The sequence below is a fragment of the Micromys minutus genome (genome assembly GCF_963924665.1).
Source record: "Micromys minutus genome assembly, chromosome: 1".
In the NCBI taxonomy this organism is placed as follows: Eukaryota; Metazoa; Chordata; class Mammalia; order Rodentia; family Muridae; genus Micromys; species Micromys minutus.
This window is the reverse complement of record NC_137969.1, coordinates 23,996,518-24,057,465: the sequence shown is the minus strand read 5'-3', so window position 1 is coordinate 24,057,465 and position 60,948 is coordinate 23,996,518. Positions and strand designations below refer to the sequence as shown.

The window sequence follows — 60,948 nt, the reverse complement described above, 5'->3', positions numbered from 1 at the left end:
CCCTAGGCAGATGGTGCTGGGCTGTCTAAGAAAGTTAGCTAGGCATGGGCCTGTGAGTGAGCCATACAGCCAGCCACCAAACACCATTCCTCAGTGGTTCCTGCTGTGCTTTCTTGGCAGTGAGTGAGGAATACCAAACAGGCCTGCTTTGACTTCCTGCCCTGCCTTCTTCAGTGATGAACCGTGTCCTGCAAATACAAGCCAAGTAACCCCTTCTCCTCCCCTAAGTTGGTTTTGGTCATGGTGTTTGCCACAGTAACAGGAATGAAACTGGCTCAGCACCATAACTCCTCCAGTCCCACATGACAAACTCTGATTATGTCCCTGTGGAATTACCACACATGACTGAATACAGCAGCACAAACCCCAGACTGTGACACACGCAGACAGTCCAATCGGTGACCTGGATTTCAATAATCCTTGCCACAAAGAAAGCACTTTCCCCCAAAGGCCGGGGTCAACAGCCATGTGCTGTTACTGGGTGCCTGAGGTTATGGCTGAGACCTGGGAGACCCTCACACCTGGATGGTGCCAATCGGCTACACAGCTGATGGCATCAACTGTGCAGGACACTGGTTCTGCCCTCAGTGACCCAACTGGTACTTTTTCACTCAATCTGTATTCAGACATGCTCAACACACACACACACACACACACACACACACACACACACACACACACACACACACCAGACAAGGCTCCCTGTAAACAGACCAGAAGGCAGGGCTGTAGGTTTCAAAGCTTTTTATTTTGGCTGCCTTAGGACTTTGCTTTTGGCTCTGCCATACTGGACATAGCCAAGCTTACCTGTGTACTGAAAGGGACATTCTTGCACTGTTTCCCAAGTCCTGGGGTACTTAGAAGATATCCCTACAACTTCCCTACCACCCCCAGAGATAGGGAGATATGACAGCTCCAAGGCAGACCGTAGTGTTCAGAGCCCAGTTTGGACATGCTATACCCAAGTAGGAAGCCAGGCAGGATGTGACCACTGGGGACAGCCCAGGAAGGTGGACCACCGTCAAGGCTTAGCAGCAACCAAATAAATAAGAAACACTACCATGAAGTCTACATAGACACGTATTTGGTTCTTTGAAAAACAAATCCAACACAAAGTAAGGAAGGAAGCATGAAGAACTGAAGAGGAAGTTTTGTATCTATAAAGTGCTCTTCATGACAGAGGGTCTTTGGGGCCAGGCGTGGAGTTCCAGCTCTGTGGGTGAAGGGCAGGACTGTGGGGGAAGGTAGCATGCAACTTCTTATAACACTCGGCATTCAAAGTGGACAGTGCTAAAGAGAACCACCCTCCAGCAGGATTTGCAGTCTACAGGTGAGCAGAGCACACACACACATACACACACACACACACACACACACACACACACCCTAGGCACAGCACTGCTCCAACTGGCTGGGTGGCCATACGGAAGGACCTCACAGCAACATGCACCGAAGCCTCCTCCAGTGGCGGACACTCCTCAGGCGGCAGACAGGAATGGGAAGAAGAAGAAGTCGAAGGCAAACTTGAGGGCACCGTGCACTGTGCTACGCCAGTCCTGTTCGATCTTTACGTGCCTCCGGGCAGGGGACAGCTGTGTCATGCAATTGAGGCAGCTGATGGCCTTGAGCTCAAAGACGGGCCACTTGCTACCCAGGCGGCCCTCGAGGATGGTGCTGAACTCTATGAGGCTGCCTTGGCGTAGGTTCAGCAGCACATCCTTGAACTCACTGCTGGCTCTTAGGACAATGTCCTTGGTGATGTCATCTTCTTCATGGCCACGGTTGCCGTTGGGGCCAAAGGGCATGCCCACTGTGATCTCAAACTTGTAGCGGTCAAACTTCTTGATGTGGCAGGGGTGCTTGGCCAGCTGCTTGAGGCGGCAGAGCTCCTCCTCAGCCGTGGAGGTGTTACCAGAGCTACAGGATGGGTAGGCCTCGCCATACAGACAGCGCATCCAGTCGCCCAGGAAGAACGGGAGCATGTTGATGGCTGACTCGGCACTGTTGTCGATCTCGGTCACTCGGACATACTTGAAGCGACCCGTCCACGTGACCCTGTGACCCTCCAGGTGGCTGCACAGGATCTGGGTCCGTGCCATGTTAGTCTCCTTCCAGGCCCGTGGCCCACACAGGAAGCCATACTGCTGCCAGGTGAGCGTGGAATTGTAGACCTTCATCCCTTCTGACCGGTACACGTAGAACCAGCAGAAGAGAAGGATGGCCGTGAGCCACACCAGAATGAGCTTCACCATGGAACTCCTCGTCAGGGACTTGACCATCCCCACCACCGAAAAGTTGGCCTTGGTCCACCAACGGAAAAGCAGGGGCACGCCGCAGATCGCTGTGGTGACCATGATCTTGGTGAGGTCCAGTGACAGGAACCATCGGGCAAACTGCACCATGCCCATAAGGGCAAGGCCAGCCACCAGGACGGGGAGGGCAAAGAGGAAGAGGAAGTAGCCGATGGAGGCACGGACCAAGCCCAGGCCGGTAGACTGGAGCAGGATGACCACGGACAGTTCACACCACATGAAGCACACCAGGTAGGGCACCAGGTAGCAGTAAGTGCCCTTGAAGTTCCTCAGCTGGGCCATGCGGAAGAAGAGGTAAAAGAGATAGACGTAGAGTAGGCAGGGGAGGCTGACGTTCAGGATGACGAAATGGCCGACGGGCACCGTGAAGAACGTCTGGCCGAGCACTTTCAGGAAGCGCCAGTCCACAGGTACGGTGGGCAGAAGGGACAGCAACCCAGCAGCCACCTCGGTGACCAGGGCCCGCCTGGTGTAGGGCTCGGCAGAGCTGCTCAGGCTCATATAGCTGGTCACCGTGAAGAAGGCGGAAATGACGGCCAGCTCCGAACAGGGGATGCAGTCCTTGCTGGCCAGCGGGAAGGAGAAGATCACGAAGACAACTGACAGCAGGAAGTGGATGTAGGGCTCCAGGTGGTTCCAGCCGAAGTTCACTTCCGCCTGCTCCACGTCTAGGTTGGGTTCGAAGCGCAGCAGCAGGTCGGTGAGGGTGCGGAAGTTCTCCCAGGCCTTGCTGTCCTGGAACACCTTGAGGGTACAGATGACCATGGACACAAAGGACAGGTAGAAGACCACCAGGGGGATGAAGAAGGCGAAGAAGTCGATGGTTAGGTTGCTGATGATGAAGAAGAAGATGAGGGCGTTGATGTGATGGGTGGGCACGATGGTGGAGAGCCAGTGCATGCCTGCCTTGGAGGCCACGTCAATCAGGTACTCTTTGATCTCCATGATGGCGTGTAAGGGGTACTTCACCACCTAGCAGGAGACAGAGAGCTGAAAATAACAAGAGCCCTTTGCCATCCAACATGGACTGCCTCTAGTTCCTGGATCTGTCCAAGGTAAACACCTCACCCCAGGCTTTCCCGCTCCTGGGCTTGTCCTCCTCCAGGAGCACCTCCTCCAGGATCCATCCTCCTCCAGGAGCACCTCCCCTACGCAAATGCTCCCCATACTCCACAATCCTAGAGACCTGCTGTCCCTTAAGCCCTATATCTCCATCCTGAGATTCCCACTGTGCTGGTTTGAACGAGAATGTCCCCCAGAGGCTCACATATTTGGATGTTGGGTTCCCAGGTTGTGGACTATTTAGGAAGGATTAGGAGGTACAGCACTGGAAGTGGGATTTCAAAAGCATGCACCGGGCCTAGTCCTGCTCTCTTTCTAGGCCTGCAACTTGCAGGTGAAGATGTAAGCGCTCAGCTACTGTTCTGCGCCAGCGCCATGCCTCCCTGTCTGTCTGCCACCATAGCAGTCATGGACTAACACTCTGAAGCAGTAAGCAAGCCCCCAATGAAATGCTTTCTAAGTTGCCTTGGTTATGGTGTCCTTCACAGCAATAAGACAGTAATTAAGACACCCACCTTCTGCTAAGGTGACCAGGGACTTGCACATGCTTACCGTATCTGGGGGAAACTACCTAGGCACCTAGATCCCCATCACCCCTCAGGCCTCCTGCTTCAAGATATAAAAGCATGTCAGGTGGTGATGGTACACCGTTAATCCCAGGACTTAGGAGGCAGAGGCAGGCAGATCTCTGAGTTTGAGGCCAGCCTGGTTTACAGAGCAAGTTTCAGGGTGGCCAGGGCTCTACAGAGAAACCCTGTCTTTGAAGCTCTCCTCACCACCAGCAAAAAGAAAGAAAAAAGGTACAACAGCACTGGGTTGCCCATCAGCCATGGGTATTAATACTCTGACTCTGTTTCCTCAACTGCCAAAGGGACAGGAGCCATTACTTCACAGGTAACAGTATGAGCCCTGAGGAAGCATGGTCAGGGAGGCTCTGAGAGCTCGGTGCCCCACCTGACGTTAGAAACCGAGAGCAGAACACCGCAACCCAAGCTGACAGTGGGCACAGCCACCTTTACCCAGCACGCCAGAGGCAAAAACCAGCAATGGCTGAAACCTCAGACAAGTCCACATCAGGTTTTCCATAAGTCAATGTAAAACACGTAGGATTTCGAAACATTAGATTTGCTTTTAAGAGGTCATCCTGACTCCCCACGCTTGAGGAAATCTAGAGCATTCTTTGTGGGAGTCACATCATTCTCCCAAGAGCCTCTCGGTTCCCAGCATGTCCCTTGCAAGGCAAGGCATGGAGGGCTGAGGTAGCCTAAATGTGGAGACACCTTCTCTACATAAGACTGGCAGTGACTGTCCGCAACTGGGATGGTTCCAAACGCTGCGATACGGGGCCACACTTATCTTATCAAGAACTTTAAATCTCGCTCCTCGAAAGAACTTTCCAGGTCTCACAATGATCAGGAACATCACTGTGGAGTGACAGAAGGAGGCATCACAGTGCACACCGGAAAGCTCTGGCTTGAGGGTCCTTCTCCAACGCATCCTTTCACCTTGACCTCCATTAGCGAGAGTGGGGTTCTTCTTTGCCAAGAACCATCCGGACCCCAGCTCCCTCCTCTCACAGCAGGAGCACCATCTGGGAATCCTGTCTGTGAACACGCTCAGTCTAGTGCAGTTCTACATGGACCTTCCTCACAGCCACGGACCTCTACGCCAGCGGATGCTCAGAACTTTCCGGGTAACAGTCCTCTCCGCTCTTGACTGCTACTCCTCCTCAGGGACAAGGTGAGGCTTTACCTGTCAACAACCTGGGAGCATGGCTCACACATGGGCCTTATCTCTCTGGAGTGTTGTGATAAACAGCTCCCCATTTTCTTCCTTCTGTCCTGTCTCCCCATCCCCTGCGGTGGCCTGTTTTACATTCTACCCCCCACCCCACCGTGAAGACTATCTTGTCACAGCTGCCCCCATTTTAACCTATTCACCAAAGGCTTACTGGTGTGTGTGTGGTTTGTGTCTTCTTAGCTGTAAACACAAGAACTGAGGCATGCCCAGCTATGTGCTACATAATAAATAGTTCCTCTGCTGATAGGCCTTGGCTTGGTGGCCACACTGGGCTGAAGCACTTACCTGAGTCAAACTGCCCAGCACCCGGGGATGCTTGCATTCCTGCAGCCTGAGATCCGGCTACATCTGACCAGGTTCATAAACTGACTCAGGGCAGCTCTGCAATGGTCCTATGGCCACAACCTATGTCTGTACTGAGTCCCAACAATGGTGTGGAGACCAGTCAAGCAGGGTACATTTCTATATGCCCCCTATTCTTGTCTCCCACCAGTGCTGTTCTCCTAGCTCACCCTTGGTGACCCTGTGTGGTAGATTCAGTAACCAGGCTCATAGACCTAGCACTTGGTTGGGCGGAAGGCATATTCACAGAGTGGCCTCTGTCCTGGGCCACAGACAACATTACTACACAGTGAATTTAAATGTAAGTGTAACCCTAATACCTTGGCCTGCTGCCCTGGCATGAAGTCTGACCCTACCACCCAAGTACACCTGTATGACCCTGCCTCTGCTTTCTGGGCTGAGGCACCTCACACAGGAACCTCAGATGTCACAAGGTATCCAGATCCAGGTGTGTCTATAAAGTTAAGAACCTCTGGCCTGCAGCCCCCAAGAGCGAGCCGGGGTGCCGTGCAGGAACTGATGGTACCTTCTGGCGTAGTGGCAGGTCCTCAGGGCTCTTCCCCGCCAGCTCGTCCTCATCTTCATCCTCATCCTGCAGGAAAAGGTTGGTGGGGATGATGCCCTTGGCATACTTCTTGGTGAGCTCTACAAAATCGTCCAGAGCAATGTAGTTCTTGGCTGAAGCACAAAAAGATACCAGGTTCTCCAAAGCATCCACCCATCGTGTCCCTGATACCCACATGACACAGGATAGCAACTTGGGGCCCAGTTAGGTTCAGACACAGGACCAGTCCTTGGGCAAAGACATGAAAAAGAGCCTGCTTGGGTGTGGAGGAAGGAGTTTGTCTGCCGTCTGCTATCCCCCACCTCTGCCTGTGACCTGGGTAACAGGCTACGTATGTGAAATGTCATGCCCGTCTAGTCCTTAATGCCTAAAGCCTACCTTAAGCCCTGTTGCTAAGCCGTCAATCATCTGCTCCCTTGGCATCCTTTGATGCCCTTCTCTCTACCATTCAGGGCCTCAGGATGCTGGGAACTAACTTTCCTGAGGCCACCCACCACCCAACCACCACCCAACCTTCCATACAACAGGATCTGCGGGCCTGCTACTCTCCAACTCCCATCCATAATGACCAAAAAAAGGACCTACTACACACCCAATAACTCCTCCTTCCAAAAAGATCTACCAGGTGCCAAGCTCTCATCTCACAGCATCTATAGAAGGCCAATATAAGTCTGCCTTTGTTCCCAGCCCACCACGATCCCTTGAGGGTCCACTGTGTGTCTGCAAATCTCTCTATCTCACCTGTGTCTGCCATGAGCCTACTACGCACTGGATGCCTTTTTAAGCACCAGGAAATGCCACAGACAGGTAAAAGAAATGTAGTGTGTGCTAAAGGCTGGGCTCCCAGCCTTCAGGGAGGACAAATGATAGATACTGGCAGGGTCACCAAGAGCCATGGGGGTCATGTTGGAAGCTCTCACTGGGCTAGCCTGAGGAGGCTACAGTCAGGAGCTATTATGATGAGTCACAACTCTGAAGCCCTGTTCCACTTGCTGGGCCTCACAAGGATGCCCAGGACTTAGCTCTCCTATCAGTGCCGAGAAGCACCCTAAGGCCCCTCTCCTCCAGGATCGGAGCCTGAATTGTTGAACCACAGATTCCACCCCTCCACACATATGACGTCATGGTCTAGTGTCTTCTAATGTCTGGCCCCAGACATTCCAAGGCTACTTCCAGCTCCTTGTGTCCCCAGTCTCTCTCCCATCCCAAATGGATGCTGTGACACCCGACATCTATCTCAACACAAGTGCCCACTGGGACACATCCACACAACGCTCTGGTCCCTCTCCTGCCTCTATAGCCATCTGCCTCACTGACCTTTTAACACCCTCAGGCACCAGCCCCGCCTCTGGCCTTCGCCTGGTGAGGACTGTCACACTGTAGTCTGAAACGCCCAGTTTACAAGGCTTAGGTCCTGGGGACCAAAACACTGTTGCCTGAAGAGACTGAACAAGAGGCCATTTAAGCACAGGATCCGGGTAGGAGACCCAGGGTAGGACACACAGTTAAGAGTGGATGTGGTGTTGGGTGGTTAGCGGGCAGTAGGATCGCAGCGCAGGATGGACATACTCACATTCACTGCTGACTAGGCGCTCCAGCATGCGCCTCTGCTTCTGCAGGGACTTGGGGACTGGGCCTGGCTGTGCCCCTCCATCTGTAAGATCAGAGAGGGTTGGAAGCCAGGGCTGCTGAGTTGTCCTGCCCTATAGCCCACTGGGTATAGGACCTCAGGACCCTAAGCTATCCTTGTTCTCAGGGGTCACAGGGCTTGGGGTCTCATCATATACAAGGGCCATATCCCTGGGTAACCACCTCTGACCTGTCACGAGGAGTAGCAAGATATTCAGTGACAAACACCCACACACCCTTTCCCTTTTTGGCTGGCACTGCCTCTCCGTGATTACCTGCAGCCAACATCATATACTGGGCAGCTCCCTGGGGGTGAGGACCAGGTTCCTGTCATTCCCTGGTCCTGGAACCAGAGGCAGCCCAGCACCCCCTGATCAACTGATGAGCAATAAATGGAATGTATTTATGGCCAACATGACAGTCACCTCCCAGCCACGGGGACCCAGATGCCACAGGAAAGGCAAAGGGAGGGCGAGACGAGAGAGAGTTGCTGGCGAGACGGCTGACCTACCCTGCTCGTTGACCTGCCCGACATTCTCCAGCAGCTCGGACACAGTCACCTGCTTCTTCTTCTTGGGGTTGAGTTTCCAGTACATGACCAGGGCAGCCTTGCGCACGGCCCTTTCCAGGTCGGTCTCGGAGGATAGCTGCTTCACCTCAGCCTCATTCTCAGAAGTGATGCCTGACAAGACAGAGGCATTAGGCAAACCCGTACCTCATAGTACTCCCCCAGGAACACTCCAAGAAAGCTGGGCACCGGAATGTGAGGGAGGTCTGACTGGCTTCTTTGACTCGGTAGAGTGGATACCTGTCCCCTGGGCGTGTCTGAGCCTATCCCTGACAGTGCCTGTGCTCCAGGTTGGAGGCCACACTGGTCTAGCTGTATTACAGGGCTGCCTGTGGTTGTTTCTGTTCACACCTCATCCCTGGGGACCCTCATCAGACACATAAGGTGCTGTGGGCCCAAACCACAGTGTGAAAAGAAACAGGCTGCCTGGACTAGAGGTCTGATTCACTGCAATTACCAGTGCGAGTATGGCAGGAAGGGGGCATCCCTGTGCCCACAGGGTTTCCTGGGCTGAGGCTCTTCCCAGGGCAGCTGGGAACATGAGGTTTTCCATAGTGAAGAAAGAGTGCCAGAGGTTCAGGGAAGTGAGGTGAGCAGAGACAAAATGGCATCTTGACTCTCAGGAGGACTGTGCTTTTATCTGCCCAGGGATCTTGGGGCAGGAATGCCGGGTGGGCATGCAGGCCGGTGGAGCCTATGCTACCTCCCCTTCCGACACTTCAAGGTTATGCCCCTGCCTCTGCTCCCAAGCAGCCCTGGGAACCACTGGCTTGCTTGTGTGGCTTGCTCTCCCCTCTCCTGGCCAGTTCTAGGTTATTCCTCCTGGCGTGGCCTGGGCAGTCTGGCTGAGACATGCTGGCTGACATTCCTTTTTTTGTTTTGTTTTCCTTCCCCAAACCACCAGTAAGTTATCAAAGGGAAGAGATTCTTATACTAAATGTAACATTGAAAGCACTGTGATACGTAGCGAAGACAAGACATAGGTACCTCTCTGGGCTTTGGGGTATGAGTAATCTATATCCTTGTGGCTTCTATGTATTGCAAGCTGTACACAGCAGCATAAAAATGTGCAGTTAAAGATAAATATCAAGGGGCTGGAGAGATGGCTCAGTGGTTAAAAACACACTGGCTGCTCTTCCACAGGTCCTGAGTTCAATTCCCAGCAACCGAAAGGTGGCTCACAACCATCTGTCATGGGATCTGATGCCCTCACCTGGTGTGTCTGAAGATAGCTACAGTGTACTCACATAAAATAAAAGCTTAAAAAATAAATAAATATCAAATGCACAGCAACAAAAACTGTGTGAAGCACCTGTGGATGCTTTTCCTCAGACTTGGAGTCTGCAAGACAACGTCCCGGACACTTGGGACAGATGCCTCTCTCTGACTCTAAGATTTACTTCCTGATCTGAACAGAAGTGAGATCTAATTATTTCTTGTGGACACCAAGCACAGGACAAAGGACATGGAATTGGCCTAGTTTGTGAAGTAGCTGGAAGATTTCAAAAACCTCTCAGCGTGAGGAGACGACCTAAAATACTTCTCTTCCTAATGGCGTGGCCAGCACTGCAAACCACACACCCCGGGGGCAGTTGCTAGAGGCCCCACGCGGCCTCACCTTTCCGGTCAGCTAGGCACCGCCTCAGCAGCTTCACGGCCTCCCGCCTGCCCTGCTTGGCTGCCAGGATTAGCCAGGCCACGGCTGAGCAGCTGTTGAGTTCTTCATCTGCATCGTTGGCAAGTCGTAGGTAGTGTTTTCCCACCTAAAAGCAGAGATATCCGTTATGTTCCAGCTTCTGGGACTCTGTCCTCCCCACTATGGGCAGGTGTGGGACCTTCTATAATGGCATAACCGTGGGCTCTATGCTGTGTTTAGCTCCTGCCTCCTGAGTGGTTGACCTCCATTGTGGTCAGAAATCTAGAATGGCTGAGTCCATTTGCTGCCTCTCAAATAGCTCATGGTGAAGAAAGGCAGCCAGGAGAAGCTCTGGACTTAGTCCAGATTACTACTTATTGTTATAATAGAATTATTTTTATTAAAATAATTATTACATTCATTTATTTAGAGGACAACTTGTGAGATTCAGTTCTCTCTATCATATGGATCCTGGGACTTGAACTCAGGCTTGGCAGCAATCACTTTTACCTGCTTAAGCGGTCTCACCAGCTCTGACAGATCTACTGGAACACAACCTTGGCTGCTGGCTTACATGTTGGCATGACAGGTTTTCTCTTTGCATGGGAAGTTTGATTAGTTTAGACAGATTGTAGAGCTCCAAATATTTACTTTCTGGCCCTATGCAAAAATGCTCGCTAATCCAATGCAATCTTCCCACTCTACAGATGGGCAAATTGAAGCCAAGAACACAGACAGGCTAGGAAAGAACTGGGCATGCTCTCTAGCTGCAGGAGGCCTGGGCTACAGGCTGGGGAGGACCTCACAGTCCTCAGATACAAAGAGAAAAAGTTCCTAATGTCTCTACGTAGATCCCTTCCCCCTTCTTTGAGGGTTGTAGGGTGGTAAATTCCAGGAGTCACTTGCTTGAGTCATAAACATAGGAGTCAGAAGTCACTCCAAGCCTCTGTGTCACACCCCCTGTTCCCCCACCCCCAATAGGGTGGGCTGAGGTGGGGCTGGAGGTAGGGTGGAGTCCTCTGGCATGCTAGACCTTCGGATGGGAAATAGGAACTTAGGTTGGTATGGCAGCCTGCAGAATACTAACGGCAGGCTGGAGGAGACAAAAACCTTCTTGGCCTCCATTGCAACCAAAGTGAGCCTGCTGATTCACACCTGCCAGGGCATCATGGGAGAAAAAAGATGGCCTATCAGGTCTCTGTCCTCTCTCCCTGTGGACTTGGGTCTCTGACACTCAGCAAACTTGTCCTGCCTGAACTCCTCCACTCCTGACTCTCCTGTCCCACAATGCTCTGGGCAGAGTGGGCCTTCAGCTGAGACAGACCCTCCTTAGGGAACAAAACTTCTGCAGACAGCTGGAAGAGGGTGGGTGGGCAGGAAGGAGGGAGGGTGTCTCAGAGGAGTACATGCCCAAGTCGGGATGTGTGTAGAACCAGAGTGGTGAATATAGGTACACGAGAAAGGTACTGAGAGAGAAAGAAACCCACCAAAACGTAACCAATATGGAGGTTGGCATAGCTGTGCCAGCTCCCTGTTCCTGCAGAAGAGGTCAGACCCCCACGCCATGAGCCACAGGCCAGACCAATCGTGCTGGGGTCATGTCCTAAGATTCCCCAGACACTGGTCCTCACCTCTGTCTGTGCTTTGGGGTCTCCAGCCTTGGCTTTCTCCAGGACTTCTTCAAAGGGGATCTCCACATCTGCCTTCATGGGGCCTTGAACATGAGGAGAAAACAGAACATCACACAGCCAGACCTTCTCACCCGTCAGCGGAATGGAGGTTGTCTGGACCAGGTTTCAGGAGCCCTGTTACCTTCTCTCACTTTAACACTGAGGCAAGAGGCAGGAAGCCGAGGCTGTTGCAGAGAGGTTGCCTTCCCATGCTAGAAGCAAGCCAGAACAGCGGCAGCTGGTTCTTCACTGGGGGTGTGAGGACTGGGAGTGGGGTACAGGCCTGAGTCCCACTGTCACCTTCAGCTCTAGCCCACTCATAGGACTAAAAGAGCAAGATTACACACTAACACTCAGCACACCATGCAGCTTTGGAGGGCACAGCTGATGGGCATCCTTTTTTCCTTTCAGGGTTGCTGTGATTTACAAAATGGAGTTGATTGATTAGGTTCTGGGAGTCTGAGATGTCCAAGTTTACAGTGCCAGCAGACTGGTTTCAGAAGGGCCTGGTTTATAGTTCAAGGTGGCACCTTGCTCAGTCTTCTCATAGAAGGGGTGAGACAGCTCTTTCACTTATTCTATAAAGGCACTAATCCCATTTATGAGGCTCTACCCTTATGAGCTCATCACAGTCCAATAAGAAATAACCTTGTCCAGGGCTGCAGGGAAGTGCACACAAGCCCTGCATGGTTCAGGGATGGACACACTAATCTACAATGGGCCATCCTCTCATGCCAGATTGGCTCTGTGGCAGGTCCTGACCTCTGTGAGCCCCCAGATAGGGCCCTACTCATCTCTTTAGTTAGTGCTCTCCTGTAGGCCCCATGCACTCAAAAGAACCTGCATGGCTTGCTAACTTGGCATTTCTTCTGGCCATTTCAGAGGCTCCTCTGGTACACCATCTTTTCTGCTAACACCAGCTCCTTCATCCATCCCGGCCCCCAGCTGTATACTGGTGTGGTTCACTGCACTGGATCTAACTGGTTTCCATGCCCCAGCTTCCTACAGTGCAGTCCAGCAAACTCAGAACACACAGGGAAGAGTGTGTTGGGCCGACAAGGGAGCAGCTGTGAGCAGGTGCGTAGCAATCCGCTGACCCCGGCCCCCATCCCAGCACACTAGCCCTGCCCCCACTCTGTCTGGCAACTATGCTGCCTGGCTAGAACTTGATTCCCTGAAGCAGCAAAGGGTGGGAGAATCTCTCCTGCTTAATAGGAGCAGGGCCATGCTCAGCCACAACAGGCAACCTCTAGCATCTTTCCCTACCAGTCCCGGCTGTGCACCAAGCCCCCTTGCCACATTTTGTTTTTACAACTTACATCTTAAACTTCTTAAACTTCCTGATGCATGCTAAACACTCGTAGAAGCAATTTTACAACTTACACCTTAAACTTCCTGATGCATGCTAAACACTCACAGAAGCAAACAATTATTAACATGCAACCTGTAAATCTGGCACATGCCATGCTCTTTCCACTTCTTCATCCTTGGCCTCCAGTGTTTCTGTTTCTCTCATGACAGCCATCATGAGGGATTATGTTGCTGAGCAAGAATGACAAAGGTGCCAGGGCCACATCGTCCTTGTGGCCAGAGCAAAGGATCATATGTACCCATCAGGGTTTTCCCACATGGGGCAGTCAGCCACTTGGCTGAGGGGCTCCACAATAAACAGAGTAATTGAGGCAACTGTGGACCAATGGGGTTTCCCACGGAGGATAGCCAAGTTGAAGGAGTCTCCCACAGGTGGCTGGGAATCCTCATTCTTCCACATAGGGCAGCCAGAACTGAGAGAGTCCTGCACATAGGGCAACCAGGGTCACTCTGGGATGAGGGGTTCTTCAAAACATGTGGGGCCCACCTTTCTGGCTAGCAAAGCCTTAGGGAAGGCACAAAGGTGAACAACTGCCCAAGTGGCCAGAACCAGGCTAAGGCACTTGGCTCCTACCTACAACCCAGCAGTTACTGGGCCCAGAAGCCATAGGCACCAAGCTGATGAGACTCTTGCCCTTGTCAAGGCCCACACTGAGAGCCTGTGAGGACAGCCATGCTGTCAGCTCAGATGACATGATGACTGGAGACATCAGCCCTGCCTGGGGAGACTTCCTGGAGAGGCTGACATTAGAGGCTTAGAATGCAACCATAGGCTGAAAGTAACAAACACAGGCATGCTGCCAGCTTTCCAGAAGACTCAGAGAGCGTCAGTGAAGACCTCACGGCAGGGCAGCTTACAGCACTGACTGGGTCACGGCGTGTGCTCGGTCCTAAATGACCAACAATGTGACTCAGAGGGTCACTCAGTTGTGTAGCCTAAGATCAGCAGGGGAAATGTGTTCCCATACCCACATCTACATTGGCCCCTCACATCTAAACAGTCATGATACTACCGGAAGCCCTGTAAGGCCCAGAGATTCCAGAGAGGCCCAAAGCGATGAGGAGAAAAGGCGATAACCAGGCTGGGACGGAGACTGTCTGTCCCAGAGGCCCACACTTAATCCAAGGTACACATAGGTTAGGACTGCAGATCCACACAACATGGCCTACGCCCCTTCCTCCTGTCACTCCAGGGGCCCCATGTAGCACTGACAGGGCCAGGGTAGCGCCACTACCTGACCCATCTGTAAGTATTAAGCAACTGAGGACTAGCCAGCTCTTCTGCTAGAGGGGCACAAGAGGAGGACTTTATACAGCATCAGTGGACCAGGCTGAGTCTCCCCACCCCCTGTGTCCACTGTGTTACCAAGGTCACCTAGGTCAGTAGGACCAGGCTCAGGGTTTCTGTTTGTGCATAGTGACAGGAGTCCTTGGGCCTAAAGATCAGGACACCTAGGAGAACTGGCTGGGCACAGCTGGAGACAACTCATATGACTTGCAGCACTGCTGGGGTAAAATTCAGAATGGACCCATCACACGGTTCAGCCGTCTCCCCTTCTCCCTCAGAGTGACCTCCTGTGACCTTCCACTAGACTTTGTCACTGTCCTTTGCTGTCTGGTCTTAGGAGCATCCAAATCCAGACATGACCACCATCAGCTGCAACTTCTTCACTTCTAAGTTGCCAGGGGCAACAGCAGGGCCAGGAAGCGTGAGAGTTCTAGCAAGGTTCTATGCACCAGAAGCAAGTCTGGGGGACAGTTGGAAAATGGGGATCCATAACAAAGCAGCTCTGTTCCTGGGCTCTGAAAGGCAATTTAGGTGATACCTTCTCCAGGCAAACTTCAGATGCCCTGAAGAGTAGCTACAACCAAGGTCTCCAGCACTGAGACCAACCCCAAGGACACAATCACTCATTTATCACCACACAGGCCTGGGAACAGTCCTATAGGGCAGGCGTGAGCCTTGGAGCCTCAGTCACCAAAGCCTGGCAGGCTCCGTTCTGGGGGGAGGTAACTGGCTTGCTGCACTTGATTCGGTATAGTGAGGATCCCCCGGGCACGGGGACTCAATCCACAAGGCATACACTGTGTCCTCTGTCCTTCAAGTCCCTGGTGGCCCACTGGGTAAGCACAAGATCAAACTACTCCTAACTCCCACCTCTCCCACCCTGGCCGTGGACCCGCTGCTTCTTTTTCTCACTTGCTTTTTCATCTCTGAGGAAATGGCAACAGGTGACCATGCCTGTCCCCAGGCCTGAAGTGGGGGTGGGGCTGGCGCTTCAGGAGGTCTAAAGAGGTAGTATGTAAGGAGGCATGCGGTAGTTACATGTTCATTAACTCTCCCGGGCAGGAATTCTAGGCCCCACTGCTCCTGCCAGCAGGGTGGGGTCTATCATCACACACCAGTGACCAGGGACAGAGACTTGACGTTTGGTCCTTAAGAACTAGAACCTCCAGACTGCTAACCCGCCTGGCTGGCTCTTCCCAGCACCATTGTGGGCAGAGCACACAGCTGACACCTGCTTCCTGGTGGTATCTGAAACCCACAGTCTGGGCCTTTTACTAAGTTACCCAGACTGAAACCCAGCTTTCCGGCCATGGCCTCTGCCCTCATAGTCACACAATATCAGAGAGAAGGGGTGGGTGGCATTTGGTCCTGGGCTTGGATCTGAGCCAGGCTTTGCCTTAGAGGCAAAGCTGAGGGACACAGTGACTCTCTCTCTCTCTCTCTCTCTCTCTCTCTCTCTCTCTCTCTCTTTCTATCTCTCAAGATTTATTTATGTACATGACTGTTCTGTTTTCAGGCACACCAGAAGGCAGAAGCAGATCCCATTATAGATGGTTGTGAGCCACTATGTATGGGAATTGAACTCAGGACCTCTGGTAGAGCAGCCAGTGCTTTTCACTGCTGAGCCATCTCTCCAGCCCCCACAGTGTTCTTTTAAGAGGATTCATAAAGCAAAGGGCCCAAGCACAGGGCAGTGCTGAGGGTGATGCTTTTGCAGAGTCTCAGTCCTGGCCAGCCAGGCTGAAACCCCTTCTGCTCTCGGGGAAATTGAAACTGCCAACAGCCGAAGCAAAGTGATAGCAGAAACTGACCAGGATGGGAGGCGCTTCCCCATCACTTGCCCCTACCACACCAGGGACCAGAGGGAGCCTCACACCAACCCAGCACAAGTAGCAAGAGATAGTGTCAGCATCTGCCCGGCAGTAGCAGAGGCCACATAGGCAGGCATCCCCTCTGTACAGGCTGTGGAGAGAAGTAACTGGGCACAAACCTTCCCACCATGATGCAGCCCCACTCTGAGACCAGTCCCACCGGGAGGCAAAGGTCCAGTGGACGACACCACACTGTGGTGTCATTGGCACACTGTGACAATGGAAACTGCAACGTGCTCACAAATGCCAGGGAGGCAGAAAGAACTGGAGGGGATGGGCCTGGTGCATAGGATCCAGGGCCTGAGTCAACAATAATCAGTTGCCACCAAGAGGCACAATCCTGCATTGTGATAGGCCATGCCTACTCTCCACAAGGTCCTCAGTGCTCTTTTCTGACAGGCTCCTGTCCTCTGCCCCACAGGTAGGACACTGCCCTGCAAGGCTGGACTCCGCCCACTATTGATGCTGACCCCAGCGCTCTCCCCGCCTCCTCAGGTCTGGCGACTAACACGGGAGGGGGGCACATGCTGCCTGAAGTTTCGAGAACCTGGGGAGGCCAAAGGCTGACAAGAAGCGCCAGTGTGATCACACAGGCAACCCCTGCAAGGCACAGAGCCCCACACTCAGTCATCAGCATTTAAACCACAAGCTACGTCTCAGGACACTTCCAAACCAGGGGCCTGGGTGGCAGCCACTCCCAAGGTTAAGCTTTCACCCCAATGGAAGCATTTTATATTTTAATTAAGAGATTGGGAAGAGAACATCAGACTGCAACACAGAAGGAGGTCTTCTCTGGAAACTGCTATCCCCATAGTGTGTGTGTGTGTGTGTGTGTGTGTGTGTGTGTATGCACATGTCCATGCATGACCTCCAACAGATGCCAGGCTGCAACAGAATATGCAGTTCTTCCCATGGGCGGAGGCTGGGAAGAGCTAGCGGTTGGAGACCTCAGAGCAAGTGGTATTCCAAGGGTGAGGTGAGTAGAGCATTTTGGGGAGGTTCTCTCTGGGCTAAGAGGAGGTGCTAGACCATGAGAGCCACTCTGAGGGACGCAGAATGACAAGTGACAACCCACAGGTAAAACACAAACCAGTAATAAGCTCCCAAGCCACTCTGAGAGCTTTGGGGGGAGGGGGAGGGGGGAAGGGGAGAGTGTGTCCAACCAGGGTCACAGAGAAGGCAGGCTGGACAAGGAGCATCTCTGAGCCATGTGGTCCACCTGCAACTGCTGCACAGGAGGAAGCAGAGAGATACCGACCGTAGGGATGGTCATACAGTTGACAGCAACACACGCTTTGGATGCTGCAGCCTCAGTACCACAGAGCACCCTGATGTGAGGTGCTTCTGTAGAAGCCTGGCCGGCATGACCATCCTCCTCCCCCTGCTGTGGGCTAAGGACTGAAGAACTGGCTCTGCCTCCTTACCAGCTTTATCGGTTCCTTCTCGGCTGCTGGTATGAGGGGCCTGAGGCTCTGGAGTGGCTGCTTCCCCAGCACTTCGTCCGGCACTGGGGTCAGCCTGAGGTCTAGGAGCGCGAGGCGGTTCAATCTTGTCCTGCTCCAGTGAGGCGGTGGCATTGAGCCGGGCCCGGGCCTGGGGCTGTGGTGCAGGAGGAGGTGGGCCAGAGGGGCTCGGAGGTGGGGTGCCTGAGTTCATCTTGCCTGCAGACAAAGCGGAGGATTAGACACACACAAAAGCCCCTGAGCCAGCCTGGTGGTAAAGCAAGAACTGGATGTGAGTGCCAAGCTCAGCCGGGAGTCCCCACCCCTTAGGCCAAGCCAGGTGACTTTGGGCTTTTGTGCCTTCATTTGAGAAATGGGGATGACGTTGGTGACACTGTGGTAGAATGAACACAGGACCTAGCCATGGGGGATGGATGGGACCTACATGTGTCACCGGCATCTGTCAAAGTGGATCTCTGCAGACGTAACAGCCGAAGTTGTTGGAATGAGATCAGAGGCTTAGGCGAGTCCTAAGCTCAATGGGCTGTTTCCTTAGAAAGAGACACGGCCCAGAGGCCACGTGGAGATGGACTAGAGACTGAAGGAAGATAAACATCGACGTCTGACAGCCACACCCCAGAAGGTAGAGATGTGAAAATGGCCTGAATACAGCTTACTTCAGCCTTCTGATTCCTTAACTGCAGGCACCAAACTTCAAATGAACACAGGGGCTGGAGAAACAACTCAGTTATCTACTCTTCCAGAGGACCCGGGGTTCAATTCCCAGACCCACATGGCAGCTCACAACCGTAACTCCAGTTCCGGGGAATCTGATGCCCTCTTCTGGCCTCTGTGGGAACTGCATGCATACACACGGTTAAACAAACGGGTAGACAAAAACTCTCATACATAAAATAAAAACAAATCTTCAAAATAAAAAGAAACAAGCACCCTGGTACAGTAGACATTTGTGATAAATCTGAAGTTGGAGGTTGTACAACTGGTGAATCGGGATTTGAAAGCAACTCTGGCAGAATCCTGAAGACCCAGGTCCCAGCTCTTAGCATATATTACAGAAAGCCAGAAGTATGAGACGTAAGTAACATCTAGAATAGCGTGGTGGACAGTACATATGCAACAAGGGGGAAAGGACTGGACCAGTCAGCAAAGGGGCCTTGCATGTTACTTAGCAACCTGGAAAATAACAGGTCATCATAATTAAGGCAACCATGAGCAGAGACCGTGGAACCTCAAGCACTGGAGGATCCAAAGCTTAGAAGGACTTTGAGGGGCAGACCCCTAAAACTACTGGACCTTACACACTGCAGTGTGAGGAGACCACTTCTCAGATCTCAAATGACCCTCCTCGAAGCTAAGGTCTAGTGCATCCTCTTCATTACTTTAAAGGGAGCAGGAATCTAGCAATGAAATAGAAATGTGATTCAAACGGGCCCTGTCTCTTGGCCTGGGCTCCCAGCATGTGCCTTTCCGTGTCTTTCCGGGTATCAGTTTCCTTATCTGGGGCCTAGAACCTAGGACACAGTTCCATGCTCAGGGTGACTGTGAGCTCAGGGGATCCAAGACTAAGTTGCAAGAGACCAGGTCTCACCCTGGTTCTGTGTCCCTGGGAAAGCCAGGGATGGACCCAGGCCTACAAACCAGACACAGGCTTGTCCACTTCTGTTCCACCCCCACCTACAAATAGATTCCATCCGTGGAAGCTGTGTCCAAAGAGCAAAGTAGATTTCAATCTAGCATTCTCCTGCACAGTCCGTAATTCAATTTACTTCCTTATTTATGTTTTCTGAGCCCTTGTTTTTAAAACAATCCCTAGGGATATTTAGAACCAAAAGCATGGCCAAGCCTCATGAATCTGCTTGGAGATCGACACAGGGCTCTGCCCTGTCTCCCAAATGCAGGCTTCTGGAAATGGCAATGGCTGAAAACTTCGGCAGCCAGCCACACGTGCAGCCTCAAGGGGGCGTGCAGATCCAAGAGAACTCACAGACCAGCGGGGACTACACATCTGCAAGGGTATCCAGACCCATGAAGACATGCAGAACAGCAGGATTCACACCCACAGGAGCCCACAGGCCTGAGTCGGGCCACAGCCAGCAGACGTAGACCTGGCACTTGCCATTAGGCAAAGGCATTGATCAGTCCTCTCATGCATCAAAGGCATTGATCAGTCCTCTCATGAATCATCTGTTGGCTCCTCCAAGTTGAGCAGGTAGGAATATACCATCCCAGGTCACATGTGGAGAAACCATTCAGCCTTCCATCTCATCCATTTCGAAAGAAGAAGGAGCTGTTCCAACAATTTGAGGTGCCTAGGCTGGGTGTAAACCCATACCTGTGATTCCTTCAACCTTAGCAAACATTTTGCTGAAAGAGGCCCTGCCCCTTCCCTCCCTTTCTCCATCTCTTCACGGGCATACTGGCTGTCATTCCATAGTACCAAGCAACTGGTGCCTCTATGTTTGTACCCTGCCATGCCCTCCTTCTGGGAGCCCTCCCACCCCTCCCCAGCACAAAGCCCCCCAGGCTTTAGTTGCAGCTATGTGTTCGACAGAGTTTCTCAGATGCTAGTATTGAGGTCCTAAACAGGCCCTCAGGGCTTCTGTCCAGCCTTCTCTCTGTGATGGAGAAAAAGCCACCTTCCCCACAACAGGACATCACTTCATAACCACAGGTACCACAGCATGTGGCTGGTTAGCTTAGTCCCTGCCTCAGTTTCCCTACCGGCACATCAGTGTGCAATGGGATCTGATAAAAGGTCATCTGTAAATAGTGAGGCATTTAAAAACAAGCCAAAACAGAACAAACCAAACTCCCCTAAATGGGGAACTGGGGAAATCGTTCAATTGGTAAAATGCTTGCCAGGCATAAGGTTCCCAGTGCCAAAGTAAAAAACAAAAACCTTGCTGGGCAGTGGTAACTCGTGCCTTTAATCCCAGCACTTGGGAGCCAGAGACAGGTGGAGTTCAAGGGAAGCTTGTTGTACAGAGCTATTTCCAGGACAACCAAAGCTAGACAAAGAAACCATGTCTCAAAGAAAACCAACCAACCAAACAAACAAAAAGCAAAAACAAACAAAAGCCTTATGCAACAATCCCAGTGATATGGTGGTAGAGACAGGCTGATCACAGGGCTTGCAGGTCAGTCAGCCTAACCTAGTTGATAAGCTGCAGGCCAGTAGACCCTGTCTTCAAAAACCAAGGGGTCAGTGACTCAGAAACAATAACTAAGGATAACCTCTGGCCTCCCACAAATGTGCATTCATGGGCACAAACATACATATAAATGCGTGCGCATACACACACACACACACACACACACACAGCCCTGAGTGTCAACACCTCTCCTTTAGGTGAAAAACACCTTATAAAAGGAAACGTCAGGGAAACAGGCTATGGCTGCCATGCTCCTAGGCAACTTACTCTGTGCACACCGCAGCCAAAGAAAAACTATTCAAGATAAGAAATCTTGCAAGGCAAGATCTAGATGCAGGAGAATTCATTTTCAGGTTCTGGGGTTGAAGGTCAAGCCTAGTTTAGGTCACAGAGCTGGTTAATTCAAAGCAATTTTCTGGTCACAGAGACACAGGAATCAGAACTGAAGCAGAGGAAGAACTGGTCTAGTGTGGTAGTGAGCCCCGAAAAAAGGGCTGCACCCACCTCAGGGCATACACTAGGGCTTAATGAATGCAGGCTGAAACCTGAGGCAGCCAGGCTTCAGGACACTGGGGACTTTCAGGGCTGAATGACCTTAGGCAAGTCCCTCCCCAGAGCTGGAAATCCCTGGCTGTGGAAGAAGAGCTTCAACACCCAGCTCTGGCCCCAGAGCTTAGAATCCATCACTGCATAAGATCCCAAAACACAAAGTGGCCAGCATTCTTTCCCTGTGGACGCCAAGGCATATTTTTATCCCATCTAAACACAAATGTCAGGGTCAAGGAGATGGGCTGAGGAGTGGCTATCCCCAGAGAGGTTACCCTGGAGAAGGCTGCCTGACTGTGGTCTACAAAGGCTAGTAAGACTACATGGAGTCCTCTATCCCCACAGACCAATTCTGTTCTGTAGGGGATGGTGCTGCCTTCTCAGTCCCTTGGTTACAGGCCCTGGAAAGTCAAGACGGCCAGCATTTCCAAGTCCACATGGTACTCCTGCAGAGCTTGCCCAGAGAAGCATCCCCAACAGCCAACAGCAATCTGTGAATGTCCAAAGAGCCCAGTGATGAAGTCCTCAGCCCCCACAGCACAGTTACTAACCAGGATCTTGTGTAGAAAGATTCAAAGACAGAAGACAAAGATAATGTTGTCAAGTAGTATTTAAAATAGACTTGGTAATCATCCTGGGTCTATCTAGGATTTTAAAAAAATTATCTGTAAGAAAAGAAATGCCCCTTTTCTATGACAATACTTGCTATCTCTGGGTAAAAAACATAGATGGTTTTATTTCAGCTTAAAAAATACATTTCCTTAATTTTCTATAATGAATGTGTAGCATTTGGGGGGAGTTAAAATGAAGCATTATTTTAAAATCCACCAGTGACCAAGTCTGTGGCCTTTGAGGTCCACTCTGGCCTGGCCTGACCCCGCCCTCTGGCATAGAACTGACCCCCAAGACAAGGTCACAAAACCCTTGATGGCTCCCAGGTACCTATTTTTGCCCAGAGTATTAAGTAAGGAACAGTCCAGCTCTCCCAGTGTGACAAGTTCATGGGACCAGAGGGGGGAGTGAACAGGGAGGGGCATGGGCTGCCATGGTGGACAGCCAAGCTTATCATGTCTGGCACCTGCTCTGGGCTGGCTGTGTGGGTCAGCAGGGTGGACTTGGGGGTCTGTGAGCCCCCAGTGTGGGGCACTGAGCCTTCCTGTCCAGGAAAAGATGCTCCAGGGCTAATGTTTGAGCATCTGACTTGGTGGGAAGGTGATACCTAGTTAAACTGTCCGAGATGGAATAGCCTCGGAGGTGTACTAGACAGAAACATGGTTCTCATTTAACCATGGCAAAAGCCAGGTTACGGACTTTGCAGAGGCCTGGCTGAGCCTTCAGGACAATCAGAAGAGAAGGGAAAACTTTCAACATTAGATATACCCATGGCCTCGGGGAGGAGTAGACAGATAGGCAGATATCTGTCCCCTGGAGCCAGGAATGCCAGGCTAGGAGATGAGCCTGATCCCATAAGCCAGAGGAATGTAAGAACCATTGAGGGTGGCTGGAGCCATGGGAGACCAGGGAGAAGGGTGGGAGCCATCCAGGCAGAGTGAGGGGCCGACAACAGAGCAAGCACTGGGGCAGACAGGAGGACAGGAGATTGTAACTGGACTTAGTAAGAAGTGGGGGCTTGGAAGTGGCTTGGCACGTGGCTGGGGGCTTTAGGAAAGGTGAGGGAAGGGGTACCTTATAGAGAACAGTGTTCCTACCCATTGCCACTGTATCACCAGCAGGGACAAGGATGTGTCTGGCATCTGTCAGATAGTGTAGGTGTTTCTGGGGCCATGACTGAGGTAGGTCTCCAGCCCCAGACCTTCTGAACACTGGGGTGTTCCACTCACTTCTACCTGGGAGAGAAGGTGAGGGGGCATCTCCACCCAATCCTGCCTGTATTTGAGGAGGTCCAAGGAAGATTCAGGAAAAAAACTGGAACATAAACTCTCTCTAGATCCCTAGTCAGATGAAAAGTACCTGTGTGTCACCAGCACCAGAGAGACCGATGTCGAATAGGTGAGAGGGAAGTGGGAAAGTAGCCACTGTGATTCCCATGGGCTTCAAGAGCCGAGGACACTGCTCTGAGTGAGTGATGGATGCCAGAGATAGGAAGTCCCAGCCAACCACCTGCGGTCTTTGCCCAAGGTGACAAAGGAAGGGCTGCACCTGTTTGCTGGGGGACAGAGGTTCATTAGCTCTGCCCATTAGGTGTGTGGTCCTGGCCAGGCCCCGAATCTACTTACCCTTTGGTGTCAAATGGAAACTGTAAGTCCTACCCCTGGGAGTAGGGGCCCGAGGGCGTGGTGGAGGTGGCAGGGAGGTAGTTCCAAGAAACCAAAACACTGGTTTATTGGACTCTCATATAAGATGAATTAACAAAATGCAGTGAAAGGACACAGCTCCGTCACACCCAAGAGTGCAGGGTCAGATTTTCCAGAAGGCTTCCAGTCATTTATCCAAGAACCTAAGTTCCTCCAGGTGCGGTTCATACCAGAACTGGGGTCACATCATGGCCAGCCGGTTCCTAATAGGGTGCGTAACTTCCTACAGGAGGGTCCCAAGGATTCCTGCTGTCCTGCCTCCTTCACTGAGGACCCGAAGAGGGAGAGAAACAGCTGCACGGCTCCCGGATGGGCTGAGCCCCCACGCGCCCCAGGGACCAGGTCTTGCATGGCCCTATGAAGAGGACCTGGGGATCTTGATGAGGCAGCTCTGGGGCGTGGGCAGCCTCTCCGATTCGCTGTCCCATCCGCAGCCGGTCTCACAGGGACATTTGCGGGAGTGCCGGGACTCCCAGGCTAAGTGAGAGGCTCACGGCTTGGGCACAACTGGCCCAGTGGGAACAGTAGGCACCTCGGGCTCCGTGGAGCAGCGAGAGTCCTGGCCTCCAACTTCTAGCAACTTGGAGTAGACATGGGGCCCGGCCACCCATCAAGGGAAACTGAGGCCGGGAGAACGGTGCCTCCCAGCGCTTCGTAACCCTCCCTGATGCTGCTCCCCCAAGGCCAAGGCCAAGGCCATGGCGCAACGAACCTGAAGAACTCACCGGCCGCAGTGCTGGGCCTCCCAGCCCGCCGCGAAGTTGCTCCGAAACCGCGGAGATTGCAGCGGCCAGCTGAGCAGGCAGAGCGCGCGGCCCTACTCCAGCGCGGCCCCGGGAAAGGAGTGGGGATCATGGGCGGGGCCTCTGCCACCCTCCATTCCTGAAGCGACCCAGGGGGACTCGGCCTGCTGAGTGGCCAGCATACCTGCCAATCACTATGTGCTCTCGCGAATCACGGTGCGCCTCGCCTTGAAGCGACTCGCTCTCTCGGGTCGCCGGGCGGACAGATGGCGCCGAGAGGGCGGGTCCGGCCCGCCCACAGCTTAAGTTTCCGAGTGGACACGGCCCGGGTCCTGCCCCCTTGCCGCCCCGCCTCCAGAACGTCCCTTTCCTGATCCAAGCTTGGGAGCCCGCTGAATAACAGGTGGTTGGACCCAGGAGCAAGCCTCGCTCCACCTTTAACCCGCCTCTGCACCGTGGGGCCCCATCTTCAGACTTTAGACCCACTATTACAATGCTGGCTAACGCCGCTTACTTCGCGCTAGACACCTTAATTCCGACGCATCGAGATACACAGAAGACTCCCCAGTGTAGCAGCGAGTACAAAAAAAGTGTGGTACAACTATGTGCTCGTGTTCCCAAGTACTACTTTAAATGATCAAAACCCCAAACCAAAAGCAAACTAGTACGCTTTAAAGATTAGCTAGATGATAATGCCAGGCGCAGGCAGATGGAAGCCCTGCCCCCAGGTGTTTTGTTTTTTTTTTTTGTTGTTGTTGTTCTTTTTTGTTTTTGTTTTGTTTTGTCTTTTGCCCTCCCAAGTGTCTGAGAGGTGTGGTTTGGACATCAAAGCTAGAGTCTAGTTCCCGTGCTCCTTCCTTTCCTGAACCTCACATCTCACTGCACAGAACCGACCTGCGACAACAGATCAGGCTGACAGACAGCACTGCCACCATATCAGGAGCAGGTAGTCCAGGTGGTTAGGGAGATGCACTCCACCCACTGAACCCTACAACCGTGTAAGGCACTGGATTCAGCAGATACTTTGATTCTGCTGCTCCTTCTGGGACCAATTTTCTCAAGTACCCCAGCTAGGCTCACAGGGAGGAAGGAAGGTTATTCCAGCAGAGTGATTCTGTCCTGCCTCCCTCCGAGGCCCTTTCAGAAGCAAAGATTTTCAGGTTCACCCCTAAGTTTGGGGTGTCTTTTTTTTGGTTTTTTTTTTGGCGGGGGGGGGGGGCAAGTTCAAGAATCAGAAGCACCAGATGGCAGTGGCTTTTTCAAAACTATAGCCTTGGCTTACCAAAACAAGTTGCTGTGACTTGCTGGAGGAGTTACATTAAAAAAAAAAAAAAGACTTTTCCCAATATGGAAAAGGAAAAGTGGCCTCTGCCATAGCAATTCACATTTCCATGGTAACTAATTGTCTTAATGCATTTTCTGTTGCTATGACAGAATATCTGGGACTAGGCAATTTGCAAAGGAAAGAAGTTTATTTGGCTCATTGTTCTGGGGGTGGGAGAAGCCACAGGATCAGGCAGCACGTGGCAAGGGCCTTGTCCTGCATCAACGTGTGCAGGAGAACAGAAAGAAGGGTGGGAGGTACCAGAAGAGTGGAAAACATAAGGCGCCACTCTTTGTAACTAATTAAACAGCAGTAATTAATGCACCCCTTCCATAATCACCCCTCCCCTTCATGGCCTAACCACCCATTAAAAGCTCCGCCCCCTCCAAACACTTCACAGCTAGGAACGAATGTCAGAGTCTGCTACTGCTAATGTCAATGAAGTTTAACTGATACATAACAGTTATACAGGTGTATGAGGTACTGTTTAAGGAGCACGTGCACGCACGCGAGTCAACACACACACACAGAGGGTGGGGGTGGGGTGATTTAAATCAGGGTAAACATAGCTCAAGCATTTGTCATCTCTGTGAAGTTTTTCTTCTATTTTTGAGATTCCCAGCACACCACCATAAGCATGGGGCCACCTTACTGTGTGACAACTAGAACGTCTCCCTCCTCTGACTCAGTGCCTACCTCCCCTGCAAAACACAACTAATCCACACACCTGTCTCCTCCTCCTTCTGGGAAGCTCTTCCCTCCCAATTATCTCTTGAGCATTTAAAAGTTCTTTAAAAACCAATTTGGTGAGGTTTTTTTTTTTTTTTTTTTTTTTTCTCCCCACTTAGCCCACCTACCCTCCGTCTGGGATGGCTGGGGCTTGGGCCACCCTGAGAATTAACATCCTGTTCACACTTGCAAGGCTTAGCACAGAGAGGCCTGCACTAGCTGGGTTTTGCCTATTCATTCTTTATGGCCTCTAAGAGCGTACATAGCATGGTCATCACCCCTGCTGGCCACAGTCCAGGACATCACTGCAGCCTGGCTCTCAGGATACTGCATAAGCTGCCACAACACAGCGGCCAGAATGGGGCAAGCTCATGGAAAACACAGATGTGGAACAAATCTTCTTCCTGTGGCTAAGAGAAGAGAGGGTTTTATAAAACTGCCCCTGACTGCTCAGGGAGTCTCAGAATGCAGTGCCACACTGGCTTCTCCAGAGAGCTGGAAAAACAAACAAACAAAAAAAAAAAAAAAATGAACAAAGTCATAGGCAAATCCTAAAGAGAACAGTGGGATTGAGGGCAAATTAACAAACTAGACAACCACTTAACACCACACAGCTCAAATGAAAGCACAAGCTACCAGACACAGAAAGGAGCTGGGGTTGGAAGGGTTGCTCAGTGGGTAGGAACACTTACTGCATAAACCTGGAGACCTGGGTTTGAATCCCTAGCCCCCAGGCAAAAAGTTGGGCGCAGTCACATGTTTGCCCAAAACCACAGCTCTGTTAATGGTTGGAGACAAAAGGATCCCTAGAGGTTGCTAGCCACCAGTCTAGCCCCAGGTTCCATGGGAGACCCTGTCTCAAGGGAATATGGTGGAAAGTGATGGATCAGGACATTCCACCTCCTCCTTTGGCCTCCCACACACATACTAAACACATTACACACATACATCAGATACAAGCTCATAGATCCACATACCAAAACGAAGATGAGCAAGAGGAGAGGGAAGGGGAGAGGGAAGAAGAGGTAATGATCTAAAAGATGACCCAAGAGGAGTGCCTTGCAATAAACAGAAGCTCCTCTGGGAACTGGAGGACAAGAGAAGGTGAGAAAAGAGATGGCCAGTGGCCCCGGGCTGTAGCCATAATCTGCAACCCAAGGAAACAGATAAAGCCTTGTGGGATTCCAGCAAGGAAGGGTCACATCCAAAAAGGAGGGGGAAAAAAATCTCAGCGACACCAAGTTCCTTGAGGACTTTGGTGCAAAATCTGGGCACTCTGGTCATGACCAAGGCCCCCTCTCCTGTCGTGACAGGCCTTGTCTGTCACATACAATAAAGAAAGCATGTAACCTGGCAAGCAGCCGTGGTGAGCCAAGGTTTAGAGGGAAATAGTCTCGAAGATCTGCTCCGATGGTGACATCGAAAACGTGGGGAAGACCATTAGAGCATGGCCAGGAAGAGGTAGTGGTGTTCAGCAGCGGCTCTTAGCTCTGATTTGATCTGAGCCAGTAACTTTCCTGCCAAGCGGGGGAAAATAGACACCGCAAGCTCCCTAGAAAGGTCGCAGCTAAAACCTACTATCTTCTCTCACAAAAGTCAGGCCGTTCTAGGCGGGAGGGAGGGAGGGAGGGAGGGCCAAAGGACAAATTAGAAAATCGTGTCTTAGTGAGGGTTTCTGTCACTGTGATGAACACCACCACCCAACACCTTGGGGAAGAAAAGGTTTGTTTCAGCTTGTGTGTCTAGAACACAGTCTATCATGAAGAAAGTCAGGGCAGGAACTTGAAACAGAGATCTGGAGGCAGAAACAGAAGCAGAAGTCGTGGAGGAGTGCTGCTTACTAGCTTGCTCCTTATGGCTTGCTCAGCCTACTTTCATACAGCACCCAGGACCACCTGCCCCGTTTACCTCCCACATCCTAATCCTGACTTCTTCCCATGATGTCATAGTATTCAGACTCTCCAAGCTCTCCAGTTCTCCTTCTCAAGCTCTCTGTCCCCTTTCGTTGATGGCACTTTCTGACTTCTCCTGGGTTATACCCGAGCTCACAGACACTGAAGGCAGGGACTGGTGAATTGTCTTCAGGAGAAGTGAGATGGGGACCTTCAGGAAACTGGTATGCCAGGAAATGAATTAACAATATCAGGTCCTGACTGCTGAGTCCTGGGAAAAGGACTGTGCAGATTTGATTAAGTTAAGGGTCCAGAAGTGCCCCGGGTATGAGGGTGGACCTTAGATGTAATCACAGGTGTCCTTCGGAGAGAGCAGCAGGAGGTTTGAACTACACAGAGAAGGTAAAACTGGGACACAAAGAGATCAAAGACTTGGAAGGATGTGGTAGCATCTGGCTAGCCACCACTAAAAGCAAGAAGAAGCAAAATGGCTTATCCTTGATGACAACCGGGTGATAGTGACTTTCAGAGAGCCAGCTCCAGAATGGTGGCAGATACATCTCAGTGGTTGGAAGCCAAGGAGTTTCACAAGGCAGTTACAGAAAATGGACACAGTGGCAACGTGCCAGGACTGTGGCTCTGCCATGACCTGGTACCCCACCAAGTTCCCATAGATAAGCTTAGATGGGGTGTGGAAAGGTTGGTCTTTCACAGGATGGCCTTGGGGAGAGAGTGGTCAAGCCCTTGGTATTTAAACTGACATTCATAGAATGAAAGACTCAGTGCCCACAGGATAAACAAGCAGAACTCAACACTGTGGTTCCTGAGTAACCAGGTCAAATGTTTTAGAGACTTACTGTACCGACTTACTTGACACAAACTGGAGTTATCAGAGAGAAAGGAGCCTTCCTTGAGAAAAATGCCTTCATGAAATCAAACTGTAAGGCATTTTCTCAATTAGTAAGCAAGGGTGGAAGGGCCTATTGTGGGTGGTGCCATCCCTGGGCTGGTAATCCTGGGTCCTATAAGAAAGCAGGCTGAGCAAGCCAGGGGAAGCAATCTAGTAAGCGACATCCCTCCATGGCTTCTACATCAGCTCCTGTTTCCAGGTTCCTACCCTGTGTGAGTTCCAGTCCTGACTTCCTTTGTTGATGAACAGCAATGTGGAAGTGTAAGCTGAATAACCCCCCCCCCAACTTGCTTCTTAGTCATGATGTTTTGAGGAATATACAAATTCTGACTAAGACACTTACCATATGCACTTGCATAGTTTGAATATGGGGCTTTTAGCTCTGTGGGGGGGGGGCAGTGATAGAGGTAACACATGGAACAGGGCAGATTTTGTGAAGTTGTTGCATCAGCACTCAATGAGCTAGGCCCCAGAATCTGCATTTTATTAGGCCCCCTCGACATACTGATATATAGAGACATTGTCCTGATAAGTTTTATGCCAACCTGACACAGGTAAAGTCACCTGAGAAAATAGAATCTTAAATAAGAAACCTGATTGGTCTGTGAAGAAGTCTGTAGTGCATTTTCTTAGTGATTGACTTGTGAGGACCCAACTCACTGTGGGTGATACCATCCCTAGGCAGGTGGTTCTGGGATACATAGGAAACCAGGCTGAGCAAATCTTGGGGAGCAACCCAGTAAACAGCACTCCTCCATGGCCCCTGCATCAGGTCCTGCCTCCAGGTTCCTGCCCTATTTGAGTTCCTGTCCTGATTTCTCTCAGAGATAGACTGTGATGGAGAAGTGTAAGCTAAATAAAGCCTTTCCTCCACACATTGCTTTTGGTTGTAGTGTTTTTATCACAGTATTTGAAAACCTAACACTTGATACAGACATTTTCCCCATGACTGCCAAGCCAGCACAATGCATTGTGGTGTGATTGGTCACCACACTGACCAGCATCATCACCACCATCCAAGTAGAAATGCAGAGCCCAACCCCAAACCACCCAGCTCAGAGCTTCACTATAAGGAGAGACCTGTGGGAGTTGGAGACACCATTGTGGGCAGGAAGCCCCCATCCCATACCACACTTGGGGTGCATGTCCTCCCAACCCTAGCTGACGGAATTCCACGGGAGTCCTGGGAAGATACGTATGTGAGCACCTTGAACACTTAGCAAGTTCTAGGGGCCTTGCCCAGTCATGCTAAGCTTCCCCCACCCCCAGTTCCTTTGTGAAGGCTCCCCAAGCTTTGGCTATTTCCAGTTATTTTTGCTATTTGGGCTCCATGGATCCTCCCAACACCTACCTGTCCCCCCGTCCAAGGTAGAGGTTCCAGAGGGGCACAGCTGCTGAGTGGCAGAACCTCGTTTTCCCATCCTCCTCCACCCCTCCCCACCTCCCGGCACAACTGTCCCCCACCCCTACCTTTCTATCTTTCCCCCATTCACCCGAGTGGTACCCACTCCCCAGCCTTCCTGGAATCACAGGATAAGCAACGGGAGTTTAAGATGCTGACGGTCACACAGCTCATGGCACAGGGCTGTGTGCTACATCCGGCCCACGACTACCGACACCTCCACACTCTTCAGCGTGCACACGCGTTCCATTGTCTCTCAGGGCGCTGTGTGAGTCTGAGTCGTGATTTACCCACCTCTGAAGGCAGAGTGACACCCAGCCATGTGCTGCTTGCTGGTGAGTCACTCAGTGCATCGGGACGTTTCATGTGGGGAGAGTGTGGGGGACTGTGAGAAGGGCGAGGCCCCTCCGGAGGAGGATCATTGTCTGCTCCTCGGCAGCCCACTGAGTCACCAGGTAGAAACGGGTGACTTCCTGTGCCTTTACCTACACCACAGTGCAGTAGGAAGAGTGAAAGTCCACATGGGCCTTGTGCTTCAGGGGTTCACATCCCAGAGTGTCACAGAGACAGACAGGGCAACAGTGGCTTGTCAGGTACCCAGCACAGTGTGTACCTGAATCCATCTTGTCCTCAGAAGGGGCAGGAAGGCTGCAGCTACTTAGACAATTACTGCTCTTCTCCACAGGCCTCTCTGATACTGAGGCAGGAGTGAGAAGGTTTGCAGCACCCTCACCCTGGTGCCAGTTGGTCAGATGTACTGGCAGCTAGAAATGGCCGAACTAGTTAGCCTGGGAGCGCTGAGCTAGTGAGAAACAATGCTGGTACAGATTTCTTAGGGGAGAAGGCTTGTCTTCAGGGGTGAGCTGAAATCAGAGAAGATACCCTGGAGGAGGTGCTGACTCTACCCTCAGACCTCCCCCACCCCTTTCTCCTCTTCCTCTGCTTTTAAATAAACGTCATTGTTTCTGGAGGTCTAAACTTCACAGCAAAGTAGAGCACAGAGTATTGGACATCCCCCATTCCTCCTTCTCTCTGCCCAGTCTCCTCCACTGTGGACAGCCGGCTCTCACCAGTGCCAGCCGGTCATTATTTCCCTGAGGTTAGGCCTTAGTGGGCTCCTGGTCCTGGGTGCCCTCTGGGTTTAGACAAAGGCATCATGAAGGCCTCCTGACCCCATGTTTCTTTTTTCTCTAGTTCCAAGTGACATCTCTTTGTCAAAAAAACCCTGCAGCTTCCTCACCAGGTCATAGTTTAGGGGTATCGGTGAGCCTGGCCCATGAGTTGCCCTTTGACCTGCAGTAATCCCATGATCCTCCGGGAACAACAACTCGGTAGACTCTGGGTTGTGAAGCTGACCCCAGTGCAACATGGCACTCGGTGGTCTGCCAACGTTGGTGTTCTGTAGTCACACCAGGGGTTGATCCCCGTGGGCTTGTCATATACTTGAGGGCTCATTTAATCCACGTGACAGCCCAGGAAGAGGATGTTGTTCCCATCACAGTTCAGGAAGTAAGGGCTGTGAGAGGTTAAAAGGCATGCCCAGAGCCATTATGGGACACCTTCTGGCTACAAGTGTCCCCAAACCCTGTTGCAACAACATGCCCCACCCTCAAAGTTCAAAACCCAATGGGCACCTGGAACATTTCCGGGTGGATGCAAAGAAGAGACATTAAGAACTTCTTACGCCCAGGCTGCAGGCTGGGGGCGGTGCACGGCGCCCACCCCTACTTCTGCTGTGAAGCGCTTTCAGCCCCAAGTCCCCACTGTCATCCTCACAAAGCCCAGGGCTGGTGGGAGGGGAACGCCTTGTTCTGTGTAGCAGGAAACAATAGGGGCAAATCTTCAGCAGTGCAGAACTTCAGATTTGAGGAGGAACTGAAAATTGCTCAGTTCAGAAGCTTTCCCAACTTCGAACGCCCTCGAGGCTCAGCAGCAGCCTTCACTACCATTTGATCCTGTGGGCGCATCGGGGGACAGGGAGGGGCTTTGACGCTGGCAGGAGCCTTATGGACAACTGAGCTGTTACCTTGGACAACCTGTTCTTCATATACACCGTCAGATGTATATCTGGCAGAGACTTTTCTCCCACCATGCATTCTGTCTCCTCTCCGTTAATTGTTCCTTTGCTGCTGGTTGCGAGTTTTTAAAGTTCCTGTTGTCCGTTCCCGCTATTATTCCTTAGGCATTTGGAGGCCTTTTCAGAAAATCTTAACCAGTGCCAAAATCTTAAAATATTTTTCCTTTTTTTTCTTTTTCCTGGTAACAGCTTCAAAGTATGAGCTCTTACATTAAGGTCGCTGATCCATTTGACGCTGATTTTTGCACAGGGCAAAAGATGGGTTCTGGTTTTATCCCCTCCCATGTGAACCTCCAGTTCCCCCCCCCCACACACACACATTCGGAAGAGTCTGTCTTTGCTTTAGCATATGTTTTGGCCCCTTCCTCAAAAAGCGGGTGCTGGAGTTTTGTGGGTTTGTTCAGGCCCTGTGTCTGTTGGTCTGCGTGTTGTGTTTGTGACAGCGCCGTGGTGTTTCTGTTGCCGTGGCTCTGCAGTGTAACTTGAATGTAGGTACCTTGATACCCCGGAACTGTTCTTTTCTCTCAGAACTGCTTTGGGTCTTCAGAATCTTGGGTTTTATCGCCTTTTGTTTTGTGTTGCAGTAAATATTAAAAAACACAAAGAACGGTTTATGTCGTTACCTGCCCTGAGGCCTCACTCCTCAGGCCCGACCTGATATGGAGCCAACACGGCCCAACTCCTCGTGAAACTCCCTTCTCTTGGCCATTTACTACCGCCTGTTCTCCGCCTCTGTCCCGGGGTATTTCTGTACCCCAAAATCCCACACAAACACAACTCTACAGCTCAATAGCTTTTCATACAGGTTTACATGTTCGACTCTCAATCCACAAACCCTCTACACAACAAGATTGCATCAAGTAGACAAAGATACAAACTGCCCTTCTATATATGAGATATTAGAACTGTAAAATCCTTAATGTTCACAGCTTTGTAACACCAATCAATCCCACCTGGGTCCAGCTGGGTTTTGGAAAACTCTGTGTTGCCAGGATCTCTAGATCTCTAACCCCGTCCTCTGACCTCCTCTGACCTCTCAGCCCTCTCTACCTCCCTCCCCTGCCTAGTCACTACTGGCTTTCCTTTATTTTACTAATTAAAATGGGAAGGTTCAGTTGAAGCCTGGACTAGGCAGGCCTTCTTCAGGAAGTGGAGTTAACATTAAAATACTAACAGCTTTAGGACAATCCACAGTTTTGTTTTTGTTTCTAGTTGAGTGAATGACATCAGAATTTTGATGGATAAGATTGAACCTGGGTGTTGCTTTCTGATGCAGCCATTTCACAATATTAGTTAATTTTGCTGGTCCATATGTGAACATGGGAAGTCTTCATGTCATGTGAGGGATTCTGCAGTTCTTTCCTTCAGGGTCTAAAATTTTAATCATAAAGCTCACACAGCTCCCTTGGTTAGGTTATTCCTGGGTGTGTAATTTTTTGAGATTATTGCGAATGGGAGCGCTTTCCTGTTATTTCTGTCAATGTGTCCATTATTGCTGTTCCTAAAGATTGTTGTTTTTTTTTTAATGTTGATTTTTACATCTGCTTTACTAAGTGTGTTTATCAGTTCTAAGGGTTTTCTGATGTAGTCTCTAGGCTGTTAAATTTTATTTTAACTTTTAAAAATGTGTGTGTGTGTGTGTGTGTGTGTGTGTGTGTGTGTGTGTGTGTGTAGAAGGACACAGGCCACATGTTTACAGATAGCAATAGAGAACCCAGAATGGTTAAACATTCAAGCTTTTGTCTTCAGAGGAGAGGATAAGCGTACATGTTTTCCATCCAGAAGGCCGGGGGTGGGGGAGTTGTTTACTAGCCGGTGATCTTTTACTATCTGTAGATCCAGGTTTCACCCCAATAACCCATTCTTATGAAAGATGTCCCATGGAATCTGTAGAAAAGCTTTACTGTTGTGCTCATCACAAACCCTTCCTTCCTCCTTAGACTGTTTCTCAGACCATAGAACCCACTCTTGTGAAAGAAGATACTTTGTAAAAGATATATGCCTGGCAAAGGAGTTTCTGTGTAGCGGTGCTGGGCTTTCTTGAAATTGCCACTAGGAAAGCTTTTTAAGGGTGAATTATAACCATTTGTTCTTTTCTATGTCCCACCCTAGTAACCAAATAATGACACAAAAGCTTATTTATTTATGAATTAATGCCTAGAACTTAAGCTAGGTTTGTTCTGCAACTAGCTCGGAACTTTTTTTCCCTTAAAACTTTATTTTAAAAAGAGAGATACATGTACAGATTTTTTAAAGCATTTTAGCATAACACTATATGAATATATTTTGTTAGTACTTAATTCTTTTAGAGGTTTGATAGTATGCATTGAAATCTTACTAGTTACCATAAGCATAAAGTACATGTAGAACAGAACGTAACATGGAAACAGTCAGAGTTTTCTTGGCGTGTATAGATTAAACATAATGGTTTTTGAATAACAAAAATTGCCACAAGGCTATATTCTTAGCTCTTGGATTATTAATGATTTAAGATCCAGGTGTACCACACTCAGAGAGGGTGCTATATACTTATTTTTTTTCCTAAGAAGGACTGAGGCTTTTACTTTTTGGCCTTTGTTTTTCTTGAACTTCATATGGTCTGTGAGTTGTTTCTTGGGTATTCAGAGCTTTCTGGGGCTAGTATCCAATTATCAGTGACTGCATATTATGTCTGTTCTTTTGTGACTGGGTTACCTCACTCAGGATGAAATTCTCTAGATCCATCAATTTTTCTAGGAACTTCATAAAGCCATTGTTTCTAATAGCTGAGTAGTACTCCATTGTGTAAATATACCACAATTTTTGTATCATTCATCTACTGAAGGACATCTGGGTTCTTTCCAGCTTCTGGCTATTATAAATAGGGCTGCTATGAACATTTTGCTGCATGTGTCCTTATTGTATGTTAAAGCATCTCTGGGGTATATGCCCAGAAGTGGGTCTTCAGGTAGGACTATGTCTAATTTTCTGAGGAATCACCATACTGATTTCCAGAGTGGTTGTACCAGCTTAGAACCCCACCAACAATGGAGGAGTGTTCCTCTTTCTCCACATCCTCGCCCACATGTTTCCCACAGATGTTTTCTTGTTGTTGAGGATGGATTTTGCTATTCTAGGTTTTTTGTTATTCCAGATAAATTTGCAAATTGCTCTTTCCAACTCTATAAAACATTGAGTTGGGATTTTGATGGGGATTTCACTGAATCTGTAGATTGCTTTTGGCAAGATGGGCATTTTTACAGTGTTGATCCTTCCAATTTAACAATGGGAGATCTTTCCATCTTCTGAGATCTTCAATTTCCTTCTTCAAAGATTTGAAGTTCTTGTCATACAGGTCCTTCACTTGCTCAGAGTCACACAAAGGTATTTCATATTGTTTGTGACTATTGTGAAGGGTATCTTTTCCCTAATTTCTTTCTCAGCATGTTTGTCCTTTGAGTAGAGGAAGGCTACTGATTTGTTTGAGTTAATTTTATATCCAGCCACTTTGCTGAAGTTGTTCATCAGCTGTAAAAGATCTCTGGTGGAATTTTTGGGGTCACTTAGGTATACTATCATGTCATCTGCATCCTATAGGTTTGGGTATGTTGTGCATTCATTTTCATTAAATTCTAGAAAATCCTTAATTTCTTTCTTTATTTCTTCTTTGACCATGCTATTGTTGAGTAGAACATTGTTAATCTTCCAAGTATATATGGGCTTTTTGTTGTTTTTGTTGTTATTAACTACCAGCCCTAGTCCATGGTGATCTGATAGAATGCATTGGAGTATTTCAATCTTCTTATATCTATTAGGACTTGTTTTGTGACCAACTATATGGTCAGTTTTGGAGAAGATGCATTCTTTTGTTTTAGGGTGAAATGTTCTGTAGATGTCTGTTAGTTTCAATTGGTTCATAACCTCTGCTAGTTTCACTGTGTCCTTGTTCAGTTTCTGCTTCCATGATCTGTCCATTGATGAGAGTGGGGTGTTGAAGTCTCTCACTATCATTGTGTGTGGTGCAATGTATGTTTTGAACTTTAGTAAGGTTTCTTTTATGAATATGGGTGCTCTTGTATTTGGAGCATATATGTTAAGGACTGAGAATTCATCCTGATAAATTTTCCCTGTAGTGAGTAAAAAGTGTCTTTCCTTATACTTTTTGATAACTTTTGGTTGAAAATCTACTTTATTCATTAGAATGGCTACTCCAGCTTGTTTCTTGGGGCCGTTTGCTTGGAAGGTTTTTTTCCACCCTTTTACTCCAAGATAGTGTCTGTCTTTGTCTCTGAGATGAGTTTCCTGTATGCCCCAAAATGTTGGTTTTTGTTTATGTCTCTAGTCTGATAGTCTATGTCTCTTTATTGGGGAATTGAGTCCATTTATGTTAATAGATATTAAGGAATAGTGGTTGCTGTTTCCTGCTATTTTCGCTTTTAGAGGTAGAATTATGTCTGTGTGTCTTTCTTCTTTTGGTTTTCTTGCTTATTTTCTTGCTTTTTCTAGGATGTAGTTTTTCTCCTTGTGTTGGGTTTTCCATCTATTATTCTTTGTAGGGTTGGTTTTGTAGTCAGATATTGTGTAAATTTAGTTTTGTCCTGGAATATCTTGGTCTCTCCATCTATGGTGATTGATAGTTTTGCTGGGTATAGCAGCTTGGGCTGACACTTGTGTTCTCTTAGGGTCTGCATGGTGTTTGTCCAGGATCTTCTAGCTTTCATAGTCTCTGTTGTGAAGTTGAGTGTAATTCTGGTTGGTCTGCCTTTATATATTACATGACCTTTTTCCCTTACACTTTTAGTATTCTTTCTTTGTTTTGAACACTTGGAGCTTTGACTATTATATGTTGAGAAGAATTTCTTTTCTGGTCCAATCTATTTGGAGTTCTGTAGACTTCTTTTATGCTCATGGTCATCTCATTCTTGAGGGTAGGGAAGTTTTCTTCTACAATTTTGTTGAAGATATTTACTGTGCCTCTTAGTTGATATTCTTTGCCCTCTTCTATTCCTATTATCCTTAGGTTTGGTCTTCTAGAGTGTCCTGGATCTCCTGGACATTTTGGCTTAGGAGCTTTTTGGTTTTTGTATCTTCTCTGAATGTTTTGTTTATGTTTACAATATTGTCTTCAGCCCCTGAGATTCTCTCTTCCATCTTTTGTAGTCTGTTGGAGATGCTTGCATTTGTGACTACTGATTTCTATTTTAAGTTTTCCATGTTCAGGGTTGTCTTTTTTGTGTTTTCTTTATTGTTTTTATTTTCATTTTCAATTCTTTCATCTCTTTGGTTGTGTTTTCCTGGAGTTCTTTGGGTTCTCTGAGTGATTTTCATGTTTCCTCTTTAAAAGCTTCTATTTGTTTATGGTTGTCCTCCCATACTTATTTAAGTGAGTTATTCACTCTCTTCTTGAAGATCTCCATCATCTTGAGGTATGATTTCAGGCCTGAGTCTTCTTTTTCTGGTGTGTTTGGCAATCCACTGCTTGCTGTGGTGGGAGAGCTGGGTTCTGATGTTGCCAGGTTGTCTTGGTTTCTATTGCTTAAGTTCTTTCATTTTCTTCTTGCCATCTTGTTGTCTGTGATTATATGTGGTCTTGTTGTCAGTGACTGGTACCTGTCTCTCCTGTGAACCCGAGGGCCCGTGGGCTCAGGAAGAAAATTGCTTCCGAGTGTTCAGCTTTTAGTGGGCAAGCAGTGAGTTCTGGTAGCAGTGACTCAACTCTGTGTTCATGGGCTCAGGTGTGGGAGCTCTTGTGAGGCTGCTCTTGTAGCTCAGCCCTGTGCCCACAGGTCCTGAGTCCTACTGGAAGGGACCTGCTCTTTCTCTAGGCCAAAACAGACCCTTTTCCAGATAGCACAGTACTTTCTGCTCTCTGAGAACTCCTGGTGTGCTCTCCCTGGGCCTATGTGCCAGGCTGCCCTCTGGTCCAGGGCTAAGAGGGCCTGTAGAGTTGAACTTCAAGCATTGCCTTTCCCGGGCAGACCCTGCTCCCACTGACAAGGGCCTGGGCCTTACTGTGGGCCTGTGTGTATATTCTTTGAGCTCAGGCTTTCCAGGCGGACCCCTAGTCCCTCTGTCAGAGGTCCGGCCCTACTGTGGGCCTCAGGGGTTCGTTTTCCGAGTGCTCTGCCTCGTCCTCTCTGTGCTTTGGTTACTCACAGCTCAATCTCACCTGGCCTGTGTCCCCGGATCTCTGCTGTTCCAGGCGGTAAAGGGCCACTATCTCGGAATTTCATTACCCATTTCTAGTATTCTATGTCTGTCATGTGGCTGGTTACCTCTCCTCAGTTTCATGTCTGAGTCCCTCCATGTCTTGGTGGTAAATTCTATGCACCTGGTTTTCCCAGTGTTCCATTCTCTTTGCCCGTGTCTCCCCTTCTCTTCCCTTCTGCTTTGCTGTTTAGAGTTTTAGAGACAGGAGATGCTCTTACACAGTGCATGAGAGATCATTCCTACATGTCTGTGCTCATATATGTAAAAGGAGTCAGACTTGAGACGTTTGAACCAGCAAAGTCATCATCTCCTGCTTCCTGAGGTTCGCTTCTCTGCCACCAACAGAACTTTCAGGAACCCCCACAAAGAGGTTTGGTGGCCAGTGCCTTTGGTGCAGAGCCATCTTGGTGTCCCCTTCCCCCACATTAATTTTTGAGACACCTGGCTTTGCAAAACTATCAAACAAATGGCTTCATGTTCGCTACCCTGAATCTCTATCATTTATAACTCTTATTGTGAATGAAGATTGTCCTTTCTTACAATGAGTTCATCACATGGTCTTTGCACCCGCTGTTCCTGTTCCCTAAGCCCATACAGTTGTCCTCAAATTTCATGTTTCTGACACACAAGTCATCTCCTGAGGTCCCCCCTCTCCCCCGATCACCACACAGGGCTCTGCCTGTACTCTTACTTGCCCTGCTGGGTGCCCCAGGCTCATTCATAGAATGCTTTTTGCTGGCCTTTCACAGAACAGGAGCCTATTGCTGGGCCACCCCTGCATCCTGGTCTTCCTCTGCTGGCAAGACCCAGAGCACTGCCCTGGCAGCTGCTCCTGAGAGAGTTCATGGGTGTTGACTGTCCCAGTTCAGGAGCCTGAAGGAAGCAACAGAACCGGAGTGCTGCTCCTAGCTTTCAGACAATTAGGTTCCATTTCTTACTCCACCAGTGATGGGCGCATGGGGACTTAGGATAAAGCCATTTTTTTTCTCCTGGGCCTCATTTCCTCCATCTTTGAATATCTAGAAAGGGCTCCTGTTTCATTCTATGCTTCCCCACTGAGGTCCAGAGTCTGTGTAGCAAAGAGACCAAAGTGCCGTTTGCCTCTGAGTATTTGGAAACCTTCATGCCTAGTATACCCCGTTTCAGCAAGCTTCAGGTCTCCTAGAGAAGACCACAGGCAAGAAATATGTTCTAGCTGTGGACAGAAGGGTGTAGAGTCTGCTTTCATTTCCTTGGAAAGTTTTGGGACCTAGCATGGAAGACTGCAGAAAAATGATCTCCGCAGTCTGAGCTTCAACCTTGACACCAGAGGGGCCCTGGGAATCTTGCAGTCCAAATGTCTGTATATTATGCATGGAGATTCTCAGCTCAGACATAGACAGGACTTGGCTGCAGTGGAAACAGTGCACATATCTGGGATTCAAGGTCTAAGGCCCTGAGCAGCCTAGCATGTTGGTCTGTGTCCCTTGGGTTTCCATAATGAGAACTAGCCTCTTACTTTTGATTAGAATGCTCACATTCTCATTACAAGAACTTTTCTAATAAAACACTTTCTTTCTTTCTTTTTTTGAGGTGGATAGAGGCTCTTGTACTGGGGTCTAGACGGACAAGCATCTGTTTTAAATTTCTTTTTCCCCAGATAGTCTGGGAAATCTTTTCTCTAATGCCTAGCTCTGGTGCCCTCCTGTGGCCATACTGAAAACAGCATTAGGTGAAGCTAAGCTTTTCTGGGCAAAGGATTCAGGTTAAGTTCTTCTCTTGCTTAGGGCTTTGTGTTCTCTGGGAATGTTATTAGAACGCAGGTGTATCTCAGCGGACCCGGACAAGCTTGAGATTCTGCATTTGTAACAAGCATCCAGTCAGTGTTATGTAGGTGCTGGGGCAGAAAGCCCATCAGAACTGGAAGGAAGACTGCTGAGATTTACACCCTGCCCTCAGGTGCAGGCAAGAGGCACCTCCACCTTTCCACCTCCTGTCAGAGGAAGGCCACAGCCGGGACTCCCACAGGACATGTGCTGGGGAGGACTAACACCAAGCTGGGGTTCCCTCATCCACATCAACACATAGCAGACTCTTTAGGAAAGAGTCTGGATAGAGCATAACACAGCCACAGTGCAGAGAGAGCTTAAGGAGTCTGAGGGGCCCACTTTAAAGCAGCACATGTCACTTGTTCAGAGGGCAAGAGGCTGCTGGCAAGGGTACAGCATAGGACATTCTTCACTTTAAATTTGATCACTTGTAGACTTGAATGGGGACAATATTGAGGATGAGTGACAGACTCTCTTAGTTAGGGTTTCTATTGCTGCGGAGATATTCCTCTTATAAGGAAAACCACTTAACCGGGGCTGGTTTATAGTTCAGAGGTTTAGTCCAGTATCATTCTGGCGGGAAGCATGGCAGGATGCAGGCAGACATGGTGCTGGAGAGGAGCCAAGAGTTCTACATCTGGATAAGCAAGCAGCAGCAAGAGAGAGTGACACTGGCTTGAGCACCTGACACCTCAAAGCTCACCCCCAGTGACACACTTCCTCCTACAAGGCCACACCTACTCCATTAAAACCACACCTCCTAGTAGCGCCACTTCCTACACGTCTATGGGGCCATTTTTATTCAAACCACCACACAGCATAGGCATGTAAACTGTGACCTGTTGCTGTGATAACACCATGACCAAAAGCAACTCTGAAAGGAAAGGGTTAATCTCATCTTAACACTTCCAGGTCACAACCTGACACTGAGGGAAGTCAGGGTAGGATATCAAGCAGGAACCAGGAGGTAGGAACTGAAGCAGAGAACATGAAGAAATGGTGCTTACTGGCTTGCTCCCCTTGGCTTGCTCAATCTGCTTAACAGGAGTAACATCACCCACTGTGGACTGGGCTCTTTCCATCAGTCACTAATAATGAAGACATCCCAGAGACTTGCCTGTATGCAATATATGGAGGTGTTTTCTCAGTTGAGGTTCTGTACGGGCTGGTTTTGTGTCAACTTGACACAAGCTGGAGTTATCACAGCGAAAGGAGCCTCAGTTGAGGAAATGTCTCCATGAGATCCAGCTGTAAGGCATTTTCTCAACTAGTGATCAAGGGTGGGAGGGCCCAGCCCATTGTGGGTGGTGCCATCTCTGGATTGTTAGTCCTGAGTTCTATAAGAAAGCAAGCTCAGCAAGTCAGAGGAAGCAAGCCAGTAAGTAACATCCAGGTGACATCTGAGGGTCAGGGTCTTCCAGATGACCTTTCAGCAAGTTCACTTACGAGGCCACTGGTCTTGTCAACCTGCCGGAATCTGGAACCAATGGAGAGACACAAATCTGGGCATGTCTGTGAGACTGCTCAAGAGAAGATCAACTAAATCAGGGACCCGGCTCCCCAGATATCAAGAAGAAAAAAGTAAAGCAATGGATATAAGGTCACCTGCCTGGCTTCCCTTCTTCATGTCAAGTGTGTGCCTATAATGCTGACGCAGAGCCCCCAACCTCTGCTGATGTCAGACCCCTTCCCTTCAAGCATGCACTGAACACCAGCTCTCTGGGCATTTTCCAGTCTTCCACGGACTATGGATGGATGCAGGCTTGTGGACTGAGCAATTATTAGGCTTCCAGACTCAGCCTGCAGACAGCCTTGGGCGGACGGCTCAGACGGCATCATGTAAGACAATCCAACCAATCTCCTTTTATGTTCACACATTCCCTCTGTCTTGGTCTTCTAGAGAGCCCTGATTAATAGAGAGATGGCAGCGTTAATAATGTCGCCAACTTGACGGGATAGCCCATCACCTCAGAGACAAACATATAGACATTCTCTGAAGAAGTTCCTAGATTGGGCTACTTGAGGAGGTGTGACCCATCCCAAATATGGGTGTCATCCTCCCATGAGCTGTGACATGAGTGAGAAGAAAGTGAGCCAAGCACCATCTTCCGGCCTCCCGACTGCAGATACGACAGGAGCAACCGTCTTATATACCCTGCCGTCTGGACCTCCCCACTGTGATGGGCTGCACCCTTGAGCTGTGAGCCAAAAGCAGCCCTTCCTCTCTTAAGTCACTTTCTTCAGGTATTTCGGGACAGCAGTGCAGAGGTCATCTGTGCTTTCTGTCCTCCCATCTTTGTTAATCAAAAGTGGCGTCATTGTTCCTGACAGATGCAGCCTCAAAAATCACTTTTGAGGTACTGGAAGGTGCCTTTGCGCTTGCCATACAAGCATGAAGATCACAGTTTACTCCTCCAGACCCCATGTAAATACCAAATGCATGTGATAGGTGACCTGTAATTCCAGCTTTAGAAAGTGGAGACAGGGTGTCCCCAGGGAAAGCTGGCCAGTGAGACTAACCATATGGGTAAGCTCTGAGTTTGATTGAGAGACCTCGTCTCAGTGAATAAGGTAGAATCACTGTGGAAAATATTTCCTGACATTAACCTCAGGCCTCTGCAAACATGTGCATCCATGCATACATACATCTAAATGCAAAACATTCAGATGTGCAAAACTTAGACATGAGAAGTATGTATATATTCAACACACACACACACACACACACACACACACACACACACACACACACACCTCATATAACTTTAAATCTGGGTTCCACAGGAGAGAAATCATGTGCTATTTGCCTTTCCGAATGTGGATCGTTCCACTTAACATAATAATTTCCAGTTCCATCTACTTTCATGCACATGCTGTGGTTCCATAGATTTCCACCAGGCATATGAATCTTATTTACTTTCTCCATCTCTCCTTCTGTTGGCTGTCTTGATGACTTTAATTTCCTGGCTATCCTGAGATGTCCAGCAATAGCCCCGGTGTTTGAAGATCTCTGTGGTGGGACCCAGCATCCTGACTGTGGATTCCTGGGAGGGGCCTAGCTGGGTCATGTGGTCGGTCTGTGCTCAGCTTCTGGAGAAACTTTATGTTTTCTTGGTTGCGTTGCTCTGAGTGCATGCTTCTGAACCTTTGTCAAGTTCACTGTCTTCACCCTCATGTTTGGTCTTGGCTTCGGCTAGAATTCACACAAGTCACCTTTGAGTCAAGCTTCTAAGATGGAGAGCCACTGGCTTCTCATGTTCTCAGGATCACCTGAGTACCAGCCCCACAGGGACCTTCCCATTTCTCAGGATCCCCACAATTGCTAGCAGCAGCAGCAAGCCTGACCTGGTTCTCAGCCCTAACCAACTGCCCCAGATTCCATGTTTTCCTAGTTTTATGTGCTCTCTGATGTCCCACTGTCACAAAACACAAATTCAAAGACAAAGGAAAAAGGTCCAAGGTGATGACGGTGAGCAGTCTGAGCCAGGTCCATTGTAAGAATGGCTTCTGTGTCCTGAGAGACTGCTCTACCTGTCTTGACTGTTGTAGAAGAATTTTAATGTTGTGACATGGCTGCTTGGATAACATCTGATGATGTTCTAGGTCTGTGTGATCCAGCCTGAATGCAGACATACCCTTGGTACACACCTTAAGTCCCAAACGATGAAGGTAAATTTAGCTTGTAGAAGGGAATAGCTATGTTTGATAGTGATGTCAAATTGAGGGGAAGACAAAGTGACAAATCAGAGAAAGATTTGACAGAATGAGTCAGAGATAGGATACACCCGAGACAGGATACACCCAACTCTTAGGAGAAAAGCCATTTAAGAGCAGTCAGTTTGGAGAGTTCAGTAAGTTCATCAGTGAGTTGGGAGCTAGTGCACCTAGTGCAGGGCAGTGAGTGCAGTGCAGTATGCTGAGTGCAGTACAGTGCACCAAGAGCAGTGTGGTGAGTGCAGTAGTGCAGTGCAGTGAGTGTAGTAGTGCAGTGCAGTGTGCCGACTGCAGTGTGGTGAGTATAGTACACCAAGTGCAGCAGTGCAGTGCCATGCCATGTGCTGAGTGCAGTGCACTGAGCGCAGTAGTGCAGTGCAGTGTGCCAAGTGCAGTGAAGTGTGCCGAGTGCAGTGCAGTAGTGCGGTGCTGTGTGCCGAGTGCAGTATACTAGTGCACTGCAGTGAGCACAGTAGTGCAGTGCAGTATGTTAAGTGCAGTGCGGTGTGCCAAGTGCAGTGTAGTAGTGCAGTGCAGTGTGTCAAGTGCAGTGTGGTGAGAGCAGTGCAGTGCGGTGAGTGCAGTAGTGCTGTGTGCCGAATGCAGTGCAGTGAGTACAGTAGTGCTGTGTGCCGAATGCAGTGTGGTGAGCGCAGTACAGTGCACTGAGTGCAGTGCAGTATGCCAAGTGCAGTGGGTGCAGTGTGATGTGGCATAGTGAGTGCAGTAAGTGTGGTGCAGTGCAGTGCAATGGGGGCTCTTGCTTGAATTTATGCAGTTTCGTGCATATCAGAAGAGGCACTTGAAGCCAGAGAATAAGAAGGAGCCAGAAGAGTAGAACAAATTGCCAGAGTTAGTTTGAGGCCAAGCAGAACAATTAGAGTTAGTTTGAGGCCAAGCAGAACAACTCAGTGAGAAGCCAAGAGAAGCCAGATTAAATCAGGCAGATTGGAGAGGAGTTTGAGCCAGAACAGCTGAGTTGAACCACCCAGAATCCAGAAAGAACTCTAAAGGGTAAGTTTCTTCAGCAGTAAGCCTCTGAGATGATAATTACATTAGGTAAATACAAGTTACTTTTACAGGCTGTGGTATGCCATCTTTAGCCCCTGGCTCTAGTGGCATCAGGACTCACACAGACCTACAGCAGGCAGACCTCCATGACCCTGTCCCGTTGCTGCTGGTCTGCTGGACTAGAAACAGGACAGCACTCAATATGGAGATTCCTAATGGCCTGGTTCCAAATGAGGAATTCAGACAAAGAGCTTCAGGGGGAGATGCCTGAGGCTTCAGTTTTTAATTTTAATTTTTTACATATTATGTTACATTATTTTTGTCTCAGGCTGGTCTTAAAACTTATTACGTAGTAGAGTGTGACCTTGAACTTCTGATCCTCTTGTCTCCACTGCTTGGATGCTAGGATTCCAGGTGTGCACCACCACATTTGGTTTATGCAATAGTCAATATTAAATCCAGTGTTATGCATGCTATGTGGATACTCTACCAGCTAAGCTACCAGTAAGCCCCTGCCTGAAGTTGTGAGAGTATAGCTCATGGCCAGTGAGGAAGTTCTGTAATCAATCTAGTCAGTGGGGCTATTTTAAAACATGAGCTGAGAAAGAAGACCAAGTATCTGAGTCATCCCTCAAGGAGACTTAACACTGTCTCACAAGGGTTAAATCATGATAGGTATATGTCCAACATCATATGAGATAGGTATGTGTCCAGTACCATATGGGTTATTGGTTTTTTTACTGGACCCATGGTACAAAAAATCTGAGCCATAAGACATCACAGGTCTGCTCACTAGGGAACATACTGATCACCACTGAAGAAGGGTTTGTGTTGCCTGGGAGTTTCCTTGTCCACACGGCGCATCCCTGTGTCCAAGGTCATTCTGCTTCTATTCTGTACCTGTCACCCTGTCAGTTGGTTTCCTGTGGAACTTTAAATGCACCCAGAGAAGCAACCATGTGCCAATGAAGCCTGGTCAAGAAGAATCTGGTCAGGAATTGTATATCAGTGCAGAGATGAAACTGCAGCCCACATACCTGTAACCCCCACTGTGTCTCTGGTCTCCCTCATCTGATCTGATGGTCCTGGACCAGATCAGCCCTAATCCAACCTAAAACAGATGACAAGCTTGGGAGTCCTGGATAGGCCAGCTTTCTGGGTGAAGTGTGTGGGTGCCTCCAAATGTTTCCAGACCTCAAGGAGTGAGAACTAACAGACCGATAGTGTTGGTTAGGGATTTAGAGACTAGAGCGATGTGAGGAAGGAAAGCAAGGGGTCTGGAGCCTTCGCAGCCAGCTGTCCTCCATCAAAGCAACATGTATGTTGGGTTTTTAAAGCATCAGGAAAGGTCTTAAGGTTCATATTGCTGTGATGAAACACCATGACCAAAAAGCAAGTTGGAGAACAAAAGATTTATTCAGTTTACACTTCCACATCACTGTTCATCATTGGAGGAAGTCAGGACAGGAACTCAGATGGCAGGAACCTGAGGCAGGAGCTACAGAAGCCATGGGAAGGGTGCTGCTTACTGGCTTTCTCCCTGTGACTTGCTCAGCCTGCTTTCTTATAGAACCCAGAGCCACCAGCCCAGGGATGGCCCCACTCACAGTGGTCTGGGATTCCAATCAATCACTAATTAAGAACACACTCTACAGGATTGCCTACAGCTAGATCTTAGGAAGGCATTTTTCTCAGTTAAGGTTCCTCCCTCTCACATGACTTTAGTTTGTGTCAAGTTGACACACAACTGTACAACCCCACAGAGAAGGAAACTGAGCTTTGATGAAGGTCAACCCACATGGCCTGATGGCAAACCTGCATCCCCCAACCCTCTCCATCCTCCCTCCCATTTCCCACCTGTGATCCAAGCCAGTTATCAAAGCCTCAGACTTAACTGTAGTTTTCAGAACCACGTAAGGCCTAGTGGGGATGTTTTCATTGGGTTGGCCTAACATCCCGATGCTCCTTGTTGTAGGTACATAAGCACAGATGGATCCTCCTGAGGCTTCTTTTGTCTTTGGTCCAGCCTCCTTTGCCTTTTCTAAAACAGAAATCCACAGAGAAAGACCCTGAGAGTATCAGTAATGCCAGAGTATGCATGAGCAACAGACCATCCCAGAGGTGGTGTGTCAACAGGCCCTCTCCATGTGCCACATAGATCTTCCACTCTGCACTGTAAGGATGATTGTGTCCTGAAGGGACCACAGGACAGAGATGTAGTGCCTGCTTAGCATCATTCAGTGGGTGTGGGAGCCACTGAGGTGATGCCTAGGCTTAGCTCACCAGGTTCAGAATGGACAGACCCCACCTCAGCACAGTGAAACTCTGTTTTCCAGGTAACTGTTATCGGACCCATGGTGCAGCTTCCCTAACTGTAGCATGAAGACCACAGGTATCTCCACCTTGCAGATTACAGGGAAGATTCAGGACATTAATACTTAGGAACTCCCGAGGGCAGACGCTGCAATGTGACAAGGCTTTCCTCAAGAAGCCAGCCAGTAATAGAAGCCCTAGGTTCAAGCCTCTCTGCCATCAATCTTACTTCTAGGCCCATTAGCCATGTGACGGAGCCCTCACTGCTGTTGGAATTCTGTGCCATATGGGGAGAAACTCTGTGCAATATGTGCCCATATCTGGACAAGGCAAAACCCTGGCTGTGAAGGGTTGCACATATGTGTGGTTCTAGCATTTAGGGAGGCAGAGGGGAGAAGATAATCATGAATTTGAAGCCATGATGGCCTGATCATTTGAATTCAGGGCAACCTTGAGATATAGAGTGAGGGTCTGTCCAAAAATTTTACTCCTGACTCAGAAAGACATAGACCCCGCTTTTGTGGAGCTCAGCATCTAGTGGAGCTATAGTATGTAGATAATGGCTTTGGGTCATTCTAGTGGCCAGATGCTCTCTCCTGACTGCAGGAAGTGAGGGTCCCAGCAGGCCATTCACAAGGTGCTGTCATGATAGGAATACGTGCTAGAGAACAAAGGTCTGATCTGGTCAGGCCACACATGGGTTAGGATGGCAACAGAGGATTCAGGAACAGGTACACAGAGCTCAGGTCAACCAAAGGCAAAGAACCAGGGTTGGGACCATGTGTGCTAATGAGCTAATTTTTCACTGGTATCCAGACACCAGGGACATAGTAGGTGCTCAGCAAACACAATCTGATTTACAGACATGTTAAATGCTCAGTAAACATAGTCTCATTACTTCTGTCCTGATCTGTGTAGTTGTGGGAGAAAGAAACGGTCAGAACCTCGGAGAGCTCCTGACCTACAGTTCAGGATCATCAGGATTGCCTCCACCCCCCCCCCCAACATGCCATTGTTTCTGATGGAGACTCCACGTGGAACTTGGAACAAACCATTTCTCTGGGTCACACAGTCACCTCTTCCTCCTCAGCTACTCTCCAGGGGAGTGCTTTGTGTTATTGCAGAGAATATTCTACACATTTTAGTGTCACCCTCCATATTCCAGTAGCCCCCCCCCAAAAAAATCAATCAATCAATCAATCAACCAACCATCAAATTAAATTCACTTTTCCCTTGAGCCATTCTCAGACATTTATGTTAGCTTCCAGGTAAGATTAAAAACACTTCCTGAGTGTTCCTTTAGCTTGCCCAGACACCTTAGTTACTAGGACAGAAACTGGAATGGGATGTGGGATGTTTTTCTTGGCTTTTTGTTCCTGTTAAATTATTCATGTAGAGTTTACATCAAACTGCCCCAGTCCTACATAGAGGCAGGCAGACAGTGAGTTTATCATTTCTTCTCTAGGCAAACGGCGTTTCCATGTGGACAGTGCAGCCACCTGCTAGCGTGTTCCAACCAGACAGGAAAAGGAGACAGTGTGCATCAAACGGCAAAGATGTTTAAGGAATCAGCCAGCATCATGGCAGAGAAAGCAAGAGGTGAGCAGATTCAAGGAGCCAGAGAGTACACCCAGTTGGATTCTTCCCAGAACATACATTAGGCTCAGACAGAGCATTTCGGACATTTAGTTCAACAAATGGACTTTTGTCTCACAAATGCAACGTAAGCTGGGCTGGAATGGTGGTTGGCTCTGTCCCAGCACTGCTCCACATAGCATGTCAGCATGGTACCTCTGCAGCTTCCACCGAAAAGGGTCTGAAGGAGATGGGCCACGTGTGCTTAGGTGTGTGAAGGGCTTGCCACAAAGTGGGAGTGACAGGGATGTCCTCCTTCCCTGTCATCCTCAGGGTTGAACAAACACAGATTGAAACCAACAGACAGGCTTCTATGAGGAGCCTGTACCAGTCTTACGTGGAGATATGCTTTAATCTATGTAGTATTCCACACCGCTCACAGGAGAGCTGGACTCCAGCTCATTTGATCAGTAGTTATGGCCAGGGAGCATCTGTGGCCTCTGAGTTTTTACAAATTCCTTGGAAGGTTGGGTCAGGTCCTGGTCCCTGCCATGTGGATGATGTTTTTTTTTTTTTTTTTGTTTTTTTTTTTTTTGTTTTTTTTTTTTTTGGCAAGGATGTGGAGTGCTCTGCTTATATGCGCTTCCAGGATGCTTTCTATAGATCCACAGCCACAACTCAGTTAAGCGTGGGCCACGTCTTCAGGTATTTCACAGCTCTGGCTTCAGTGAGGCTCCAAGTTAATTTGTTCTTAAACGAACAGCCACTGTCCTTGGGGCTGAACTCTGTTTCCCCAAATATCATGTTGAAGCCTTGACCCCCATCATTTAGAGACTGGTGCTCAGAAGAAAGTTAAAGTTAGAGCTGGAGCTCTAATTTCATATGTAGGACCGTGTCTTTGTAAGAACACTTCCCCTGTCATGTGCAGGTACATAGAGTCCGGGTTGAACTTGGACCTAGGTATCTGTGGGCTGAGAAGCCAAATCTGGCTGTTGTCTTCCCTGTTTCAGTCACCTAGAATAAATAAATGTGCTTCTCAGAATTCATTTTGGACAGGTGTGGTCATGTGACTAAGTTCTGGCTGATGAGACTAAACTGAAGTATGGTGTTTGTTACAGTAACCTCTCCAACCCAAATAAGGCCATGCAAAGAAAACACAATCCAATCAATATGAATACAGGCTGCACATCTAGATTGGGCAGATCTACCACTACACTACTCTATTCCCCAGCTATGAGATCCCTTATAACTTGTGGTTTCTCCAGGTCACATGCTTCAACTCCATCTTCCTTCCACCTCCCGTTCCTCTGTCCACCCCCTCTGTCTCCTCTTGCCTTCCCCTCAAACCTTTTAGCTCCACCCTCCCTTCCCCTGCCCAATCACCAGCTCTAGCCTTTATTTTACAAGTTAAAATGGGGAGAAAGTTCTGATGAAGTCACCTTAGTACATGACTAGGCAGCCCTTCTTAGGGAAGTGGAATTAACATCAAAATTCATACAGCACCAGGGCAATCCACAACAGGTGTTCAACTTCTAGAACAAATGTATTAGGAGTGAGATCTTTTATAATCCTTATCTCTTTCCTGGGATGGAAATAAGATACGAATGGTGGTGCTCATCACCTACCTTGGGTCATGAGGCAGCCTGGTAAGGCTACCAGAATAATGAGCCACACTGATCGTGTATGTTTTCATATGTCCTCAACTGTTTGTGTTGCTGTAATAAAACACTATCAAAAAACAACTTGTAGAGGAAAGGGTTTATTTCATCTACAGGATATTACATCATAGAAAGAAGCCAAGGTCGGAAATCAAGGCAGAAGCCGGAAGCAGAAAACCATTGGTTTTCTCTCTAGCTCACATTCGGCTGGCTACCTTTTTATACAGCCCCCACCTGCCCAAGGATGGCTCAGTGGTGTGAGTCCTCCTACATCAACTGGCAATTAAGAAAACTTCTCACAGACATACCCATAGGTCAGCCCTATGGAGGTAGTTCCTCAGCTGAGAGTCCCTATTCCCAAGTGACTCCAGGTTGGTCACGATGACAGATGATGCTGACAATGACACCCCACAAAGCAGGCAGGCTTGAACTATGGCCTCATTTTTGCTCGTGGGAAGGAAAAAGGTGGGAGGTGGTACTCACATAGCTGGGCTCAATTGTTGCACACATGACCATGGTTTGTCTCCCCGGCCACACACGAATTGATATGTAAATGGGAAGACTAAGATGCTTGAAGGGACAGATGGCCGAGAACCCCACAGGTGAAAAGAGCACAAGTCTTCTGGCAACCAGCCCAGGACCTGCCTCCTCCTTATACCACAGCAAAGCCTGTCATACTGAGCAATTCTCAAAGGCGATGTTATCATGACCACGCCATTAAGAAGCCATGATGCAGAAACCAGTTCTCTGCCAATCATTCTGAGAGTACCAAAAAGCAGCAAAGAACAGAGCCAAACTTCTGGAAAGAACAAAGGCACACACAGCCATGTCTAAACCCAGAGCTCTGGGCCTAGTCTGCTCTTCTCTCCCCTTTCTGTTCCCACATGGCTGAGCATGTGCAAATCTCAGGAATCTGTAGCTGAAACTATCCGTTGGAGGTCTCTGGAATCTTGGGTTTAGGTTGTAACTCATGAGTATGGCTTAGAAGTTAAGGTAGAGGGGATGGTGGGAAAGGCAGAGCCAACCCCATCCTGGTCCAACAGCACAAAGTGAAGGAGACCATGCTTCTCCTTGGCCCCGTCCAAAGACCCAGAGTGACTTTGACCCTACAAGCACGTCTCTGAATACCAGCATCATAGGCATTCTGTTATGAGCTGCCTTTTTACCTTCCAGTGTGTCTCAGGGGCTTCTGTGCCAGTGTACCCCAAGCATGTCTGCAGGACCTGGTTGTATCTCTCCCAGTTTGACCCTTTCTCAAGGGCCTAAGGTGGATGAGCACCCGAACACAACACACCTGGTTGGCTACCCTAGTCCTGTCCATTTCTTTGTGGACAGACTAGTATGAGGATATGCCAGGCTGTACATAGAGGAGAAAAACAGAAGTGGGCATAGCAATGTGGCCTGAAGAAAATAGAATGCAATAAATGGTTGCCTGTCTAACACAGTTGTTTTAATCTTGGGTAAACCCTTAAGTGCCCAAGCTCTCCAGTGGTGCAGCCTGCCCTAGAGCCCAGGCTTACCCAGAAGCTTGCCAGTGCAGTGGCTGCACTTTAGAATAGGACAGTCTAGCTTGAGCCAGTGCTGCCACCTACCTGCTATGACTTCCCAGATTCCTCTGCCTGACACCCAGGAGGCAGGCAGCACAAGGGATGACTATCTCATCTAAGGTACACCCCAAACATAGAATCATTCAACACAGGAGGGGAAGCTGAAAAAGGATAAATTCCAGGAAGAAATCAAATCTTTCCAATGTCAATTTTAACATCAGTGGCAGAACTGTATGGATGCGGGCTCCAATCCAGGTTCAAGGTCTCGGACACCTTTTAAAACGCCGGCTTGAGTCATTCTCTCTCCTAGTAATCTGTGGGCGTATCACGAAAACAATCGAGCATTCTGAGCATCGCTGCCCTCCCCAAGCAGTGGCGTGACCAGCCCTGTGGCCTGGCAGCAGGCCATCTCGAACCCTCCTTGTCTTCTTCAGCACCAGGCGGCGGACAGCTCCCGCTCCCTGAAGACTACCCAGCAAGATAACTCCGGTGGAATTGGTTGGTAGTCACGGAGCCAAGGACTCCTCCTCCCCTTTTGCAGGGCTAATCACGTGCCAGGGCCCGGGGACCACTTGGGGACCTTGTTCCTTCCCGATATCACTTCACCTCTGCTCCAGGGAAGCCTGGCTCTTGAGATAGAGGCCGCCCAGGAGGTCCACAGTCTCCAACTCTATGATCCTGGGGTGTGGTCGCGCCTTGTTTCCAGCTCCTGGCTTTGGAGGAAGCTGCAGTAGGCTGTCGGAGGGGCTGGAAGCTCCGCCCCATCCGGCGCTGCCTCAAGTTGCTCGCAGATTCCTTCTGCTGCCATCAGGAAGCTGTATGTAGAAGCCTCCTTTCTAAATTATTTATGCGCCTTTTTATATTTTCTGATCTCATAAGAATACATGATACTTGATCGTTGGTGGCAGGATTAGAAAGCTCAGAGCAGAGTCCCTGTGTGCGTCCTCTTGTTAATGCTTTGGCGTAACACACACACACACACACACACACACACACACACACACACACACAAAATTTAAATGACAGTTTAAACTCTTGGAAACAGCGAGTTCTTCACACACACATCTGCCCCTGTCCCCTCCCCCCTTTCCCAAAGCAGCCCTTTCCTGTTTCCTGTCAATGTTCAGCTTGTGGTAGGTGACCAGAAGGTAATAAGGTAGGAACCTAAGGGTTCTTAGGCTCTTCACGTGAGTTTCTGAGGCTGCCTACATCAAGATAGTCTCTCTATAGTCCAATAGTCTGGGATCATCTCTCAGCCTGTGCTCTTCACGTCTCTGGGGATTCAAGCTTGTTGCCTACTGCGTGGGCGTAATAACCGTGCCTGTGAGGTAGGGGAGTTTGAGGATTTGTGTTCACACTTTTAAAGTGTGAGTGTGGGAAAAACACACCAAGCACCTTAGCAGTTGTGCCTGAGGACTTCTGCAGGTGTCAGAGTTCATGGACTTGTGTTGTGTCTCAGAGAGGAAGTGTCCCTCTGTGATTCTTTTGTTGCTCCTGGATTTCCCCAGTGAAGCACTGTTCAAAGGTGGACGTTTAGGATAGACTGAGGGCTCTGACTGCCATCGTGCTATAATTCATTGACCTTTCTGGGAGGGGTAGAAATGAGGAAGTGAGGCTGAGTTGGAGGAAACAGGTCCTTGGGTAGAATTCCCGGAAGAGCAGCTCTGTCTCCGGCCCCTTCCTATGTCCTCTGCTCCCTGGTTGCCATGAGGCGAGCATCCTTCTACCATGATGTCCCAGCACAGTGAAAACAGGAGATTCAGCCAGCCATGGCTGCAACCTTGGGAACTGTGTGCTGCAATAAACACTTCAATTGAGTCAGGTGTGGTGGCACATGCCTTGGCTATACAGCAAGTTTGAGGCCAGCCTGGGCTACAAGACTGAATCTTCAAGTAAATAACTGAGGTGAAGGGGAAAAAGAAACAGACATACTTTAAAAAAACAAAAACTACACGTGGAAAGTAAGCCATAAGGTTGGCATCCATCAGGAACTACTTGGGCTTGGGCATGTGGCTCTGCTGGAAGAGGGCTTGCCCAATATGCACAAAGGCCCGGGTTCATCCTCAATATGGAATAAACTGGGCATGCTAGAGTGAGCAGGCTTGCAATCCCAGCACTGGGGGAGTGTTGGAGGAGGGTTCATTGATTCAAGGCCAGCCTAGGCTTCGTGAAGTCCTTTAAAAGGGGGAATGGAAACATTAATCTGGGGAAAATAAGCTCAGATTTCTCGAAGATAGGTGAGAGGAGGAGGAGGAGGAGGAGGAAGAAGAAGAAGAGGAGGAGGAGGAGGAGGAGGAAGAAAAAGAAAAGAAGGAGGAGGAGGAAGAAGAGGAGGAGGAGGAGAAGGAGGAGAAGGAGGAGGAGGAAGAGGAGGAGAAGGAGGAGGAAGAGGAGGAGGAGGAGGAAGAAGAAAAGGAGAAGGAGGAGGAGAAGGAGGAGGAGGAGGAAGAGGAGGAGGAGGAGGAAGAAGAAAAGGAGAAGGAGGAGGAGAAGGAGGAGGAGGAGGAAGAAGAGGAAGAGGAGGAGAAGGAGGAGGAGAAGGAGGAGCTGGCCTCTAAGGCTGTGGAGAAGATGTCTCTGTATGTGTGGCACTAGAGAGAAAGGCAGAACCAGTGGGGGAATAAAGAAATGAAGAACAAATGGGTCTTCTGGAACTGGACATCATGTCAGAATGAAACTGTCTCCAGATCTGCTTTACAGGGTAACCGACCATGGTCGTGAACAGTGTGGGAGAGCATCATGGAAGCCCTAAGCTGAAGCAGGAGAAGGGAAAGCCTCCGTGACTAGAAGGGCACATCCAGGAGATACACATGTGGCTTTGGAGGAGGGAGGCAGATAGGAATCCTGAAGTAAATCATTCCAGAAAGTCTAAATCCGATGAAGACAAAGATCAAAGTGTTCAGCAACCCTCGAACATGCGAACACACGAATGTGCATTCTCCATACTGCTGGAAATCAAGCAGCCAGAGAAATATTGCTTAAGGCATTCGAGTCTTACAAATAAACATGGTGTTGGTATTGTGGAGACAGATCAGTGGAGCAGGAGATGCACAGATAGAGCCACACTCGAATGGAGGATCGAGTTTTTGACAATGAGAACACAGAGTGTTGTCCAACAAATGGTGTTGGGACAATTGGATAACCACATGAATAAATCAATTTTGAGTCAACCCTTGAAGCATGTGTTAAAAAAATTCTCCATAATGAATGACAGACGTTTATGCAAAAGTTTAAATCTGGGAAACTTACAGGAGGAGATGGCAAAAAATGGTGTGGCCTTGGGTTAGGCAAAGATTTCTGAGACACAATAGGAAGAGTGTAAGATACTGCTAAAACATGAAAAGGCAAGAGACTGGGATGAAGAAATCACACTGGTTTGTGAATGTGTAACACAAATGCATAAAGGTGAAAATATCTGATGTTCGATAAGAAAATTGAACAATCAAAACTGGCTGCTGAGTTGAATAATGATGAAGATAAACAAGTACTGAAGAAGCACATGAAAGCAGACTGATTATTGATCACACAAATGAAAAATTCAATGACATGGCACATGCACCTGTTGGAAAGTCAAAACTTAAACAGAGCTGGGGAGGTGCTACAGTCAGCGAAGTGCTTGCTGTGTGGGCACAAGACCCGAGCCCACACTCCTGGCACTCCACAGAAAGCCAGGCATGGTGCTGTGTTTGTAATTCCAGTTCTGGAAAGGCAGAGTCAGGATGATCGTTGAGGCTTTCTGGATGTCTGGATGAACCGGTGAGCTCCAAGGTTCAGTGAGAGACTCTGCCCAAAAAGAGGATGGAGAGCCATAGAGGAAGAATTCAACATTGAACTCACAGCCTACACACACACACACACACACATGCACACACATGTGTACACACCTGTGCATATGTAAACACACAGACATGAACATATACACACATATATCACACATACAAGCACATATGTACACATATACAAACACACAGACAGGGACATATATACGCACACACATACCACACATACATACAATTATGAGGACCTCAACTTGATTCTCAGCACCCACATAAAACCAGGGTTCAGTACATCTGTAATTCAGCACTGACAAAAACGCGTGGATCTAGGCTCACTGGCTAGCTAGTCTAGTCTAGTTGGCGTGCCCCAGATCACAGTAAGAGACTCTATCTCAAAATTCAAGGGAGATGGCCCCTACACACACACTAACATGTACACATGCCCATGCATGCACACAAAAGAGAAAGAAGAATGAAGAAGGAGGAGGGAGCAGATGCTGGCAGGATCCACAACCTGGAGATGCAATCTGTGAAATATCTCCCTGTCTCTCTCTCTCTCTCTGTCTCTCTCTCTCTCTGTCTCTCTCTATCTCTCTGTCTCTCTGTCTCTGTCTCTCTCTGTCTCTTTCTCTCTCTCTCTCTCTCTCTCTCTCTCTCTCTCTCTCACACACACACACACACATTTGTGATCAATTCAATGCAGGGCTAATCAAACAAAGCTCTTTGCAAAACTGCCAAGCACATTCCAAAGTGTATATGGAAGAGCAAAGGTTTAAGAGTAGCTGCCAGGCTCTGAGAAAATGAACAAGCTGGGGACATGCTGTGATGGGTGGGTGTGACACTGTGGCAAGAGACAGAGTAGACATATGACAGGAGATCAACAGAATTTCGTGAGAGGAACTCAGTGTGTGTTTCAGTCTGGACACAAGATGGAGTTGTACATGCTGGTACTGCTGTTCATTTCTTCCAGAGAATGACAGATTCATGCTGGCCTAGATCTTCATGAACCTCAGTTCTGAGTTAGGGAGACAGCTCAGCAGGTAAAGGTGCTGGCTGTATAGAGTTTAATCCCTAGAACCCATGTAAAGGCAGAAAGAGAGATCTGACTTATACATATGTGTCAACACACACACACACACACACACACACACACACTAATGTAATAAATAAAAATATAACAAAACCTCAGTTCCATGGCCATTAATCTTTGAATTGGAAAAACAAAACAAAACATGAGAGCACCCTGAGGGAACATGGAAGTATGTTCTGTTATTGCTTCAAGATTGAGAATTTATTAAATCGCAGGATCTCAGATCAGAGAAAAGTGTTGCAGGCATTGACTACATTGAAGGCTCTGCTTTCATTCACGCAGAGGAATGCATAAGGAGATGGGAGAAGACATGTGCGGAGCAGATCCCAGACCAGCACTGGCATCCAGAAGGTGTGAGGGATATGACTAGGGGACAGCAAATATTTCCTCCAAAGCTGTTACGGGACAAATTGGCATGCTTGTCTTGGAAGGCTTTTTGTATGGTAAAGTGGGTGATGTTCATACATCTGTGGAATTGACAACCATCCCACTCCTACGGCAGACACACATAATTATGGTTCTCCTTGGGGGCAACTTCGCTCTTCCTGTAGAGACACAATTTTGGTCCATGACATTGGGGAAGACACTTTGTCACTTCTGGGATGGAGGCTGAAGATGCTGCCATGTCTTTTTGGTGTATGACCCAGTTCCCTGCTCAAGAACCTGCCTCAAAGATCAAGTGTCCTGCTCTGGAGAACCAAGGTCAGAAACCTAAATGTTCAAGTTGCCTTGTTGCAATAAGTTTAAAGATTTTATTTATTTATTATATATAAGTACACTGTAGCTGTCATCAGACACACCAGAAGAGGGCATCAGATCTCATTACAGATAGTTGTGAGCCACCATGTGGTTGGTGGAATTTGAACTCAGGGTCTCTAGAAGCGACCTTGACAGTACTCTAAACCATGTTGCAATATGTTTAAAATGATGTTTTTCCAAGCTACAGAGGCTAATAAAATCATGGATTTTTAAAGGTCATTATCAAGTTAAAAGTGGGGAAAAAAGGATTATGTTGATTATTTTATAGTTACAACTCTCCACACGTGGAGTGAGAAAGCTAACACTCTGAGGAGAGAAGCACAGGGATGGGGCCTTGTATTGGCTGGTTTTGTGACAACTTGACACAGCTGGAGTTATCACAGAGAAAGGAGCCTCAGTTGAAGAAATGCCTCCATGAGATGCAGCTGTAAGGCATTTTCTCAACTAGTGATCAAGTGGGAGGGCCCAGCTCATTGTGGGTGGTGCCATCCCTGGGCTGGTAGACCTGGGTTCTATAAGAAAGCAGACTGAGCAAGCCAGGGGAAACAAGACAGTAAGTAACATCCCTTCATGGCCTCTGCATCAGCTCCTGCTTCCTGACCTGCTTGAGTTCCAGTCCTGACTTCCTTTGGTGATGAACAGTGATATGGAAGTGTAAGATGAATAAACCCTTTCCTCCCTAATTTGCTTCTTAGTCATGATGTTTTGTGCAGGAATAGAAACCCCGACTAAGACAGGCCTCTTGTGTATGTAAACGTTGGTCCCTTAATTCGTAGTCTATAGGCTTGGATGCCCTAAGATCTACAAGAAGACATCAATTTACAGACATCCCCTGCCTTGCCCCTGCTCTTATGAAGGGCAATGGGAACCCACTGCTGTGAGGGACAGATACAGAAGGATAACTACTTCTTCAGGGCTGCCTCGGGTCCAGACCTCAGGTCCATATCTGCTGACTTGCGTAGTATTACCTCAACATCTTTGGTTTCATTCTTTTTACTTTCAAGGCAGAACTGACTTTATTGGATGTCTCTGACTGGTCTTTGGAGAAGGTGTTTATTACATGCCTGTCCATTATTCTTGCAATGTGCCACATGGTAGGAAAAATGTCCACATAAAGAGTTTTTATGGGATCACCAACTGTGTGTTTTTTTTAATCTCTTCAATTATTAAGCTTTATTTGTTTTATTTTGTGTGTATGAGTGCTTTGCCTGGAAGTATCTCTGCACCACCTGCATGCCTGGTGCATGTGGAGGTCAGAAGAGGGTGACAGGTTCTATGTCTTGGAGCTGCAGTTATGAATGGTTGTGAGTTGCCATGTGAACACCAGCAACTGAATCAGGTCTTCTGTAAGAGCAGCAAGGGCTCTGAGCCACTGAGTGATCTCTTGAGCCACTCTGACCTCTCTAAATATGTGAGGGTCTATTGCTCTCTGAGGTTAGAAGAGGGCATCAGATGCCCTGGAACTAGAGTTACAGATGGTTGTGAGTCACCATGTGGGTGCTGGAAATTGAACCTGGGTCCTTTGCAAGAGCAGTAAGGAATAAAGACAGTCCCTTGCTTTGGGAGGAATTCTACCAAGAACCAGCCCAGCTCTGCATTTCCTATTTTTTCCCAGTGTTTTCCTCTACTTATAGTTCCTGATTACTTTCCTGTTTGCCGTCTTTCTATCATATCATATCATATCATATCATATCATATCATATCTATCTATCTATCTATCTATCTATCTATCTATCATCTATCTATCTATCTAGTCTGTCTGTCCTGTCCATCTGGTCTGTCTGTCCTGTCCAAATTGCCTTCTTGTGACTGCCCTGAACAAAAGGCTTTGTTTTTGTATTTATTGACAACACAGAAAACAGAATATGGAAGAAAAAAATGAGATATTCTTTACAAAAATCTTTAACAAGGTTTTACAAACAAAGAAATTACTTGGTTAACCCCAGTTAACCCCAAGAACTCAAAACTGCAAACAGATGTTATACACCTGTATCTAGGCATTGCTTTAAACGTTTATGGGATATTTGTTAAGGTTGCTTCCAACCCATTGGCTGGTTTCCTGAAAGGATGACCACAACAGACAGGTGCACATAGACATTGTTCTGGGCATGGAAGAGTACCTAAGTTAAGATGAAAGCTATGATTATCTTAGCTTGTAAAAGGTATAGTCAGTTTGGTTACATTGTTCCCTTAAAGGGAGGTTAATGTCACATCTCAGCACACAGTAGAAGAACAGGTTAAGCACATAGTCTTACACCATCTCTAGGCATATCATTAGCTTGGATGTTGGGTCCAGTGAAAGGTAAGTCTCTTTGAAAAGATAGTTTTAGAAACGGTATCACTACAGGCTATGCAGTGAGTTTAAAGCCAGCCCGGAATAGGAAAGGCACTATATCAAAATAACTTACAAGGACAGACCACCCTGTCCTGGTAACACTGCAGCACACAGTGACATGGGTTGATGATGGGAACTAAGAAAGTAAAAGTGACATGTTACAGGGTCCCAGGGACAGCTATTAAAAACAAACAAACAACAACAAAAAAAAAACCTTTACCCAGAAACTGACAATATCTCTAGGAAGACATTCCCTAGAAACAGAAATTCTGGCGTGTGTGGAAGAGTGTTTCATGCCATTGATCAGGGTGGCAGTAATTAATGGGTAGGCTACCAAGAAGAAATGCATAGCAGTGTGGAGCACAGCCCATCAGAAGATGGATTAGAGGCCCCAAAGCACTGGAGGGAATTTTCTGAGGTGCTGATGTATATGCAGAGTGAGAACCAGAAAAATATGGCTGGGCTGGAGAGATGGCTCAGTGCTTAAGAGCACTGACTGTTCTTCC

At 48.7% G+C, this 60,948-nt stretch overlaps 1 protein-coding gene across 3 annotated transcripts; it reads right to left on the bottom strand.

Moving 5' to 3' along the window:
* Nucleotides 1-735: 735 nt before the first annotated feature.
* Nucleotides 736-24,420, bottom strand: WFS1 (wolframin ER transmembrane glycoprotein). 3 transcript variants are annotated; one of them, XM_080932969.1, is made up of 8 exons: nt 24,316-24,420; nt 17,539-17,775; nt 11,546-11,628; nt 9,897-10,041; nt 8,222-8,392; nt 7,655-7,735; nt 6,043-6,194; nt 736-3,284 (listed from the first exon to the last, which is right to left on the bottom strand). In XM_080932969.1, the coding sequence occupies exons 2-8, from the start codon at nt 17,768-17,770 to the stop codon at nt 1,479-1,481; spliced, it is 2,670 nt and encodes an 889-aa protein (XP_080789095.1). In that variant the 5' UTR covers nt 17,771-17,775; nt 24,316-24,420; the 3' UTR covers nt 736-1,478. The 3 variants fall into 3 exon arrangements, with proteins under 3 accessions (XP_080789095.1, XP_080789096.1, XP_080789097.1); XM_080932970.1 differs by having other exon boundaries at nt 24,303-24,415; XM_080932971.1 differs by lacking the exon at nt 24,316-24,420 and adding an exon at nt 23,513-23,664.
* Nucleotides 24,421-60,948: the final 36,528 nt, after the last annotated feature.

Excerpts from the sequence above, each read along its gene's own strand:
- WFS1 (XM_080932969.1), bottom strand. The coding sequence starts at position 17,770 with ATGAACTCAGGCACCCCACCTCCGAGCCCCTCTGGCCCACCTCCTCCT. Across the intron at positions 7,736-8,221 it reads CGGGCAGGTCAACGAGCAGG|ATGGAGGGGCACAGCCAGGC; the intron begins GTAGGTCAGCCG and ends CTGATCTTACAG. Across the intron at positions 6,195-7,654 it reads GCGCCTAGTCAGCAGTGAAT|CCAAGAACTACATTGCTCTG; the intron begins GTGAGTATGTCC and ends TTTGTGCTTCAG.